This window comes from Cygnus olor, chromosome 3 (assembly GCF_009769625.2).
Source record: "Cygnus olor isolate bCygOlo1 chromosome 3, bCygOlo1.pri.v2, whole genome shotgun sequence".
NCBI lineage: Eukaryota > Metazoa > Chordata > Aves > Anseriformes > Anatidae > Cygnus > Cygnus olor.
The window spans coordinates 99048178-99119314 of NC_049171.1; the positions used below are offsets into that span (position 1 = coordinate 99048178).

The 71137-nt window shown below is 45.3% G+C and overlaps 1 protein-coding gene across 3 annotated transcripts; it reads left to right on the top strand.

Annotated features, from left to right (window-relative positions):
- Positions 1-15488: 15488 nt before the first annotated feature.
- Positions 15489-42780, top strand: DUSP10 (dual specificity phosphatase 10). Of its 3 annotated transcripts, none has more exons than XM_040552139.1 (4): positions 15489-15592; positions 18292-19131; positions 38017-38394; positions 41176-42780. In XM_040552139.1, the coding sequence occupies exons 2-4, from the start codon at positions 18336-18338 to the stop codon at positions 41439-41441; spliced, it is 1440 nt and encodes a 479-aa protein (XP_040408073.1). In that variant the 5' UTR covers positions 15489-15592; positions 18292-18335; the 3' UTR covers positions 41442-42780. The 3 variants fall into 3 exon arrangements, with proteins under 3 accessions (XP_040408073.1, XP_040408074.1, XP_040408075.1); XM_040552140.1 differs by having other exon boundaries at positions 15581-15595; XM_040552141.1 differs by lacking the exon at positions 15489-15592 and adding an exon at positions 16959-17084.
- Positions 42781-71137: the final 28357 nt, after the last annotated feature.

Below are 71137 nucleotides of genomic sequence, written 5' to 3' on the forward strand. Positions count from 1 at the left end.
TGCTGGGCTGCTCTTTCCACAGCTGGGTCTATTTCATTTAATTTTCTTGCTTGCTGTCTCTTCAACCTAATCTTTCCCCTGACCCTGGTAGGACAATAAATGCCAGCTGAGACATGCCTAGTTCTTCCCTATCTTCCTCAGCCTGTAATCCTTTCCTTATCTGAGTGGCCAGAAATAACCTGTTCTTCCTCTCCTTTTCAAATACCGTTCATGCAAGATTGGCCTCACAGTACATGCATGCGAAAGTAAAGCATATAGCTTGGGTTTTGTCTATACGAGAAGGACTGAACTCTAATAAGACGGGAATTTCCAGAGGTGGGATTCATTTGCGGCTACTAGGGATTTTCCTGGAGAGATGATCCAAAGCAGAAGACTTGTGTAGGTTTCACAGCATCTCTTTGGTTGGATTGCATTGCATGACTCGTGTATTAGAAGGCATTACAGGAAAAGTGTTTTGGATTTAGAGGTGCATAATTGCATAAAGACGTGAGTAAAGTAAATGCAGATTTCCCCCCTCCCTTTTTTTCTCCTCTGCAGTAGATTTCTTTGTTGTTGTTGTTGTCCTCTTATTTCAGTGTGCTTGTCATTGCTGGATGCTAGCATAAAGGAGACTGAAGTACTGGTGTAGAAATGCCATGTGTAAAAGCAGAGGTCATGATATGGATTAAAAGAAATGAGCCAGAGCCTCAGCGGAAGATAAGAGGGTGCAGAGTCATGACTACAAATGTAGGCATCCCTGTTCATGCTGCTCTTAAGATGCGCCTTGGAGAAAGCCACCTGAGCTAGACAGCTAGCATACTGCTAGGGGAAGCACGATGAGGGATGTGTCTACATGCGTCTACCTCCCACTTGCTCTCTTGACTAGCCGGACCATTCTCTATGGTGAAGAACGTGCGATGTGCTCAGCTGTTGATCCCCTCCAAAGCTGAACCTTCACCGAAGCAGCTGTTCAGGCCCGGGCAGCTCAGGCATGGCACGTCCCTTGGCCATGAACACATCAGTGAGGTGCTGAGGGAGTGGTAGGGAGTTTACTCCAGTCAGTGCTCTGACCAGGCAGCAGATGAGCTGGCAAGAGCCCGCTGGGTGTTAGTGCCGCAGTTCTCTTGCACGTCTGGTACATGAGGTATGAGGAAACACAGGGAAAAGTCTTGTACTTTGTAGGCAGCTTTATTCAGTGTCCAGATAAGCACGGACTGTGGCAGTGGCTGTAGGTAAAACTCTCTCCTGTGGGTGACTGGCAGCCCTTGTCACACTCCTCAGTTCACATTAGCTGTAGCTGAGAACTTAAATGGGACAGATGTGCCCTGTGGACTTTTCACTGTCTCTCTGCACAACGGGAAGCTCTGTTCTTTGACAGCCTAAAATGTCTCCATGTTGGCCAGCTGTGTGCATGAGGCTGAGGGGGGTTTGGAGGAGTGAAATGAGTGTTTGTCCCTTTGAGCTGTAAGCACTTAACAAAAAATCATAATTAAATAAAGAACAGAAACATCAGCCCTGCACCCTGTTAGCTTGTGCACATCCACGCATGTATGCATCTATATATAAAGAGCCATTTTAAAAGGCTCTTCACTCATCTCCCATTCTCCATTTCACATTCATTCAACAGGGTACTGCTCTTCCTGGCACACCAGTAACTGAGAGAATGGAGTTGCAAGGCTAACAAAAGTGTCACTAGAAAGACAGGATTATAGCCAAGATTTTGGCATAGTGATTTACTGGCATGACACTTAGGAAAATTTTCTGTTTGCCTTGCTCTTGTATGATGTTTAGTTCTTCCATTCATCTGGAGATCAGTAGAAAAGCTGTGGAAGTGGACGCTTGCTGGGAGGGGGAAACACTTCCCTGGGGTCACCAGCACCCAGCAAGCATCAGCACCCTGAGAGTAACAGGGGAGGGAGTTTAGCATTATCAGAGCCAGCTACTTGTTTCTCTGAGGCAACAAAATATGTAAGTGTTTGGTTCCTCGGAAATGCTCAAGGCATGTGCTTAGGTGGAACAAAGCCTTCGATCAATAGGTTTTTACTACAGGGTCTGGTAGTAATGGCAAAACACCTGCCCTTCTTTGGGATTGAGGGTTTTTTGATACCTTCTACTATCCCTCTGTAATGATGGGCATGAACCTCAAGTGGCATAAATGGGCAGAAAACCCTTGGTGTCACTGGAGCTGTTCTGACCAACATGACAAGGGACATTGGCATTGTTACTGTTGGCCTTGGTTACCCATTTTTTTCTGATTTCCACTCAGAATTACTCATGCCAGTTTGTCAAATGGGCTATGTGTGGTGACTAAAGCTGGCTTGGATGAGTCTAGCATAGTTCACTGTATCTTATGCTAACATGAGTTGTTATTTTTATTTTCCTCACTTATGAAAAGCATATATGTTCAGGGTGAATGAGTATTTTACTATATATGGAAATGTCTCCTTGTAATATCAAAACATCTTTCAGGCAGCCTATGCTTACTGTTTTGTATGCAGCTATATTGAGTTGGATTCAATGCTCCAGGGGGCTGTACAAAATGACATACTAATGGATCTGGGATGTAAAAAGGCTTTTAAATGCATTGGAATATTTAGCTACCACTGTTTGTGTAGACAAGGGCAGTCTGAGATATTTGACAATGCATTCTCACAGCTATCCCAAGACATAATATCCCTGGTCTTCCTGCTGTGAAAGGGGTGTGCTGTACTGCAAGGATATCTGCATTGCTGGTAGGTTCTTGCACTCCTCTGACTATGCAGGGTCTGGAATACAAGTGCTTGGCTTTAAATCCTTTGTGGTAACTGCTGCCTGATGTCTATTTGGCTCTGAAAGCCTGAAAATCTGGAATAGGTTGTCCATCAGCAGAAAAAAAGAAAAAAAAAAGAAAAAAAAAGCAGATCCTTTGTTTTTCTGTCAACAGAGAGGTATCTTCAGAGGAACCTGAAAATAAACTGGCTGATTAGGTCAAGTATATATGACTCAAAAGGTTAATAGACCTGTATCATGCCTGTGAATTCATATTTATGCATAGCGTGTGCTCAGATCCTCTTTCAAAGCAGCTGGCTCAGGGGTTATGGAACTGTTGTACTGCACAACCAGGGAAGGTGTTCTGCAGCCCTAGGAGTCTTGTTCCTGAAATCACTCGAGTCCCATGGGTGACTGTGGTGTCTGTAGGGTATAGCCATGTTTTATAACATATCGACCTGACTGCTCTTAAATTGTGTCAATGTTAAGCCCTTGGGTATGTGTTATACCTTCTCGCAGCGGTAGCATTTCAGCTACAGCTCTCTTCCCCTCACCCCTGGCAATGGTTCCATCTAATTCTCTTGCAAAAGAAATCCTCTCTCTGCAAGCTGGTAGGGTGTGAGCTGCATGTGGGTCGAGTGGTATTTGCTGAGAAAACTCACTTCTTTTTTATATGTTGCACCGCCTTTCCAATGTAATTACGAACTCCTTGTCAGTTTTGATTTCTACATGTGTAAAGCTCATGAATCACCTGTTATTTCCCCTTTCTGTAGTTTAATAATGAATGTTCTTCCTTTAAAGTGTTCACTGTACTACAGTGAATCTTTGACCATGACTTGTCAACTCTGGCTTTACCATAGTGAATGATTGCAAGTTGTGCAACATTGTCCCTTGATGAAGATGAGTGAGCTCATCATTGGGAATCAGAACGTGACTCCTCTCCCAGGCATTTTTTCATTAGCAGAGGAATAAAGTCACCGAGGCACGGGAAGGCTTCTATAATGAGAAAGATCAGAATGGAAGATTAGGCACGGCTCCTTGAAGCTGAGTGAGATTATCACAGCCTTTCCACTAAGGTAAGTAAGAACTGAATTGGAGAAGTTAGGTCACCAGCTTCTTGTGGTGCCTCTCACCATGTGGGAGTATCCCAGAAAATTTAGAAGGCAGCAAATGTACAAGCAGTAACACTGTTTTACACAAGACCTAATTAAGATCTGAAAATTCCTTTCAGAGAGCCTTGAGGTCAAGAGGTGAGTGGGATTAAAAGAATGAATGAAACACTTAGAAGGCTAATGAGACAGATCATAACTCTGTTAGAAGGAATCAAAAGCACTAAAAGTTCTCACCTTTGGGATCATCTGCCAGCTTTTGGACAATGTCATTGTTCTTTAGTTGTCCACTGAGGGGTTCACTGATACCAAACCTCTTGAGAGTGAACAGAAAGATACATACCTAACCTGATTTTTTTGTTGTTACAGGGATTACTCACAACAGCAATTTGTCTATGTAACATGGAAGGAATCACCGAAAGCATTTTGTGTGTGTAAATATACATATGCGCACTATGTAAATTGAAACTATTTCATATGCATAGTTGTTCAGACCTCAGTAGGTTTTGTGGCTGGGAAGTGTGAAGGCACTTTCAAGGGGAAAAGTTACATTTATCACCTTTTTGCTTGCAGACTCCATATTATACACTGACCTCAGCAAATGCAGTAATGAAGACAGAAGTACCAAAAAAAATATCAATACAGCGTCTCCCAACTGCTTACCCATGCATGTTCCCAAATCCTGCACTGAGCTAGGTTTGAATTTTGCAAATCCTATCCTTTATAATGGGCTGAACAAGCAATCAGGTTAAAACAACCTCCTTTTTCCTTCCTCTCCCCGCTCCCTCACCAAATCTGCCCTGTTTAAAATCCTCGCACTGAAGTTTGGAGGTCAAACTCAAATTTCCAAGCTCTTCCTGAGTTTCTTCCTCAGAATACCTTGGTGAAAGATGTGAGTTCCAGGCCTCTGAGCACTGGCTTACCATCCTGCCTGTTCTTTACTGTGGGAAGCCATTCCAGCCAAGATGACTGGATGCTTGGAAGCCCCCATTGCTCTCCTGAGCCCGATCTGAAGTTTTATTGTGTAGAGTTTGCCAGAAGAATGTTAGTCATGAATGAAATATCCATAAGATCACACAACTGTCCTCCTAAGCTTTTATTTCAACTATTTTGAAAGTGCGTGAAATTTTATAATACAATGCACTCTTTTGAGAAGAGCTGCAAATGAGAGATTGCTGTGTTTCAGTTGTGGCGATGAATGGAGCAGATGAAGGGACCTGTTGTTTATTGGTCCATCATGTCAGTTGCATACATCCTTTGCCCGATGAAGCAATTCCTTGGTTTTGTATTGAGCGCTAATTGTTTGTGTGTGCTCTGTGTTTAACGCAGAGGGCATTGCTCATTCCTGTGGCATTTACACTTAGTGCTAATCACAAGCACTGTAGTCAGACATACATGGTATATAAATCAAAAGCCAAAGGGGTGCTGATTTTGTTAAACCGATAGGTCCACAAGGTCTTAGGGCCAGCCCTGTGCTGATCTCATCATGATTTGCAGGAGTGGTTTGCCTGCTGCAAGTGGTGTGGTGCCGAGGGCAGGCAGGACCTCTAATCCCCATGCTTGTTCTTTCCCTGGGGATGGTGCTGAGTCCATGTCCCACCTTGCCAGGGTCACCTTGCGCAATCCCAACTGCTCTGTGGTGCAGGGGTGTGATCCGAGGGCTGGGAGGGGGCAGGCAGTGGACAAGGTTGTAATTCCTGGTCATTTCAGAACTCCTCTTCTTGTCTTGACACCCTGATGAGGGCAGAGGAGAAGCAATGCTCAGGCTGTGATTAGGTTTAGAAACGTGTTCCCTGGCAGGGAAAGCTTTGATGATTCATTAGTGGAGCCTCCATGGATCTGAAACAATTTTGCTGCACATTTCTCAATCCCTGTTCTGCTCATCCTGCAGATAACTATGTGACAGGCAAAGATTTTTCTGAGGAAAAAAAGATGTTAGAAGTGAGCAACAGCATCATAACAGCAGCCAGCAGAGCTGCTGCAGATAAGGACCTGCGAGTATTTCCATTACCCTGTTGTTTGAGTGCTTACAGTTCAGCCATTAAAATTAGTTTGGAGCTAAAAACTGACACAGGGTTGCTCATCTCAGTAACACTGAATACACTCGAGGTATATTTTTTATAACATAAGTTCCCTATTCTTGGCAAAATTGATCACACATAGATTTGCCTCCACCTGTTAACTGCAGGCACAAACTTGTGTGTGTAGTTTAGAAGTATGGGGCAAAGAGGGAAATTATCCAGGTGTGTAAACACAGGAAGTTCCATGTGAATATGAAAAAACCCTTTACTGTGAGGGTGACAGAGCACTGGGACAGGTTGCCCAGAGAGGCTGTGTAGTCTCCTTCTCTGGAGATATTCAAAACCCTCCCGGATGCCATCCTGCACAGTGTGCTCTTGGCAACCCTGCTTGGCAGGGGGGTTGGACCAGATGATTACCAAAGGTCCCTTCCAGCCTCAACCATTCTGTGATTCTTTGTAACCAGAGCTTTTTCTGTGCCCTCCAAATGGGAAGGTCACTGTATGGCTGTGCATGTAATATAGCCCAGAGCTTCTCCACATACACCGGTGACAATAGTTTTGGACATAAGGCTTGGCTGAGTTGTGACATTTTCTAGCCCATGATTGGTCATGATGCCACAAAGAAATTTTGTTGTCTTCATTTTTAAGGTAATGCAAGCCACAGTTTTAAATCCTTTATATTTTTGGTTTTGGAACACATGTATTCTGTGATCTTTGCCCTTAAGCGGGTAATAAAAGTCCAGTTCCCAACTCCTGCACTTCAGCAGCCTCTGGGCGGTGCTGCTGCTGCTGGTGATCATTGCTGGGTTGTGATATAAGGCTGCCCGTGTGAGCAGGGAAGTACATTTTCAGTAATGTAACGGGGAAAGTCCCTCTGGAGTGCTTATTTCTGAAGAGGTCATTCTGTACTGTAGGAAGTAAAGAAATAGAGAAGATAAATCTTCCTGAACATGTGTTATGCCTGTACAGATATGTGAGGATTCAGTAGCTGCTGTTGTCAATATATACGTCTACCGCACTGCTGCTGGAAACACCTCTTGGAAAAATTGTTCTTCCTTAGTGATTTACTGTGTTTTTTTTTTTTTTTTTCCGAAACGCGTTCATGCCTGACAGCTAGTTCTTGGGTGGATTTTCCTTGGCCAAGAAGGAAAGCAGAATGGGGCCAGGATGCGAAAGAACCAGGATTTTTTTTACACAAGATGAGGGGTATAATCCCTTCTGGGGAGGGAAAGGGCCAAAAGTGACCAAGGAGATGGCGAGAGAGAGTTTTCTGTCACAGGATGAGTTCAGGGATGGGAGGTGGCCATCACTGAACATGAATCCCTGCTCGGCCTAGCCACAGGCCTTGGCTGACACAGGCCTGTCACCCCACCTGAAGGCTGGAGACCATAACCTACTCCTGGCTCCCACGAGGGCTTTGTGACCGTGACTTAATTAACGCTCATCAAGAAAGAATCTTTCACTCCATCATATCATCACTTTTTATTTTTACACCCCTTTGATTAAAAAACTGAGTAATGACTTGTGCTGTTGACTTTGGCCACCCCCTTGCAGATCCCCTTTGATAAGGCCTGGTCAGGAGGCTTGTGTGGTGATTCAGAGCGCTCCATGTACCCGGGGGTGGCTGCTAATTAAGGCAGCCATGGTTGGGTGCCTCATCTGGATGGCATGGCTGCCTGGAAAGGAAGAGGACCAAAATCCTGATTGAAAGTCACCCGGCAGAAATCAAAGCAGGCCCACGCGAGACCGGGAGTGACGGTGCTTACCACAGTATCACTGTCTGGTGGAAAAATAGCGGTTATTTACTTTCTCACCAGCCAGATCAGATTAGTCATATTTGAAAACTACTTTAATCAGACTAATAGTAAACATACTTGTTCAGCTAGAAAAAAATCCTTTTCATTTTTTTGATGAAATCCACTTGATTTGCTTGATGCAAGCACAAGTGATTGGCACAGCTCAGAAACGTCTGTGCAGCACCATGTCCTGGTGAGTGATGATGTGAGTGTTTTACTCGACTTTTCTATAGAAACCTCTCCCTCCTGCTAGGTTACAGTTACTTACACTGGCTTCTGCCATGTTTCAAGGCTGAGTCACCACCTCATATATAACATATGAAGTCCTGCAAGTTTACTCTATTGTTATTATTAGATCTCTGTAATTAATGACCTTATTTTGGAAGAGAGGGAGTGGAAGCAGTGTTCTTGAAGCATGTTTATAAAATTGAAATTTACCAGGGCTTTAGGAAGAGCAGAACTAGGAAACAATGATGAAAAGCACCCAGGCTCTACTTATGACATCAGCCCAAGTGTTTTGCTTCTGTTGCAGGATTCACTTAGAATTGAAATTCAGGTGCTTATCCTGACACACTCTTACTGGTTTGATATTGGGGCTGAGAGGCCTCTGTCCTGGATTCTTCCTTCTGGGTCTGCTCCCAACCCTTTTGTATCTTAAAGAGTCTGTTATTAAATCACCTGGGATCTCTATGCTGCCATACTCCCCTATGTGACAGGATCTTGCTCAAATGGTCACTCTGGAGCCCACTTGAATATGGACCCATCTGACTGGCTTGCAAAGTGCAAGGTCCTCCTTCCCTTGCCTCATGTGGGTATTGTGGAGGACTGGTCAGCATGCTGACAATGGTCTGAAGGTGCAAAACATGCTGTGTGTGCTTAGGTCCGCTACTGTGAGCCCAGTCTGAACTTCGGTTCTTCAGTAGTGAAGAAAAGAAGCCAACTGAGAGGTTGGTGAGGTGTTGTCCTTGTGGGTGGCACGGGCAACGCTGACTCAGCTGCTGAGGAGCAGTGCTACAACTGTTTTCAGCTGTAGCGACTTTCCAGCCAGAGCTGAAAGGATGACCCATGAGTTACAGAGATCACTTGCAAAAGTGGAGGCCACCATGGTGAAGTGACAGAGCAATATGGTGTTGCACAGGAATGGCACTTACAATACTGACAGCCTGTCCTAAAGCTCCCTGAACACCATGTGTATGTTGGTTCAGGTGCTGCTTTGAGAAAGAGAAGGGGGCTGCAATTAGAGCTTGCCCAGACAGTTCCCAATATCTACAGTTTGCTGAACAGAGAAGCAAGGACTCAGCTTAACCAAAACCACCAGCAGACACTGGAGTGAAACTACAGCTGTGCTGCTTGAGAGACTACTGTATGCAGAGACGAGCCACGTAACCCAAAACTACAGCACGAATGTCTCACTAGGAGATGTCTTTCCAATACAATGCACCTGCTGTGGGGCAAAGTGCTTCCAGGATCTGGAACCAGGGCCACTGCTTGCTGGTAAGGATTTTATAGCCAGCTGAGCAGCAGTCATGTGGCTGCCTAATGAGAATGGTATTTCTTATAAAGGAACTTGTTAGAGGTCAGGAAAACCATAGCAATTGGACTGGACTAAGAGAAAGGACTGGTCAGCTGTTGGCTGCATGCTGAATTGCTTTCAGCAGATAGCAGGGTGAAAAATTATTATCGGTCCAACCCATGAATCAATCTCTCAAGGAGGTGTCTGAGTAGATTGTAGGTGTGGTGATAATCCTCAGTGGGCTGGGGAAACAAGCCCATAGTTTGTAATCTCTTCTGCTGACATCTGTTTTGTGAGTCCCTTCACTCTGGTTTCACAATCCATCAGCTGTGGAATTATCAGTGTGGGAAAACAGAAGTCATAAGAAATGTCTGGGACATTAATATTAACCATAAATGAACTTTGTTTTATTTTTTTGTAACTTGTTATGAAAGAGAAGGGCACTAGGATTTCCTATTAGAAATAGGATTAGAAGTCCCTTAGGAAGACCCTCAATCGCATGAGTCAACTGAGCAGGATTTGACTTAAAATTTTTATGCAAGCACTGATTATACTGTTTAGGTGATGGGCCTTGCCTAAAGAGGATCCTCTTGCTTGAGAAAATCCAAGTTTTCCCTTCTAGGTTACCCTTTGGCTTTATTATCTGAATGTCTTGCACTGATTTATTCAGTAAGGGAATAGGCAGTTCCCTGGGTGCTTCAAGTTTGGTCACAAGCCACTGAGACAGGCCCACCCAGTGAGAGCCAAATTGATCTTTATTTGTTTTCCTAACAAATTAAACCTCAATCTCCTTCCCTGATCCCCTGGTGGCTTTAATTCATTCACCTCGTGAAGGACCAGGTGACCACTGAACCACAGCGAGGGAAGGAATGTGCTGTTCCTCTTCGAGCGATGTCATTTTCAGGGGCTCAGCAATGCCAGCACATCTTGTGAAGCTAAAAGCAGCAGTGAATTCTCAAGGAAAGACCTTGGGGTGAGTAACCAGCGAGTTGGTGTCCTTCCACCTCAACTGACCTGACCTCACCTGCAGGGATCAGCAGGAGCTTGGCCTCCTGCTCCTGGGGGCTGCATGGCCCCAGCAGCCCATGCCACCGGCACCACGGTAGGTGGATGGGCAAAAATGAAAGGGGACAACGAATGTGTTGTCAGACCCAGCTGTTGGCTGTGAGGACAGACGGTAGTGAGGAGTGGTTTGCTGGGAGCAGGTGGGGAGAGGCTTTATGAAGGCAGGAGATGCTCTTGACTAAACTGCCATCCTTTTCAGAAGGGAAATCTTTTAAATGAAAGCTGTACAAGCCAGTGTGGGGCCCTTTTGCCTTTGGTACAATAGGCTGGTGAGGGAAGCACTCTCTGTAGTTAAACTGGTTTGTCATATCAGCGTAAGGAAGATGGTGAGCCTAATTATTGTACACAGCCTCAGGGAAGCAGAGGAGGAGGGAAAACAAGCTCGTCCTATGACCCAGAGCACTTTGCTCATTGACTAATGAGATCAAAATTTGGAATTCATTAATATGAATTCCACTTTCCCCGTTGACTGATTTTGGCTGCACTGGGGCGACCGCTGGTTGCTTGGTCATAGCTGGGGACACAGCATTTGCGAAATAGGGCAGGAGCCCCAGGTGCAGGGTGCCAAGGCCCAGCAATGCTGAGCAACACGGGGAGGTGCTGTGCTGCTCTGCTCTGCTCTGCTCTGCTCTACCTGCTCGCCCCGCGCCGGGTGGTAAAGCAAGCTGCGGCTTGCGCTGTAGTAATCATAAGTAGAACAAGGTCAACTGCCTATTTCAGTCAATGTGACAGAAATAGAGTTGATCTCAATAAGATCCCAGCTCTTTCTTCCTGTTAGGTTCTCGCTTCCAATTTTAGGATTGCTGTAATCAAGCTGTGGAAGAGGCAGTTCGTCCCGTGGAAGGGACACTGCTTGAAGCACAGGCAGGAGGAGAGGAGTTGCTTGAAAACCTGCTTAAACAAACAAGTCTGCCGCCGCGGGCTGGGTCTGTGTGGTTCAGGTGTTGTTCCCGTCAAGTCAGCAGCATGGTTCTGCAGAAGGCACTCGGATGGGAAGAATATCGGTTCTCCTTCCCATCTGGTGGTGGCTGCACTGGGGGAGAGAGGTGGCTGGGCTGGGCCACTTGGGCTGCCCCTCGTCTGGCTGAGCAAATATTTCCAGGTCTGTATATCCATGAAATTGCTAAAGCTCCCACTTTGCGCAGAGCTTACCCTGCCTGCTGCCAAGGAACACTGATACTCTTTTCGTTGGAGGCAAGATGCTGACGGCTCTGATGCAGATGGAAGTGGGGTGGGGTGGAAACTGGCAGAGAGCACTGATCTGAATGAGCAGCAACTTACAACACAAAGCTCCCACTGTAAACAAACTAGGATGTTCTCTTAGCACAAACATTTGGAGTGCTTTTGTGATAGTTCAATTAGTTTCCTGTGACACACCTGTGAGCGCAGGAGCACAGCGTAGCTGTTGGATGTGCTTCACCTTGCAGCCAGCCCACAGACCTGTGTGTGTCCGTGGTGCCTTCAGCCCTGCTGGGCTGGCGGAGGGCTGGGACCCTGGAGTCTTCGTCCCTGCTTAGCCCCCGTGAAGCAGGCATGAGCCACATCATCCACACCCCCAAGAAAGGCTGGTGCTGGCTTTTGGGCAAAGGAGCAAAGTCGGTGTCTTCCCCACAGTGATGGCGCTTCGCCGGTGAAGCTCTCCTGCTCTTTGCCGTGGGCAGGGGCAGCACTTGCCTGCCCTGGACCCCATCAACTTCTCCTCTGCTCTCTGGGCACGAGCACTGGCACAAACTAGAGAGCTGACCTGGCGAGAGAAGAGGTACCAAAAGCAGGATATGGGCCTCTTCTGATGGTTTTTGGATGAAGGCCATCAGCTCCCTGTGCCATGTGCCTGTAGCAGCACAGTGCAGGCCGCAAGGCACAAGATGTGGCACAAAAAGTTGTTTGGGAACCAGGACTGCCAGCAGTGGCGATTTGGCATGACTTGCACCCCGGTAGGTAGTTTGCTACTGGCAGTGAGTGGGGCTGGCAGGAACTGGGCTGCGTTATAAAGTCATACATCTTCTGTCTCACGAGTCTTCAGCTGGCCATGTAGTGTTGCATGTTTTCATACCCCTGACCTTCAGAGCCTGGCCAGTGTTTGCTGCTGACCAGGATCAAAACCACAGTCCAGGTGGAAGGTCTGGTGTGGAATAACATTCTGGAAGATGAGAACCTTCAGGAGCTGCTCTCCTTGAAGAGGGCTTATTTCAACAGCAGCAGTTGAAACAAGCATTTCTGAAGATCTGTTCTGGTACCACTCTGAGTGCAGATAAGCCATAAAGGTCATATTCCTGTCCTGCTTCCCCTTCTGCTTTTGGGGGTGGAGGGAGAAATATGCAGTGCACCTTTGCAGGGGAAAGGAGAGTGTTCCCTTGTGGGTTAGGAGGGAGGGGCTGCATCAGCCTGTGAAAAAAAAATAAAATCAGAAGGGAGAGCGCACAAAGCATCACTTCTGGCAGGCAGCCGCCCTCTGCAGCTTGAGGAAGAAAGGGCTTGGCCTCACCCAGCTACCCAAAAGGGTACCGGGGCTCAAGTTTGCCCAGGACTGCACCTACAACATCTCTCACCTGGGGGCCTTGAAGGACTCTCAAAAACCTGGTCCTGTGGTGCTATCTCCAGTGTGCCCTCGCCCTTCCCGTGCATGTCCATCTGCAGATCCCAGGCTGCCAGGACAGGACAATCAGATATTTGCCTCCGGGAAGGAGACCTTGTGCGAGTGCACGGAAAGGCAAGGTTTGCTCTCGGTGAATCAATAGGCTTGTCTGGGTGCAGGGCAGAGTGGAATTCAGCCCAGCTGGCTGTCAAAAACTGTGCTGCTTTCTCAGTTCACAGCTATTGTCAGGGCAGCAACTATCCATGCACTTAACTTTCTGATAGAGCTGATCCGAATAATTCACCTTCCCTGATCTCTTCTTTAAGCCAGGAGGACTAGCCTTTATGACCCCAAACTGCTAGGCAGAGCTGTGGAAGTGACTCCAGCTGGACCTTCTCCAGCCCTCTTGCTTTCTAGCTCAGTTCCCCATCACTGGCATCTTCCCCTTTGGCTATACGAAGGAGAGGCGTAGGTCGGGGTCTCACCCAGTTTCTAAGAAAAGGAACTAAGATCATGTCTGATCTGAACATGATTTATTAATCTTCAGAAAGCGGTTCCCTTTTTCTTTTCTGACACTCTTTACTCTTTATCTCCCTGATCCTCATGTACCCATGTGCCACCTGTCCCTTCCTGCTGATGAGATCCTGGCATTGTCCCCCAGAGCACACCTTGTGACCAGACTCCTTGTGCCCAGAGTCTGTTCTGCTCCCTGTGGTACGTGTTACACTGAGGAGGCTAGTAACTGTGTGCTCACCCAAATAGCCATTGCTTAAACGGGGAAATTATAATAATAAAGCAACTGCCAAAAAATCAGTGACCCTCCTGTTGAGGTTCCTGATCAGGCTGCAGCCAGACATGGTCAAAGAAGCTTAAATACAAATGAGTAAGCTGGACCCAGGTAGGTTTGAAAAAACTAGCTTGCTTTTCTGAAGCAAACTCCTTTTTAATCATTCCTCTGTAGATTTGAAGGTGGCATATCCTGCCAGGTAAGTGGAAATATATTTGTTTTGAAGCCCTGGGTAAATGTCCTGTAGAGGAATTAAAATGTCAATCTATAGCTGCATTTGTTTAATGAAACTGTATAAATAAGGCTGTGAGTGCAGGCCATCTTCTGCTCGAGTGTCGAATGTTAAAGGTGTCAGACCACCTCCCGTGTTTCCCAGTGCACAGCTGTTCCCATGGGGACACGTAGGTCCCCGTGATGGCGCAGGTGGGGGTCTGTATAGCTGTAGGGCCATGCAGAGGCTCATGTCCCACTCAAGGCTGTGCCCACAGCATGGTTAGGAGGTAAGATGGGACCAATACTGCCGCTACTGCTGCATAGTCCTGCTTGGGCGCTGTGCTTAGTCACAGGCTGCAGTTACCATTGCATCCAAAAAGCATCCGAATGGAGCTACGGTGCCATAGCTGTTGTGTTTTAATCTCTCACTGAGGTCATTTTACGGCAGCTTCCCCACTGCAGATGTCACCAAAGGAAGCAGGTGTACAGGGATACTTGTCTGGGGCTAATGCTGGATCTAATGTTCATTGTAAACTCATTCTGTGCATGGTTTTAAACCCACCCACTTCCTTAGAAGATGAACTGTTTGTCTGAAAGGGAGTTAAGTTTCCTCTTGTACCAGGGAGAGGATCATTTAACAGGGAAGTTTGTGGTTTACTGAGGAAGGTGCCTTGAAAATAAGCTTCCCCTCCCCCCCCCCAAAAAAAAAAAAAAAAAGGGGTAACCTTTTATTGCAAAAAGCTAACAGGAACTAAACCAGGAGGTTTTCCAGTTTTGCTTGCGTAGGGAACTGACATTTGTACTGAGGACAAAGTCAGGGAGGGTGTGAAGAAGTGCATTAAAGCCTCCGAGAATCACACAGCACTTACAGAAAGACATAGGCGAATTTAGTGGTGTACACACAAACGCTCAGTCTGGTCCAGGTAGATCTCCTTTCATCTAATCCATACAATACCTGCTGAAATACAAGATACTGGCTTTGAAATTTAAGTACTGTGCTGCTTAGCACCTTTGCTTTCCCCATGTTTTCCTATCTTCTGCTCCATGGTTTAAGTTGTTGTGTAACTTTGGGAAAGTCATCCAACCTCTTGGTTCTTCCAGAATTAGTGTTACTTCACTGTGAATGACACTTTGGGCTCCTTGCAAGAGCTTTGCTACATGAATGTGAGACATTACCACCTCTGTGTGTGTCCCTCAGTGACCATATGTGTATTTGGACGTGCGTGTGAACATCAGACCTCCAAAGCCCATCAGTGTACTAGGTCCTCTGCTGCAAATGGAGAGACATGTGGCTGTGGATACAGGGATGAATCCTTGGGCTGAGGAGAATCCAGGGTGGATCCTTCTTCCCTCTGTCATTTGGAGAAAAGAGAAAAAATGTCCCTGGTCGTACAGCAGAAGACAAGAATGGTTCATGTGGAAGAAATCCCTCCATAACAAGAGACTCTTTAACTCGAGAGCACTTGAAGGATTTTGGTGTTGTTAGTGGGAATTTTGGTGGATTCTTTTTCACATCTGTTAAATATTCAATGTGTGTTTTTAGCAATCTTTACCCATTTTGTTAGGCTGAACGAGTTTGATTGGGTTTTATGCAATTAGTATACCGTGACAATTTTGGGACATTTGCTTCAATTCAGCAATGATTTCTCTTTGTCTGCTTGCAGTTTTCTACAAACGTGTGAGCAAGCCTACTGAGACGGCAAAAGCATTTGAAGAAAATGAATGTCCAAATCCCATGGGCTGCTGCTTCTGGAAGTGGAAATTTAACTAAGACCTGCCAGCTCTGGTAGTAAGAGTTTTTGTGTGCTTTTTGGGAAATAGGCGTTTAGATGTTACGGGAGAGATAAGTTGTGTCTCTGATGGGTGTTGAGTTACAGAAGGCGAAAGCATTTAGAAAGCTGTTCATTGAAAATGCTCAGAGAGAGAAAATCACAGCGGGATGTGGTTTCTGTGAGCAGGAAAAAGGCCAACCGTATGTCATAGGCTAATAAAATATATTAAAGATGAAGTCAGTAAAAAGTTCTGTAGGAAGCCATCTGAAACGGGATGAATAGTGACTATATCACTTACAGTCAACGTTCTTACAAAAACACAACGTTAAGGCAAGTATGAGACAAAGTTACACGTGGCCTCCCTTTGTACGGTGAGAAAACTTGGCCTGAGTTGGAGCAGTGCCTGCCTATGGTGAGCCCTGCGTGGCTGTTGTGCACGGTGAGCCCCTCCATGAACAAGCCGTGAGGCGTTTGCTCAGGGCACATCGTGAGTACTGAGGAATCTGGTGAGGGAGATGGCTAAACCAATGACTCCAAGCATTTACCAGCAAATATTTGCTCGAGGACACTTGTAACTCTGGGAGGATGCCCAAACGCAGAAGCAGTGGGTGACCTTATCGCACTCTATAGGTACCTTAAAGGAGGCTGTAGCGAGGTGGGGCTTGGTCTATTCTCTCACGTGCCTGGTGACAGGACAAGGGGGAATGGGCTAAAGTTGCGCCAGGGGAGGTTTAGGTTGGATATTAGGAAGAACTTCTTTACTGAAAGGGTTGTTAGGCATTGGAATGGGCTGCCCAGGGAAGTGGTTGAGTCACCATCCCTGGAGGTCTTTAAGAGACGTTTAGATGTAGCCCTTAGTGATATGGTTTAGTGGAGGACTTTTGTTAGTGCTAGGTCAGAGGTTGGACTTGGTGATCTTGGAGGTCTCCTCCAACCTAGACGATTCTGTGATTCCCAGTTGCCCTGGCTGGAAGGACCACTGCACACCACGTGTGGAGCATCAAGCGGCCTGCGGAGAGCAGCAAAAAGGGCGTCATTTTGGGGGAAGCATGAGCCAAGCCTCTGCTCTGTGAGGCTGGTGCCAGCCTCGGACGAAGAGAGTACAAGGGAGCGTGAGGCGGCGGGGGTGTCTCAGGCTGGCACCTCAGGGGCACCGCAGCAGCTCTGAGGGGACCGGCGCTGCCCGCTCCCCACCGCGCTGCCCGCCCGAGGGCACGAAGCCGCCCGTCAGCCCCACGGCCGGCCGCGGGGGGGGGGTGGGGGCGCCCTCCCGATTGGCTGGCGGTGACATCACCGGCCCGGCCCCGCCCCCGGCCCCGCCGTTGGCCGCGGGTCCCGCCCGTCGCGGCTGGCCCCGCCCCCGCGGCGCCGTACTTGTACGCGGTAGCAAAAGAGAAAGTAAGGAGGAGGATGCGGGCGGCGCGCGGCCGGCGGCGCGGGGCAGCGAGCGCCAGACCCAGCGGCGGCGGCGGCGCGGGACGCACCGGAGCGCGCCGCCACGCGCCGGTACGGGCACGGGGGCGAGCACGGGCACGGGGCTGCGCGGTGCGGTGCGGTGCGGTGCGGGGCTGTGCGGGGCAGCGCTGCCCAGCCGCGGGGTAAAAGTTCGGTTCTCCGCTTCTTTTTCCCTTTTTTTTTTTTTTTTTTTATTTTTTTTCTAGCTTTTTTAGAGAGCTCGGCTCCGCACCTTGTCTCTTATTCTTTCTTTTAAACTACATCAGGAGAATGCGCTCACTGCTTTCCTTTTATTATCACCATCGTTATTATCGCTATTGTTATCATTGTTATTATTTTTGTTTTTAAGGAAAAAGCCGCTGGTGCCGGCCCCGCTCCGCAGCTGCCCGCGCTCCGTCCCGCAGCTCGGTGCCGAGCCCCCCGGCGTGCTGCTGGAGGGGAGCGGGGGGTCCTGGCGGAGCTGTGCTGGGGGCGGGTGGGTTCCCCAGCCCTTCCTCGGGCTGTGCTGGTCTTGTTGCTCTTCTCCGTTTTCTCGTGGAATCGGGGAGATTTCGGGACTTACACGCTGCGCTGTGCGGCAGGGGCTGTCAGCCCGGGGCGGCGGGGTCCCCTCTGGAAGCCTGGGCCTGGGGCTGCCTTAACCCCCCGGGCAGGTGGGAGCACCAGGCACACACCTGCGTTCTGTAAAGGTCCGCAGAACCCCCTTTCTTTTTTTTCCTCTTTTTTTTTTTTTTTCATTTTTGCTTAACTTTACATTCGAGTTTGTCCCTGACAATTTACTGAGAAGTTAATCTTATTCCAGCTTGCTTGAAAAGTCGCGTATCGCCACTGAGACGTTCGGCTCCCGTATGCTGCTCCCGGCAGCAGAGTCGGTCCAGGAGTTGTTTCCCTTGCAGTAAGCAAAGGAAACAAGAGCGTGCCTCTTTATCAGTTGCATGCCTGGGGTTTCAGAATAGCTCAGCACCATCTGCATGGAGACAAATGCCTCCCCCCGGGTGTAGCAGCACAGTCCAGGCGAGCTGCATGCACTCGGCATTCCACTCGCACACATGCAAGGAGCTGGAGTACTTGCTGCGGGACTGGGGGGAAGGTTCTTCAACAGCTACCAGCCTGCAGTAGCTGTTGGAAGGGATTGTTAACCTGTGGGTAATAGGTGTTGATGAAGTGATTTGTAGTATCGGGAGGCTTACGTGATTTCATGATCTGTTTTCATCACCTTTTTCTTCTCCCCATTCCCCCTCCTTTTTTTCTTTTGCAGGGTGATCTTGAGTTCTTCCTAATTCGCTAGTCCTCAGCCTCCTCATGCCTCCATCTCCTTTAGACGACAGGGTAGTGGTGGCACTTTCGAGGCCAGTGAGACCTCAGGATCTCAACCTTTGTTTAGACTCTAGCTGTCTTGAACCTGCCTCCTCTGTCAGCGAGAGCCACTCCAGTCTGCTCGGTGCAGCTGTCGTGTCCCTAAAGACTGCTAATCTCACGTATATGCCCTCATCTAACGGCTCTGCACGCTCCCTGAGTTGTGGATGCAGCAGTGCCAGTTGCTGCACTGTGGCAACGTACGACAAGGACACTCAGGCCCAAACTCAAGCGAGCACCAGCAGCGCCGGAGCCCCCACAGCCTGCCCTGCCAACCAAATGGTCAACAGCAATGAGAACGCCGGCAGCTTGAGCCCCCTGGGTGGAGTGGGGAGCCCGGTCTCGGGTACCACCAAGCAGCTAGCTAGCATCAAAATCATTTACCCCAACGATCTGGCGAAGAAGATGACCAAATGCAGTAAGAGCCACCAACAGAACCAAGGGCCTGTCATCATTGACTGCAGGCCGTTCATGGAGTATAACAAAAGCCACATTCAAGGGGCTGTCCACATTAACTGTGCTGACAAGATCAGCCGGAGAAGGCTCCAGCAGGGCAAGATCACCGTCTTGGACTTGATCTCCTGCCGGGAAGGCAAGGACTCTTTCAAGAGGATCTTTTCCAAAGAAATCATAGTTTATGATGAGAATACCAATGAGCCAAGCAGAGTAATGCCTTCCCAGCCACTCCACATAGTGCTGGAGTCACTCAAGCGAGAAGGCAAGGAACCCCTAGTCCTAAAAGGTAACCTCCCTCTTTGCCCCCACATGCTGTGCATGTACTTCTGGCTGTAATCTTTGCTGGTGGCTGAACATTCACTGTGGCTATTTCTCTCTAGGAAGAGCTGTGTGCCTCGAGTGGCACATGAGTGGCAAAGCAAATGTCTTCCATGGCCAGATCATGGAGCTGGTAGCTCAGCAGTGGGGAGATGCTCCCCTTTCTGTGACTGTTGTCCTTGAGTAGTGGAGGGGGTGGGAACTGGGAGAAGAAGGAAACGTGCTTCCTGGTGTCTGTCTGCGTAGACAAAGAATTTCCCCAACTGTTTTCTCTAAATATTTATAGCCCGAGGGGCAGAAGTCCAGGAGGGCATACTTCTCTCTTAGTCACCAGATTGACCTTTACTTAGCAGACTTATTTTAGTCTATATAAAATTGAACTCCTAGGTGCTAGGGATGGGCAATGGGAGAGCAAAAGAAGGGAGGAAGAAAGACAAAGGAGGCTGCTTAGTAGGCATTGCATCATGGACCAGTTGACAAAACTTGAGGAGCAGCCAAACCTTGTTTTGGTGGTAAAGGGTCAGAGTAACAGGCAGAAGGAGATATTCCTCCAAAAAGTGGTCTGAAAGGGTAGTGTTCATGTGTATGTGTGGATGCACACTTTTATATGTATTTTTTCCTACTTGAAAGGCTCATGTTTTAATGAGTTCTTTGGCCTATCCATTAATGTTCTAGGGAGGGGAATGTGCCCCACCAATTAAGGCAGCATCCAAGGACACTTTTCCTTTCTTCCCTTTATTCTGTAGCTCCTATTTATAACAATGCTGTCCTCTAGATTAAAGCTCTTTGCCCCCTGGGTATTTATGCCATTTGAAGGCATGGTTGATAGAGATTGGCTATGGTACTGAGAAACTGCGGGAGTTGTTGCTTACCTCATACTGTATATATTTAATTCACTTGAAAGTAGTAACTTTCACAGGAAAAGCTACCCTGCGTGGTGCGGCAGATGTAAGGATTGGGCTAATGGTTTAGCTCATTTTCTCTGTTTAGTTTCATACACTTCTAGGAGCTAAGAGTCCAGTGAGGTACTCATCTTTGACTAGATCTTGTGGAAACTTAAAATTGCACTGAACTTTCTTCTAACTCACAGCAAGTGTTGGGTTATGCTGGGTTGACTCTAACAGTTGCTGAAGGTTCACAGTGTGCTTTTGAGTGTCTCGGGTCAGATGGTGCCCTTTATCTGTGCGACAGAGAGAAGAGATGCTTTGTAGAGGTTTCATCCCTGATGTCTCCTCTCTCTGATGGTATTTGTTCTGTTGTAACCAGGCGTATGGCTTATGTGGGGTAGTCTGGAAGTCTTCCTGCCCTTAGAAGACTGCCATCTTCAGCATCTCACTTCTCTATGTGTCTCTGAAAACACTGAAGCTCCTGCCACCACAAACTGGCAGTTTTTCTGTCCCTGAAATAGGAGGCACCTACTGAAATGCAGCCACGGAGCTGTTAGGCCCTGTGGGCAGGTTGAGGGGCAGCCCCTGCTCCCACCTTCCGAGGCTGACCACTGCTTTCTGGGTGCTACAATGGGTTTAACTGGTTGCTCGTGGGATTACTTGGGCCATTTTTGGTCTTCAGCTACTGAGAAATGTAAGCACCTATTTCAAAGACTTGCTTAGGAAAAATCACCTCCCTGAGATGTTTCTGCCAACAAACCTGGAACTGTGCTAGGAGACAAAGGAAGCCAAATCCCTTGCTTTTTGGGTGTAATAATTGGCTCGGTTAGAGCAGACCTCACCTGGGGAAGCAGAAGGGAGGAGATATAAAAATAAGAGTGCTCCTGCTATCACCTTACCTCCCTCCCCATCTTTGAAGTGGGGCTCAAAGTGGGCTCCAGTGGAGCCAGATCGTGGTAAAGCTCATGATAAAGCAGCATTTAGAAGGGATCAGAAACTGAAAGAGAGCCTAAGGAGTGGTGCTAGAAGCGTTCGTTATTCCGTTTTCACTTTTCCCTCATGCTTTGGTAGCCCAAGAGCTGACGCCCTGTGGGCCTGCACGCCTGTGGGTGCAGACACCAGAAGGAAGCTGGGGGTAGCTCTCTGCCTGTCTTTCTTTTTCTTTTTTTTTTTTCCCCCCCCCTTCAAGTGGTTTCTCTTGCTTGCTGCAGTCCAGTCCTAATTTATTGCGGCCCATCTGATCCCGTGTTGTGTTTGCAAACACTGGTTGCTAGCCTCGCCGGCCAAGTTCGCGTCCCCCTGATCCGGTGCCACGTTCTCCATCTTTGGTGCGGCCTGGCGGCCCGCGGCTGCTCCGCTCGTGGCCCGGTGTCACGTTGTGGGGGGAACCCGATCAGCAGCCCGGGGTTGGGTTACAGCCCGGGCTTACCGCTCTCCGGGTAGCGGCATGGCCCCGGGTGTATTTAGGGTTAGGTGCCCCAGTCTTTTTAAGTCGCAGATAAACTCCTGCGCTGTTTCCAACGGCCAGACTGATCTATAGATAAATGTATGTATAGGGTGCCTTATTAGGCTCCAGTTAAAAAGAGGTGGTCTGATTTATTTTTAATGTAGCAGACCAATATAAACTGACTGACAGGAGAGCACTGGGGCTTTACGGGGTTTTTAAGAACTCTGTGCCTCCTTTTGTGTCTCTTTGCTACTTCCTTTAATAGGGAGTGTTTCTTGTCATAAATGAAGATTGGTATCATTTTCAGTTCAGCTCTTCAGAAGCAAAGACTTGCTTACTTCTTTGTACAGAAGCTATATCAGTCACTTAAACACTAGTGTAACTCTTTTTTTTCTTTTTTTTCCTCCCAGAAAGATACCATGTTCTTAACGTCGTTGTTACATGGGCATTAGCAGCTGAAGCTATCAGGGCTGAAGCTACTATTCAGGTTTTATATAAAATATGAAGCATTCCTGTTTTTTCCCCTGTGTGCTCACAGTCATTCGTGCTAGACCGTGGTTTTGCATTTCTATTGAAACCTAAAGGCCTTTCTTTTTGTGTATGCATCTTTTTTGCCTAGTATTGGGAAGGAGAGGAGGTAAAAATAGTGATGTGAGCCCAGCCCCCATTCTGCTTGATGCTGATGGCAAAACTGTTGCTGAATTTGGGGAGAAAGACCTCAGCAGCCCAGGTTATCCTGGATGGGCTTGTGCCCTCCTTACTTCACACAAACTCTGCAGCACCGTGTGGTGAGACCATTACAGGAGAACACCAATGTATTTCTGCCTTACTGGAAGAATTTGCCTTCCTTGGGTGTGTTAGCTCATAGTGAAAATGGCCTGCAGTTTTGGGCTTTTTGTGTGCTTTATTTTGCTCCTGGGACATAAAAATAGGAAGTAGGAAATGCATTTGCATTCAAATGGGAAGCATGATTTTACACAGAATGAAATGTTTAGGTTTGGAGTTGAGCATCTCTTTTCAAGTTAAATTAAATCTACAAATGAACTGAAAATGAAAAATTGAAGCATCTGTGCCAAAACATTTCAACAGCTTTCAACAAGAGAAGTTGCTTTTGTCTCCCTAGTCAGTGTCTAGTGCTATTGGTTTCATCTTACCCTTCCTCCTCTGCCTTTTCGAGCCCCAGCTGCAGGAGTCCTGTGAACCCGTTGAAGTCTTGTGCTCCATTTTTTAAAAGCTCCTGTGTTTGACTGCGGGGAAGAACAGAATCCAGAAACAAAGGTGTAAGATGTAAATTTGCTAATAATCCATTTTTTCCCCTTTGTGCTTTAAAGTGATGGCTGGAGCATTGCAAGGGGGGTGGCGATGATAACAACTAGTTGCTTCTCTGTTCTTGTTCCTGGTTTGAGGAGCTTACTTGTGCTCTGGTTTTTCAGTCTTGTCATTGCTCATCTAACAGGGAAATAAATTGACTGGGTCTCAATAGCAAGGAGTGTAAAACCTGCCAGTAAAATCCCTTCAGGCTTGCTGCCACAGTCTAAGAATAGCTTCAGATCCCTTACCAATGCTGAAGTCACCTATCAGTGAAGTTGAAACAACTACAGAGGGGCCAAGAAACCTATAAAAGGAATAAACATGTACCTGTTTTATACTCTCCCATGTTAGTGCAAAATACTACGATCAATTGCCTTTGGAATACCTGCTGTCATAATCTGTTGCAAATACATGATTTATTATTATTAATTATGTAATTCAACAGTGCCAGTGTTACTTTAAGCCTTAATTGAATTACTCTGCACAAGTGTGTTTGAGAGTAGAACTTGACACAACGGTCAAAAAATCCAGCTGTCCAATTAAATATGTGCCTGGCACTTATTTCCACTGGAGATCTCCACTGAATAATTATTAGGTCATGGTTGAAATGGAAATGTGTATTTTTAAGTGTTAAGTAATACATGTGAAACATCCACTGTGTTTAAAATGTGTTCCCTCTGTGCTGTGAAGGAAATTCGGCCTCATCTGTCACTGGGGGGGATGGTACGGGGATGACACTTCTCCTGGCTCTGTGAGGGATTTTACCTTCAGTTTTCAGAGGCTGATTGCTGGACCTGAAATACATTCCTCCCCTCCCCTGCCCCTCCACCCCGAGGTAATAATGTTATCAGCCATAACACTTAAACGAGTGTAAATGAGTGGGGTGTATGCATGTACACCTTTTGCTTATAGATAAAATGGGGTAATAGTGTTTTGGTTGTTTTTTTTTTTTGAGAACAAAATCTTTTCTTTACCTGAAGTGGATGCTTCTGCAGAAGATTGCACCCCTAAATTTTCCAGTTCAATAGTAATGGAAAGTGTAGCATTTCTTCCCAGATGATGACATCTTAAAGTTTGAAGTGCTGGATTGCTTGGTACCTGCCATGTTTTGAGAGGCAAAAGGAGCAAAGTCCATGCCTTGGAAAGAGACGAGCGTGAAGACTTCTCTTTTTAGGTGTCCAGTTTCTCATACACTTGGAAACTAAACTAAGAATCAAGAAGGAAACTGTTATATTAGCCAAATACCTGTAATGCTAGTAAAGAAAAGTTTGGCTCCAGCTCTGTTTCAACTGAGGAGGCATCCTCTGTGATGTTCTTGGTTTATATAAGTTGGGTTATAATTAGCTGAAAGCCTTAAGTGCTGTCCTTCCCCTGTTATGGGTGAAATGCTCTACCAGTAAGATCTTTGTGCCTTTATAGAAGTGCTTACTGATGTTTTATGGCCTTTCATTCTTAAAGTGACCATAGCCTTTCTGAGAGGCACAGGGTGGAATAATAACTGTATTTGAGGTTAGAGCAGTGTCTAGTTTTTAACTAATACAGGTACTTTTATTTTTTAGAATATGTATATGCTTCTATTTCTTTTAAAGCAGCAGCCACTAATGCATTTTTTTTAAACTATGCTTAGGAGCACAAAAGTTTCTTTGCCTTTTCAATACCTTTGAAGTGGGGGATCAGCCACTTGTCTTCAGGCTATGACTCTTTACTCTGTGAAAAGCCATGTTACAATTTTTTATTTGCAGAAGAAATTCTAAAGTGAAGAAATACCATGAATGGGAGCAGCGTGCGCTGTGTTAACACTTGTGTGCAGCGTTAACACTTGTATCTTATACACATTTATCAACCAACCAACCAAGAAAGAAATATTCAACGTGAGCTTGCAGGGTGATAGAAGTCCTGCTGCTTAATAAAACAGATCATTGTTAATCTGTTTAAAAGATGACCTAATGCTTTGTTTGTCCCTTTGTGCAAAAGATAAGATTATGCGTGGTGTGTTGGCCTTTCTGGGTTGTCTCTGGTAGGCTTGGAGGAACACTGGCTGCAGAAAACACAAGGTTGACCTGAATATCACTGTGGTTGTTTGCCTGGAGCTCTGTTTCTAGGTACTCACCTGAAACTGTCTTCAATGTTTTATTTATTTTTAAAACATTTATGTACTGTAGTAAGTACAGAAAGTTACACTTTTTGTAAAGTAAACCTGAGGTACTTGATAAGTCAGGGCTGAAAGAAGGGCAGATACCTTATGGCTTTTGCCTCCTAGTTCCTCCCCTGAAATTTAGAGCTGGTACAGAATCCTCTTAGTGCCCTCTTGAGCACTGCATTTTCTTGCTTTAGCTTCATCTGGCAGGTCTTTCAGGTGGTTGCCTCTCACCTGTGAGCTGTGGCCTTGATCCAGTAAATTTCTTGACAGTGTTTATAACGGCAGAGCTCTTCGTGCACCAGTGCCTCTGGAATTTGGCTGGGGTAGAAAACTAGCCAGCAGTCGTGGCTGTGCCTGTCAACGTAGCAGTACTATGTGGAGGCAGAATGGGAGGCTACTATGAAAAGCACACACGCAGGGGTACTGCCCCTACTTTCTAAATGTTTCATCGGGGTTATTTCTGCAGCTGCAACGTCCTGGGGCAATCGTGGTCTCTGTACTGTGTGGCCGATTGATGCTCTTATGCCCCAGCAGCTTCAGCAATGAATCTGTGGGGATTTTTAATGCCTTGTGACTTTTTAGTACAGGAAACTCTTTGCTTCAGCCGGTATCTGTGATAAAAGCAACCTCATGCCTTGGAAGCATCTCAGCCCACTGGAGATGGTTTTTGTGCATCAGCTCTGAAAGCTGTTGGTGCCCAAGGAGCGAATGTCCCTCAAGCAGGTGGTCTCAGACCTGGCTCTGGACCTGTACAGCAGCATTTTGAGGCTTGAAGGGGAGAGGAAGATGGGAGAAGTTCCTTCCCTGTGTGGTGCAGGAAAGGGGTAATCTGGCTGGAGGGATATCTGTGCCTAGGTAGCAGAGCAGTTTAAGGGCCGGCGAGCTCTGGCCGAGGCCACGCAATGGTCATTCTCTCGCTCTGTGACTAAGCGCACACAATAGGCTTGCTGTGAGGCCTTGGACAAGTCACTTCAATGTCTGAGCTTTTTTTTCCTCTTTGCACTGTTTGTAACGCTGATCTCATCTCTTACTGTGATCTGTGCTAAGTGTCATTGACCCAGGTTCAGCCATGGATCTTCCTGGCCCATGAAGTGGGAGAGGGGCTTACAGACACCCTCGTCCCTTACCAGTGCATCTTTGCTAAAGTAATCAACTGCAGGATTTGTCTGTGGGTGGCTTTTGTTCATCTGAAAACTCAAGTTTCGTTTTTCTCTCTCTCTGCTTTGGTGAGCAGGTTATGTCCTTTCTCAAAAAAGCTCCAATGTGAGTGGCTCGAGATCCCGACGGAGCACAAGGCTGTGCTCTCCTGGTACTTGTGTATAGTGGTGCCTCTAAGAGCACATCGCAACTGCCATTGTAGTCAGCGCAGGGAGACCTGAACCAGCAAGTCTGCAAGGACCAACCTTGTAGGTGTAGGTGCCACCTAGTCCTACTTGTCCCAAAGGAATAAGCCTCCCCTTGCTGCTGCCTGGGGCACTGCTGGGCTCATCTGGCTCGCCTACATCCGCAGCATCCTTGGCCGGGCTCCAGGCGGCTCAAGTGTGTGCACGGGGCTGTCCCAGCTGGGGGGGCCTGGGGCTGGAGCGCTCTGGGGGACTGTAAATCTGTCAGCACCTGCTGCTGGGGGGGCACAGGGGCGCTTCTGGAGCTGGGGGGGCCTTCAGTCCGAAATAAAGGCTTCGAAGGAAGAAGTTGGGTGAGGGGCAGAGGGGAATAAATAAAATAAAATAAGGGGAAGGTGTGAGTTCCAACTTTTTTTGCTACAATCTAGCTTTAAAAAAAAAATCTGTAACGTGCCTGAGTTTAATTCCCACTTGATTCACCATAACAGAGAAGAAACACTTCAAGTTAAATGTAGTAAAAAGAACAACAGATGCCACTCCTCATCTGCACATGAATTACTATATATATTTTTTTACAGTGGTTTTAAGGAATTTGGAAAATAGAGGATAACTTGCAAGTTTCTGTCATGTTAGTTGAATTGATTGTCACTAATTTATGACACTGAAGGGTGGTATTAAGCCTTAAGTGAGGAAGTGACCAATAATGTTTTAAAGCAAAAGCTGTTGTTAAAGCAGGTGACCTGTGTTATGTTAATGATGGGCTCTAATTTGTCTTGGGCATTTTCTTAGCTAAGGTAATAGGAGTCCTGTCTGTTCACTTGATTGAAATTAAGTTATTCTTAATTTACACAATAGAACTTGCTGGCATATTGTAGGTATAAATAAAAACACTTAATACGATTGTTTAGCTTGAGGTTAATCTTACGCTCGTAGATATTTTCCTGTTAGCCCTGTAAGGCAGTAGTACATCTGTATCAATGAATAACACAGTGCCTGCGCTTTCTGGGAAGTTTTCTTTGTCTGCAGAGACAAGGAGACCCAGTTTGGTTTTGATCTAGCTGAAGAGATTTCCTTGTTTGATTGCTGCTGAGTTTTGGATTCCGTAACTCTTCTCTCTTCTTCCTTTGATCCTGGAGTGTAGGTTCTAGTCATGCTTCCTCAGCCATGAGGGTTGTCAGCCACCGCCTGACCCAGTGCTGTGACCCAATTTATGTCTCCTGAAGACCAGGAAGGTGTGAGTTGCTCAGTGCTCAGCAACTGGCTTGATGTCATGAGGAGGGAAAGGCGTGCGAGATGTACAGCTCAGTGGTCCTCAGCCTGCATCAACAAACAGCCCCGTAGCATGCCGGGATTCAATTTCTGGTTGGGCTGGCCCTGCTGTTTATGTGACAGCATGGGAGCTGGCGGCACTTTGCTCGTTCTGGTAGTTTGATACTTTTATTTTAGGACAGTATGACACTAGAATATTTCAAGGCAGTGCCTTTTACTTCCTCTGGATTTTCTTAATGTGCTTCAAAATAGTTTGTTGGAAAGTGTCAAATGAGAGCCAGATATAATTATTTCTAGGCAAAAGAACAGAAACTCTTCATTTTTAAGAGGATTTAAATCCAGCAGGAATGCATGGCATTCACAAACATTGGCGTGTTACAGCAGCACTCTGTTTTTCTTTCACGTTAATGCAATGTACTGCTGGTGTTTCTGATGCAGAGGAACAGTGGTTTGGACTGGAAAAGAGCCTGTGTTCATTCTCGGGAGAAACAAATCAGCCTGCTTGGTCGTTGGAGTGAAGCTGTCCTGAAGAGGTTGCCCTTAAAAGGGTAAAGTGAACAAATGGATGGCTGACCCATGAAAATGTCAGTGTTCTCTAATATGTACTAATTAAATATAACTGTCCCCTCCTACACATGCAGGATTACAGATGTCTGAAACAGTGCCTGGTCTCTTCTCTCTCTTCAGATGTGCTGAGCCAGAGCCCTCTGAGCTGCCTCGGTCCTTGCGCACCCCAGAGCACGGGCACAGCAGCTGCTGGCTGTCTTTGGGTCAAGCAGTGAGGATGAGCAGATGGGCGGGTTGCTTTGGGGATGCATATGCTGATAGGCAGTCATGGGAGGCAATTTAATATAAAAATATAATATTTATTTAATATTATGTTGATATTTAAAATAAGCTTAAAAATAATAATAATACAAATTGAGCACTGGCATTTTGGGAAAGTCCGTTCTGTTCTGCCTCTGTGAAAACAGACTTATAGCTCTTTGTCAGTATAAAAAAATTTGTGGTATCTTTATGACATTAAAATAGTTTCTGTTCCCTCCCCCCTCACTTCCCCTTCATACATAGCTTTAGCATTTCTTGATGACCTTTTTGATAATATGATTTCCAGTGGGAGCATTTCACAGTAGAAGTATGTATTCCTTCAGGGTTTATGCTGACATTTCCAGTGATTATTTAATTGGACTTCATGTTAGCTTAAATCCCCATGGGAGAGCATACTTTTGCTATGAGAAGTTGTAACGTGTCTAATTTTGAGTTTCTGCTATAAACACTTGCCCTCCAGGGAGGGTAAGTCCAATCCTTATCTGTCACTGCAAAATTGTCACAGTAGTGTGTTTGGGATGTGGGACTTACTTTCTTGTTCCAAGCTGTGTTCTTATTTATATATAAGAACGTGTGTGTATATATATATGTATATATATATATAAATAAATAAATGTTCTTTATACTGAAATCAAGAAGGTCGTCTCCTCTTTCACCTTCTTGACTGCTTCCTGAGAATAACTTTGAAGGATGCTGTCGCTTGGTGTGTTTTTCTTCCCTTCTTTCTTTCTCTTTCCTGTGAATGCTTCTGTTTCTCCCACATGGAGAGACTCTGTATATATCCCAGCATATAGGGGATTCCAGTTACAAAGCTGGAACCACTGTCCTGAATTCAGACATGTGGTCCGGAGGTATTCACAGTGATTTCTGGAGGGGCTGGCAAGTTGTCCAGAAGCATTAATGGTATCTTTCGGAAGAGCTGTTGAGTGAGGCAGGGAAGGGAGGTATATAACTTGCATAGGTGGCCTGTGTCCCAGACTTAGAGTTTGAGGCAAAACCAAGTTTGACAAAAACAACAACAACAACAACAAAACCTTCAAGCAAAAATACTAAAAAACATTCCCCAGCAGCAGGTTAAAAAGAAAATTTAAAAAAAAATTGCGTGTTTCTAATTACAGCTAATGGATGATCTAGTGCTCCTTGGAAGAGGAAAAGCAAAGGGGTAAGAGCTAGTGGTGGGAAGAAGCAAGTCATATGTTCAGGTGTGGGAGACGTTATGGGAGAAAATGCGGTTGAACGAGGGTGGTAGCGTGACAGGAGGAAATGAGTGGAGCTGGGCAGAGGCAGCGTCCCTTTGCAGAGGAAACTGCCTCCAGTGTCCTCTCTCCTGCCCCAGCGGGCCGTGTCCTTCAGGGCAGCAGCCTGCTCTGTTCCTGGTGTTGAAGTACTAGATAACAGTAGATAAGATTAGGGGCTGCAAGAGGCCAGTAGGAAAGGATATGCTGTAGCAAGGGGCGTGAGATGTAGTGAGTTGAAATTAGAAATAACATGCAAATGTATGCGCGTATGCCTCAAAGCTTGGGGGGGGACTTAATCTTTTTTTATCTGGTGTTGCACGCTTGACTTTTAAAGGGACCTCAAAGCAATTGTGTCAAGGATGTGCTTGTAACTCCTGTAGGCCAGAGCTTGTCTATGAACCAGCCTCCCATAGTAGTTTCCACATGGAAAAAAACTGACCTTGCAACTTCTTTGGAATGCATGGGTTTGCTTTTTTGGGAGGTTTTTTTTTTTTCTTTTTTGAAGTGCTGTTGGCAGCTTGATTAGAGGGAGACTAGATAAGATTGAGTGTATCAAGGTGGAAGCTGTTCTTTGTGAACTATGTTTACTTTTACTTTTTTGTTTGTTTGTTTAAAGCTTAATCTTTTGTGGCAAGGCTGATGCCAAATGCTGTGTGGGTGATAGGGAAAGAAACCCTGCAACGGGTTGTTTGAACCTCCTGCGGACAGGCGAGAAACATGCTTGTAGGACTGGCAAGTGAGACTTGTCTCACATTAGCAGCCGCAGAGTAGAAAAAACCTTTAGTTACTTATGCCTTTGCATTCCCCTAACCCCCAATTCTCTAAAATCAATGTAGATTCTTGAAGCCAATGAAGATACTTAAATTGTGAAAAGGTGGTGAATGAGGTTTCTGCTCTGAAGGGCTGAATGTGGCTGCAGTTAGTGATTTACTTATTTATTTTCCTATTCTTCGACAGCAAAAATGGTAATGTGTAAAACAGTCTTGGTATCACTGTGTTCTCCTTGTACTGCTGAAGGATGCATACCCCCCTGCATTGTGGGCTCGACCTCAGTTTAGTCTCCATCCAATGTTTTTATAAAAAAACAACAGCAACAAAATTTCCTTGAAGTCAAAGGAGCTACTTCTAATGTCATCTAGGCAAATGTGGTTCAATAGGTCCCCACCCTTTTTGAGAGAGAGAGGAGTTGCCCTTCTCATCTCTGCTTCCTGCTATGTGGGCCAAATACATTATTTTCAACCGTGGTGCAACTCTTGAGCTTTCTACAGCAGCAAGGGTGAACCGTGAGCAATGCTCACCAGCAGCTGTGGTGAGGAGGACATTTGTCTCAGATAGTAGAAACACTCCTGCAGTGACATGCTTGAGTTAGCACCGTTGCTCTGAAAGATTTGGGAAACACGGTTCTCTGTAGCTTACTGTGGAGCTCTGCTGGGGAAATGGCTGTCTTGTGGTGTGTAAGGAATATGGACGTCCATCCTTTCGGTACCCACGTTGTGGTGATGGCTAGATCTTCCACTACAAGGTGGTTTTTGCTCTTGTGCTCTCTAGGCATGCCACCAGTTGCCTACAGGCCCTGCTGTTGATTTGGTACCATGTAGGCCTATCCCTGCTTGAGGCAAAAGTAGAGAGAGGTTGAGAGAGTAGCAGAAGAAATACGGAGAGCTAGGGACTTTTACCTGTGTCAGACAACGCAGAAATAGCAGAAGGAAGATAGTGCGCTCAGTGCACCCCTTGTCAGGTTACAGCTCAGATACAAGGCCCTTTAAGCATGGCCATAAACTTCCAAGGCATGACGTTGGTTGGTGGTAAGAAGACATGATCTGGGTGGCTGTCCACATCCTGAGAATGGGTTTGACCACTACTGGCAGAACCCTTCTTCAACCTGTAAAGCTGTTTTTTTTCCCTTGGGGGGGGGTAGGAAGCAAGTAGCTGTGATGGATTCGCTGCTGAAAGTGTACCCGAGCGTGGAGAGAAGATGCACAACAGCACAACCCAGATTAGTTCATACTTATCAGCGGGTGCCAGGGCACATCCTGCCCATGGTACAGGAGCAGCAGGGTGCAGGGGTGGCCCCAGGTCTGCACCCTCCTGCCCGGCTGGGGCGGGAGCGCGGCGCTGGGCGGCGTGGGGCTGGGCAGCACCCTGCCTGCAGCACACCTCTATTTTTACATGCTGGAGTCACGTTTGTTTAACCTTGAGGCGTCCTGCGCTTTGAGTCGACTTGACACAAAGTCATCTGTTCATTAATAACACAGAAGCAGTTTAATTGTTGTCTTAGTGGAAAAATACATGAGACTGTCATCAGCTGTTGCTTCTGGCAGTGCTTTTCTGCAGTAATGTAAATAAATGAGGTCACAGGTTTAAAGGAACAGGCTGTACTTGCACAAATTCGAAGTGTGATCTTAAACGGATATGCACCAGTTGCCTGAATATCCCCCATCTTGGTGTTAGCTTGCGCCCTACACGCTAACTGCTTAAAGCTGTGACCTTTTGGTGTTAAACACAATCACAGTTGAGCTGTAGGGGCTCGATTTGTTGTGTAGGTACTCACAGGAAACATGCTGAGTGGATGTGCTAAAACTTGGATTTGTTCCTGAGCTATTGAAGCTCTCAGTCAGTCACTACAAGTTACGTATCACCAAATTCTCCAGTGGCCCTACCTATGAGAGCCTGGCACTTTGGGAGGGGTGGAGGTTGCAGACCAAATATATCTTTGTCACAACCCTGTGAGACTTCTGCTTTTGTTGCATGTGTGCTTTAGTTTGGTGGGTGTTTTTTTTTTTTTTTTTGAGTTGGCTTTGTGGTATTGTAATCGAGGATGTGTGGATCCAAAAATCCATCTGAATAGCTTTCAAAGCTGTACAAAAGGCCTGTTTGTCTGCAGGGATCACATGTTCTATCTAAATGTGGATCCCACATCTGCAGTCTGTCATGTATAAAAACACATTCCTGTTTGTAGTTGTAACAGGAACAGCCAGTACCTGCTGCTCTCAAAACAAAGCCCAGCCGTGCACATGAGGTGATGTAAAGGTAAGTGCAGGTGTTACTCTATGGTCAGGTTACTTCATGGTACTTGCCTCTGCTTCAGCTCTCTCTCCCGGGGGGAGAGGGAGCAATGTAACTTACTGTCTTTACTGTGGGGTAGGAACCCTGTTTCCAGGTAGGAAGCTTATTGTATATCTATAAAAACATATCATAAGCCCACATCCTAGTGTATATATGCTCACGCCAATGAAGAAGTGTCACAGAAGGCATGGGAGGGGGGCAGGTGTTACTAAACTCCTTGCACTTCTTTTAGTTCTGTCTTCCCTTAAAAATCACTCGCACAAAATGTGTACAGATAAGCTTTGTTGGTTTTGCTTTGTGTAAAGATGTCCGTTCCTATTGCAAGGTCACGGTCCCTTGTAAAAACTGGTTGCCTTGTTTCTGCCGTACGTTTTTGTGCCTGTTTTGCATCAAATGCACCCTTTCCTGATAGCAAATGACAGACACCGTGTTTGGCGTGACTTTTATGCAAGCATCATGCTGCTTGTCTCTCTTTAATTTGCTCAGAGCTGCTCTGGCTCCCATCCAGCTGCTAACCTGGCTTCAGAGCACTGGTGTGAGCCCCGGGCTCTTGGGTGGCTTTGGAGCTGGGAAATGTGCGTGCAGCTGCTGCCCAGGCGCTGCACAGCGGGGCATTTGAGAAGCATCAAGCTAGATGTTTATGGGCAGATGGCTGAAAAAAAAAAAAAAGCCTTGAACAAACAAGTATGAATAGCTGGAGTGTACACAGTGCTGACTTAAAACTTCCTAAAAGTTTTGATGTCTCAGACAATCCCTAGTCTGTTGTCACTTACTAACTGTTCTGGCAAGGCAGGGTGGTGGAATATTTCATGTGGCTTATGTAGTGATAACTGCAAACCACTCTGGCTCTTCACGTCAGCGGTGAGCAGGAGCACTGGCTTCTGATGCGTTTCGCTAGATAGCAGGTCAGGCTGTCTGCTGTGGGCATCCTACTTCCGTTATCCCTTCCCTTTTGGTAGAAATACCATGGGTTTCCAGGTGTGCTGGGCAGCCTTGCATGCCTGTCACTTCATTTGGATTTGGGTAGGTTCAGGCCCACGAAAACATGCCCAGCAGCTGTTTTGGAGAAGTGTGCACAAAAGCACTTGGGATGTTCTCTGCATCTGTTTATGGGTTGTATCAAATTGGCTGGGTGGTTCAGGCTTTTTACCTGATTATTACAGCTACACGGTGTGTTTAAAGATAGCAAAGACAGGTTATAAGCACGGCATTCTGTAGAAATGAACGCTGATAGCTAGTCTAGCTGCTAGCGTTTTGTTTTGTCAGTGGGTTGTACCTGAACATCCAAATGTCTTGTTGAAAGTTGAGCGTAGGGTTCATGGCTGGAGCTCAGACTGTACCACTATGCATGCTGATGGTCTTTTCCAGTTCATATATTGCCTATCTGCTGAGGCTCCCTGTATACGATGAAGGCTTTCAGTATATTGCAACTAACAGCTGAAAAGCTGCTTCTAAGCGCAGCTTCCTTTTGTACTGGTGAGAGGCTTCTACCAGGTTGTACCCCTCACCCATGTTCCCTGCCACTGTCCTCAGTAACATCTCCTCCTTGCCCCAGGTTTGGGAAGGCTTGAGCATCTTCAATCACTCTCCCCTACTGCTCAAAGACCTTAAATGATGTCTTCTGCATGCTGTGTTTACCATCGTGTGGAAAGTCCATCCTTTCTTGACTCTTTCTGAGTGGTTATAATGAACTTCTCTTGGGCTTTTTTTGTTTGTTTCTTTATTGGAGATAGTCTTTCAAACTTGTGGCAAACCAGAGTGTTATGCATGCACGAGCTCCATTTAAATTATGTTAGTGCCACATAAATTGACTAGGAGTGAGGATGGTGCATGCTAAGTGTGGGTGAAGTAGAGTTAGGGAGCAGTGCTTGTGAGGCATCTAGATCTTGTTTTGAGGCCTGAGAGGCTGATTTCAGCACAGATCTAAGCAGAGCTCCTACTGTTGGGTTTAGAGTTAAGCTTTCCTCCAGCAGCATCTTGCTGCATCCTTTCTGGGCACCAGTGTTCCTGTCCATTGATTCCTTGCTTACGTGTCTGAGATGGATCCTATCCCCAGTAACACGCTGTTTCAGGGCTGTGTGCTCCAAGAGTTGCTTGTATATGCTACTCTAAATGTTATATAGGTATATATGTATATGCTACTCTAACTTTTTAACTCCATAGCCATGAGGGAGAAAAACAAGGGGAGGGTGGATGCGGGCTGACATTAGGAAAGGTTTCCTCTTCACTAGCAGATGCCAAGAAAGAAATGGTGGATGAAGTGGTTGTGTGTTTGGCTGCTGCACTTGTTTGGGCCTCTTCTGCACGATGTGCTTGGAATCACCTTCCACCCTTTGGCCTGACGCTCCGGCTGGAGGGGTGGGGATTGCCCTGCTGACCATGGTGTTAGCAGAAGAGTTCTGTAAAACATAACAAGGAGGAGGAGACAAGAGGTTTTCATCCAGTGGGCCCAAGTTCATACCAGGCACTGAGGAAGAATGGGTAACAGGAGTGGTGGTGTCTTCTGGCCGGTGGGGCAGATGGAGATGGCAGAAGAAAGATATAGCAAGCTCTTTCCTCACTGCCTACAGATTGTCCAGCCCTGCTGTATCTGTGAGGTGGCTGGTGAAAGATGATGCCTGCCACACCATAAGCGTGTCTGCACCCGAGTGGTGAAGTAATGGGATCTTATCTCCACCTATGGCCACTTCTTCCCAGAAGGCTGTGGAAGATGAGCGCTGACCCTGGGGTGACTGAAGCTGCTTATTCTTTGGAGGTTTCCTTGGGAACCCTAGCATGCCCTGGGTGTTGTTTAAATAGAAGCATTTAAGTGGAAGGGATTGCTTACCTATGCAAAAGCAGAGTAAGAGTTGGAGCGGGGCTGGGACAACTGGAAGGTGGCTCAGGGTTTAGCGTTTAGCCCAGGCTGTAGCAGTTGGGTTGGGTGAGATGTCGGATATCTTCAGCATGGGGACCATGGACCATGGTCTTGCTTGTTTTCTTGAGCAGCCTGAAAGGATTTTTTCAGACCTTATCAAGGCCAAGTGGTGTGGTTGGCGGATGAGCTCAGATTTTTGTCCTTGCCCTTTCTTCTGTCCTCTGCCCCTGTTACAACAGCTTTGGATCTTTAAGGCAACTCTATTTGTGCTTTGTCCTGTAAACTGCAGAAACAGCTGAAGATAAGCATGCTTTTGAGGCAGGGGAATTGCTCTGCATTTTGTGAGTGATTCAAGGATTTCTGGGAAAGTGAGTTACTAGCAGCACGCGAAGGACAGAAGTCTGAACTTTATTTTAAATAATAATAAAAATCCCTGGTATTAGAGAGGAACAGATAGACCTGAGTTTTGTAGATCTCTAGCATGCTGCATCGTGTCTGAGAAGTGCCCTGCTGTGGAGGCACTTGGCATCATCAGGGTTTCACTGATGCCTCCCATTCCCATCTCCTGGCACGTGCCCCACAGCGGTGGCCAGTGTTTGTGGTGCTGCCTGAGAGATAGGGACCTGAGCATGCAGAGGGGGAAACTGAATCAGGGAAGTGCTTGAGGAGTGGGAAACACAGGAAAGGAAGCAGTAACCCTTCGCTTGAGGAGCGGGCCTTGAAAAGAGAGGCATGGAAACCTGCCTTCAGCAGAAGGATCCAGGGCTATATATTACCAGGCTCCAGGGGAAGGGCTGGGATTTAAAACTCGCCCCTGTCATTAATGTGGGGTCAAACCTGCCTTGTTTTCCCCTCATGGCTTATTCAGATAGTGTGTGTGGGCTTTAATTGGTCATCAACCTTCTCAAAGTCCTGGTCTGGGGCACTTGTACCCATCACGTGCTGTGTGGGGTGCCGAGAGGGGCCCTGTATGGGTCGCACCCTGTGGGCTGGCACTTGGGCTTTGGGAGCTGCAGCACTCAACGCTTGGGTATTGAAGTTCTTGGCTGTTTCTGATCCAAAGCCAGTGTGACAGCATGGCTTTAAAATCTTTCTTTTGCTAGATCATTGTGAAAGAACATGGAAAAGACAAATAACCTTTTTGAAGGAGGAAAAAAAAAGGCAGGATGGTGACATTCAGCGTTTATTTTGGCTGGTGGAGCTCTTTCTAGTAACTTAAGTGTATTTCTTCCCCTCCTGAATTTTTTTTTTTCCCTTTTTGGCTTTCCTTTGACAAAAGCGCAATTGAGTCTGAACACTTGGCCTGTCTCGGCAGGCTGCGTGACTCCGAGCGTCCCGGTGAAAGAGTAACCCGCGCTTGTGCGGGCGGGCGGGGGGCATGGCGGCGTTCCTCCCTCTCTGCCCCAGCCTCCCCGGGGCGGTGGAGGCGAGCCTCGCCACCTGCTCGCATTACCTCATCGGCTCCCAGGAACCAAAGGCCCGACACAGAGTGGTTCTTCTGGTATTGTTTGCGCTCAGAGGGCTGATGTCATGCCAGCTGATGTCACCCCGTGCTTTGTGTAAGCGCTATGGAAACTGGGCAGGTGGGGAGCCCGCGGCTGATGTAATCGCCGACCGAGGTGTGGAAAGGAGGTCTGCTTTTCTTCCTGGGCCTGGGGAGACACCCTCCTGGAGCCTGGAGTGAGGGGAGCAGGGGGGGGAAAGGGGAAAATGCTGCTTGAAAAAAAACAGTGGTGTGACTTGCGGTAGAGCCGGGGGAAACGTGAGCCAAAAAAGTGACTTCTCCCTTCCCCCTCGGACCCGTTTCCCAATCCATATTAATATCCTAAAAATAGCTCTTGCTAGATATTTTCAGACAACTGGGGCAGAAAGAGGAGAGCTGTTAACATGTAGCCACATGTTAAGCGAGAGCCTCGGTTGCTGTTACACTACGAGGGGTGGTGTTCCTCCTGTCGGGCCGCACACGTGCGCACTGCTCTCCTGGGGCTGGGGGTGCCCTGCAGGTCTGCCCTCTGGCAAGCAAACTGGCTGCCAATGCGAACAGGTCTCGATAAAAGGCCGTCTTGCTGCTCTGTTCCAGTGTACTTTGAGCTGGTTTTCTGGTGGTTTTGATGCTTTCTTTCTTGGGGGGAAAAAAAAAGCCTTTGTTTTCCTTTCACCTCCTCCCACAGGCTCGTAGGTGAGGCGATCCCGGCACCCTGATGTTGTACAGAGCTGTGTTTGTCTGCGAGCCTGTTCCTTGGCACTGTCAGCCTCGTGGAGGCAAGGACAGTGTGTGCCACTGATTCGTGCTGCCCTCACCGGCAGTAGCCGTGCTCAGCATCAACTGCTGTGACAGCGGTGTTGGGGACAGCAGGGCTGCCACCAGTCCTGGTGGTCCTTGGGGCATGCTCGAAAGGAAGGTGGGGCCGAAGTGGTGCTTACCTGTGGTTTCTAACCAAAATATCTGCTTGGCCTCTCTCCCCAGGAGGACTCAGCGGTTTCAGGCAGAACCACGAAAACCTCTGTGATAACTCCCTTCAGCTGCAAGAGTGCCCAGAGGGGGGAGGAGGCAGCGGCGCGTCCGCGGTGCCCCCCACGCTACCTCAGTCCATCCCCACCACACCGGACATCGAGAACGCTGAGCTCACCCCCATCCTGCCCTTCCTTTTCCTCGGAAATGAGCACGATGCTCAGGACTTGGAGAAAATGCAGAGGATGAACATAGGCTATGTAATCAATGTGACCACCCACCTGCCCCTGTACCACTATGAGAAAGGCATGTTCAACTACAAGCGGCTCCCGGCCACTGACAGCAACAAGCAGAATCTCAGGCAGTATTTTGAAGAGGCTTTTGAGTTCATTGGTAATTATCCTCGACTGAAATGATTCCTTTTTTATCGTCTTCTCTCCTTACCTGTTAGTGAAGCATAATATTAATTCCAGATTCTTATAACTGCCATGAAGGCTGTGCAAGGTCATACTTACTTCTGTTTAGATCGTCAGAAACACTGAGCGCTTTGTGTTTCTGCTGATTCTCATCTCTAGCACATCTGACTAAGTAGCCTAGGGGTACAACTTTATCCAACGATAGTGATGCCTACTTCCAAATCTCCAAATTTAGGATTTCTGAAGCCCTGCTTCCCCCAGCTGAGATTTTTTTTTTTGTCATCCCCTCTTCCTGATTCCTTTGCGTTTCCTAATCTTCACAGTGGCTTCCATCCAAATTTTTATATTCATTATTTTTAATGACAACAGTCTTCCCCAGCTCAATTTTATGAGAAAACTGACAAACCTTCACACTCCACTTATTTTACCATCAGATTTGTAACGTCAGAGTGTATGTGTGGGTGAGTGGATAGTGGTGACAACTAGTATTAATTAGCTTCAAACCCTGTAGGCTGTGAGAGAGTTCACAGCAGAGATGCAGCTCCATCTGAAACTGGGGAGGTGGCTAGAGAAATGAAGTTACGCACATTGCTCTGAACCTTGCTATAGTCCACATAATGCACCCCTCATCTGCATGTAGGGGGCCTGGTCAGTGAGGACATCAAGTAATACTGAAAGCTTTTGAGGACCTTTTCTTGCCCTTCTCTATGTATTTGTGGGCACAGCTTCCCGCAGTGCATGTACAGAGTTCACAACCTTTTGCAGCACAGTGGATGTCCACTGGTGCTTGTCCAGCCCAAATACATGTCCTTAGAGGTTTCCTGAAGCAGCCTGGATGTGGTGCAGAACCACAGGCATGCAATTTTTCTCCCTCTTGCTGAAGCCGGGCTAATCTTGTTACCAATAGTTCAGGCTTGATAATGAAAGACAAGATGATGAAAACATGCTTCTGTGTTATATCACAGCTTAGGTCCTTAGCTGACCCCATGGACTTTTAAAAGTGGACTCAGAGCTGTCTTTCTCTGTCCCTGCTCTCAAAAATAGCCACTGTTTATGGCTCCTGAGTGAGAGTGTAGGTGCACAGCTCCGCTGAAACTTGAGACTGCTTGTGCTGGCTCTGTGGGGTGCTCTGGGGCTCAGCAAGGATCAGGTACTGGGTGTAGGGCTGGGTCCTGGGGTGGGAAGTCCAAGCTCAGCATATTCTTCTGAGCCCATCTGCGATGGTGGTGCTGGGACTCACTGCTCTGAAGCAGGCAGCTCCCGGGTACTGCAGGGTCTGGCTGTGTTTTGGTTAGCAGAGAGTCATTGTGCTGATACAGCCTGTAGGCGTGATATTTCAGTGAAGGTGACTAGGTGAAACACTGCTTATGCTGCAGCTCTGATGATATACAGCATTAATTCTCAAGTCTTTCTACAAGGAGCTTCCAACAGGAGCCATTTTGATTGACTTCTGCCATGGAGAGGACCGAAGGATCTCTATTTAAAATCATTTTTTTTCCCAATGGCTCCTAACCCCAGCTCTACCAGCAGCACTGTCAGGCCTACTGATCACTATGTTCACAGGAAGGGGAAGAAGGCACCTTTTGGGGAGAAGTGAAGGGCTAGAGCCCTCTCTGAGGACAAGGGAGGGGAAATACATTTTTTCCTTAGGGAACAAAATCTGGGTCAGGAAATCCAGTAAAACCTTAAACTTTGAATTCTACAAGACAGGGTGATGCAGAAGGCTAAGGTTTCATAAAGAAACTGCGAAACTCCACCGAGGTCTTTTGGGGGTGAGAGGGAGATATCTGCATCCAGCTTCCCTGTGAACTGCAGGGTTAGAGCTCTTAAGCCATACACCATGTTGTTGTTGTTGTGTTTTTTTTTAATTGTTTCATGATCTAACCAAGGGCAGAAAAAGTAGCCTTGCTCTGAAAAGGTTTAGAAAGTGTTTTAAAACCCATTTTGCTTTCCTTTTTAATAATTATAGCTCAAGGGGCTATCTTTGTTTTTAATAAACAAGTGTTTCTCCATTGAGGTTTTTTTTTCCACAGCAAATTTAGCCAGCTGGGGAAGTAACTAGTCAAAGCTTTCCCTCCCTCAGGGTAAACTTTTAACTTGCATTCAAGAATGTTTGGAAATGTTTAAACAGTAGGTCATTGGCATATATGTATATAAATATTTAAAAAACAACAACAACAACAAAACAAACAACAAAACAGACACAAGTTTAGCAAAGATTAAAGCTGCAGGAAGTGAAACTGAAATGTGCAGAGTGTCCAGATGAAGTTAACTTCAAGAGCCTCAGAGAATAGGGCAATGAAGAGCATATATTCTTTGTTAGATACTGAATCTGAAAATACCTGTTTCTGAAAAGGCATATTGCTTATCAAGACAGGGAAGCTGAGATGCTGAAGCAACATAGTGGTGTTGTGAGAGAGGTGGGGATGGAGCTCAGGCTGCCTTTTTGTGGACCTTGACCGCCTGCATAAATACTCGCTGGCAGTGCTTACGAGCAGCGCAGTAGCATCACTGAATGGTACAGTTCATCTCTAACAGAGATTCTGCAAACATGCAGATCTTCACTGGTCTGTGTGTTTCACCTGAAGTAACTTTGAAACCCTGAAGGAAGGTAGACTGGAACTGGAAGCTGGGGAGATGCTGCTGTGCCTCTAAACAGACAGAAGGGCTTTAACATCACGTTACTGCTAATCGCACTGAGCTTTTCTAATTTACAAAATGGCAGAAACTTTACTTTTTCTGTTTCTCTCATTTCCAGAGGAAGCCCATCAGTGTGGAAAAGGTCTCCTCATTCACTGCCAGGCCGGTGTGTCCCGATCTGCCACCATAGTTATCGCATACTTGATGAAGCACACACGCATGACCATGACGGATGCCTATAAATTTGTAAAAGGCAAGCGACCAATCATTTCCCCCAACCTTAACTTTATGGGGCAGTTACTGGAGTTTGAGGAAGATCTAAACAACGGCGTCACACCACGGATCCTCACACCAAAGCTGATCGGCGTAGAAACTGTTGTGTGACAGTGAAGTCAACGAAGGGGTTAGCGTATTCTTCACCTGATTTAGGGCAGTGATGGGTGGGTTTTTCTTTTTAGCTTTGGGGGGGGGGGGGGTTGTGGCAGACTTTTTGCGAATAAAAACCTTTTTTTGTGAGGAAAGGTTTTTAAAAGAGATCCAAGAACTTGGCCATGTTTGGGATGTGGCTGTGGTTTCCTTCCCAGGCACTGGCAGAGCAGGGAGGCTTCGGAGCAAAAGGAGTACTTTTTAAAATCAAAACAAGAAGAAGAAATATTGGGCTTTTTTGTTTTGTTTTTTCTTCCTCCTCCTCTCCAGCTACTCCTAGAGTTTATGGCTAAGTAGTCTGTGCAGGTTCATAGACTGAAGAAACCTAAGTTGAAGATGAAATACAAAAGGCCAAAACAAGCAGAAAAAACTCCCTGAAACATGAGGGCCTTCATTCTGCAAATGCTTTGCTAAAGATAACCTAGCAAAATGCTCACTGATGCAAAGGAGATCAGAGCAGCTTAAAAAGTCTGCAAGGCACTTTTCACACTCCTGACTCAAACTAAAGAAAAAAAAAGTTTTTTTGGCGTGTTTCATGTTCCAGTTCTATTTTTCTATTTTGGGGTGTAAGGTTTTAACAGTAAGGGACTTTGATCATTCTATGCCATATGCCTTCACTGGCTTCTTGTGCAATAATAATTTGGGGTTTGTTTTGAGTGTTCAATCCAATTAGAGTTGGCTGCTCACTAATAATTAGATAATAATTTTTAAGGTCTAATAGTGAAATTGCAGCCGGCTTGGTTCAGAAGAGATAAATGAAAGCAATTATTTTGTTCCTTTATATGATTTTGATCCTGGTTACAGTGCCATAAACCTTGTTACATATGTATATCAGAATGTACAAAAATTGAGAACAAGCAAAGTTTATTTAAAAATATTTTTCGCACAAAATATTGGTGTGTTTCAGTTGTCTATGTAAAAAGAATTGATTATAAAAACAAAAATCCTTTGGAAAATGCGTGTCCTTTTATTTCTTTAGTGATTTTCCATTTGCTTTCTGTGGGATGGTGTGTTGGTTTTTTTTTTTTTCAGTGTACATTGCTGGTATCTTTTGTTTGACATCTCCTTTTCAGTGTTTTATTCCTGTCCTCCGCTGGTAGAATGTGTTTTCTTTATTTCTGTATTTATTTTTTGTTGTACTCTTGCATCCCTTGCTTTCTGTAGCCATGTTTTTCTCTCCTGGAAGTACATCAAGCTTGGAGCTGTTCAGCTGAATTGGCACAACTGGGGAGGGCTTTTGGGGACAGACCTACAGCTGAATAGTCATTTAGAAAAATAAGAAATAAACATTTTTTACTGATTCCTTTTCATTTCCTGCAATTAGCTTATCTTCTGTGTTACAAAACTATTTTCTAGAAATATATTGGTCTCCTCCATGTTTTTCCCTGGCCTCTCTACCGGCTGTTCCTTTTGCAGTTCCATGATCCCTGGCCACGCTGGGATGTTTCCCTCTCTTTTGCCCATCTTTCCCTTCATCCCTCCCTTTTTCCAGCTATGTCAGTGTTATGTGTGGCGCATATTGTAGAGCTGGTGCTTCTTGCCCGACAGTGTCCCTTAGGTGGCTGACTTCTTTTGCTTTCCTTGTTTGTTATTTACTTTTTTGCTGATGATATGGTATAACCTGATCTCGACTGTTTCCAACTCAAAGTTTATTTGTATGAGCCTAAAATGAGCTAGAAAACATTTCTCGTATGATTCTGTTGTGCAAACTGATAATATCCCAGGAAGCCTGGTAGATGTGAAGGTTTTTCCTAGATGAAAACCAATGTGGACTGAACCAAGTTTAAAACAGGACCTGTCAGAAAACTTATGTATAATCACATTAGACATGTATATTTTTGTGGACATTTTACTTAAAATGTTGTTACTATACAGATATTTTCTTGAAACTTATCCCTTTATTAAATTATTTTTCTACTGGAATTGATTTTTTTTTTCTTTCCAATGTTGGTCCCTTTGCTGAGATGCCCTTGGTGGCAAGCATTGCCCAGGCAGCAAAACCTCTCAGGCTCTGACCGCTCGGGCTGAGGAGTGGCTCGATAGAGGGAGCACCTTTTATTGTCTGGGAATCTGTGTGCCCCAGGAGGAAGGACATCCCCTAGCAGAGATGGTCTCCTTCCCCCTTCCCTTGCACTTGGGCTCAACCTTTTTCGGCTGTTCTCCATGTAGTGTGGGTGCACCTGAGTCACATCGGTAGCTGGCAGAGAGGAGGTTAGAAATGCTCTTTGCTGCTCTGAGTTAGAGAAAGGGAGGCCTTCTGGAAAAAGCAGCAGGGTTGGCTGAAAATTTGGTCCTAGCTGCCTGCGTTACTGATCTGCATAATGCTGGAGTTCCACAAGGGAGATCTTTTATACTTATATACTCAGCAATTGGAGCATGCAACCTGGGACACAGCTGTCCTAAGCTTGAGGGAAATAAAGGAGGACTAAATTCAAGATCAGTGTTCCCGTTGTTACTGTTTTCTTGTTCTTGTATTCAATTTCCTTTGGGGAAAAACAAATCAGAGGTCCCTCGCCCGTTCACTTGGCAGGTGTGGGCTATGAAGGCTTCACGGTGAAGCAATCGCAGAGGGAGTGTGTTGTTACCGTATGGTCACGAGGTCTGCCAACCACTGGTTGTAGGCAGGTGTGTCCAAAAGCACTCCCAGGAGCTGATGGGACAGAGATGGGAGCCACGAGGGGTGTGGGAACGTGCCCAAGAGGCTGGGAGTGTCTCAGCCTCAAGTCCTGACTGGCCACTGTCGAGCTGGCTCTTGGCATGGGCACTACCAGCAGCAAAGTCTCCCAGGAAATGAAGGTGCTGATTCAGGAAGGAGGACAAAAATAAAGCATGCTATTGCTTGACTGAGTTAAGGAGGTAATCAAAGATAACGAGTGGCTGATGGCTGGATCATTAGCAGGTGTCTGCTTTCCTGTGGCATGCTTGCCTGCTGTTCCTGTAGGTACCACAGAGGTGGTGATGGGTGAGCAGGTTTCAAATGGTTTCAGCACAGCCTGACATCGGTAGCTGATAATTGGAGGCCTTGGTTTCCCCCAAGCACAACTTAATGTTCTGCCAGCAGTGGAGGGATATGGTTCAACCTGTGTTGCGCTCCAAGGAGCGATCCCTGGTGCTGCCAGCCTCTCCGTGCCCTACTGATGGGTGCAATTTTAATCAGTCTACTCGGCTGGACGCTGCTTCTGGTGAGTGGTTGCTTTCTTCTACTTCCTCTCCCTATGTTCGTCTCCTGTTCCAGTGGAGTGTGAGGTGGAGCAGCAGGCTCCTTTCTTGTCTTGATTTGTTTGTTTTCTGCATCTTTTCCAACCCCGGTGCTCATCAGACCAGAGAAAAGAGATTTAAAACCAGTCATTTTAAAGGTATGAGACATTCTTAACAATCCATGAATGTTTTCAGGTACCCTGTTGGTCTCCTGGTTTGACTTGGGCATTGTCCAGGAAGCATTTCTCCCAGAGAGGCCAGAGACTAAGACCTCCTGCTTGGAGCCGCCTTGTTACTAGAAGCAAGGGGTGCTGTGTGGGCATTGTAATTACACGTTACAATAACCAGCTGAGTAGCGTGCTGTTCTCTCCAGTCTGTGCTGTCTAGGATGGGGAGGCCTGGCAGGTGTGAAACGGGCTGTAACACAACTTAACCAGCGTAAGACTCAGAAAACCTGGTGGTGACTCAGTGGCTGATCTTCTCCTTGCATTTTAATGGAGTAAATAGCCTGGAGTACAGAGAGGTATGGTCTCTGCCTCACAAATTCTGAGCTTTTGTTAAATTATTTGGATCTAGTCAGGCCTAAACCTTCCATCATGACAGGCTCTCCTGTTCATTTTGTACCTGGGTGCTGACAGTTTGTCCCTGTGAGCACACAGCCAGCGAGCTCACGCCTCAGGGTTGGTTTCATCTCGGTGACGAGGAAAAACAACAGAATTTTAGTTCCTGGGGATAACAGGTGCTATATCTTTGATGGAGAAAATTTGGTACAGTGCAGAAACACTTAAGGAAATTTATGTGTATCAGGGAGTAAAGCTGAAACATTGTGAATGTGAACTACTTCTGCCAGATGAAAGCACTAAACCAGAGGTTAAATGTAATTTGACACATATGCCTTGACTTCACACTTCTTGCTGCACCTTAGCTCCTTTGATTGTCTATATATAAGATGTGACATAGGAGAGCATGGATTTATCATGAAGATTTATTTGTCGTGGAGAGGTGAAGGAGCTGTCTGGCACTTGAGGTTTTCATATCCAGTTGCACTTCTGGCACGCGCTGGTGGAGCATTTAAAGAAGATCAGGTTGTAGAACACCGCGGTCAGTTGCTGTGGATGGATCATATGGATGGGTAGAGGTCTGTCTGTGGTGCAAGGACTCTGAATAGAGAGCCACTGGGTTTGTAAGATCTCACTCTGGTCCGAGGTACATGCAGGTACAGAATGCCTAGCAGAGGCATAGGCAGGGGCTTCACTGAGAACATGTTCTGGTCACTTGTTAAAATCCATTGTGGTAATGGAAGAGGACACTGGAATGAAAAATGGTGAGATATTGGCAGCTGGGCTGAGGAATTGCCTAGAGCTGTTTGTTTTTGAAGGTATGTCCAACAGTTCCCGGTAACATCCATCTGAAAGCTCTATTAAATGTATGCAGTTTAGGTGCAGTATTGTGCATCTGCCTCGGATTGCTTTGCCCTGTCTCACAATGCTGTGACAACTGAGAACAGACTTTTGCAGTTACTGATAGCAGGTTGCTGTGGTTCATTTGCAGCAGGAGGTAGAAAGGTGCTGAGGAGCATGCTGCCTGGGCTGGTTCTCCAAGCCCTCCTTGGTGTTTAGCTGCACTCCTTGAGTAGCGAGGGCTGCAGTGACAGCCAGGTCACGCTCTGGCCTCCAGCCATGCTTCACGTATTGGTCCTGCTGGAGGAACCAAACTGGGGTGGGCTCTTCTGGTCTGGGCTCCCTGACACTGTCTGAAATGGGAACTCATGCACTGGATGTCTGCTGCTGCCAGCTGACTCCACCGAACCTGCCTGTGTAACCTCACTAAAAATCTTGGAAAGCTTGCAGTGAGAGCCCAGTTGCTGTTCTGCGTTTTTGAGGCATGTTGGGGATTTGGTGCACAGTTTTATTTGCATAACCTTTTCCAGTCTAGGCAAATAAAATGTTTACAGCTCTGTATAAAGCCTAGTATGTTTGCAATAAATGGCATTAGGTTTCTTCAGGGGTCATTCTCTGCCCCTAAGTGTCACCCACATTTGTAAATAACACCGTGGAAACAGGAGGCGAGACCTCATCCTTTACAGAGACATTGTCCCTCCCGTTTTGCAGGTGAGAGATGTGTCTGGTCACAGAACAAAGTAAAGAATGGAGCCCAGGAGCTAGGACTCCTTTTGCTGTACTAATGCCACAAGACTTTTCTTAAAACTTCTGCTGGTTGCCAAAAATGTGGCAGTTGGCTAAAGTTTCAGAAGCTGAGGCCCTTCTCGCTGGAGCCAAGGCAAACTAGGTCCCCGATGTGCTTGGCTCTCCCATATGCACTGAAAAATTTTAGCTTCAACTAAGTGACACTGAAGTTTTATTAGTGCCTTTCTCTAAACCCCTTTTACCACTGAGTGGGCACTAGCAAATGGTCCTTTGCACCTTGGCTCTAAATGCAGCAGTGTGTGCAAATGGTGCTGCTGCCAGTTTGCCACCCTATATTTAACGTAGCAACGATTACATGGAGATATATAAGGGGAAGGGGCTGATAAGCAACCCAAGCTCTCTGGAGAGAAATGGCACCAAAATAGTTGTAGAGTTGTTTCTAATTGCAACGGATGGGCGGCCTGACTCATTAATCCTCCCTATCAGCAGCACATAGCTTGTCTGCACCAGAATAGCCCTGATCTCAGCAAACCTACATCCAGCCCTGGGCTTCTGTTTTCGACGTATTTGGAAAAGATGAACTTCCAGTGCCGCCCGTCAGGGACTTTGCCTGACAGGCTGGCTTTGTACAGCGGCGACGGCCCGGGACCTGCAGGGCTTTGCGCTGTTCTGGGAGATGGCTGGGGGGCGTGTGTGGTGCACCCTCAGTTTGGGCTGCGTGGCTGTGCAAGGGTGCAGGCCTGGCAGGTCCCACCATGGGCAAGACAGGTGGTCCTGCTGGGACCGGTCGGGCCGAGAGCTTTCATTGCTCGGAGGGAGGCCAGGCTGCTGCTGGCCAGGCTGACAGCCACCGTCAGCTGCGCAGCGTCAGCACCTGTCAGGCGGCACCGCAGCTGGCAGGGCCTTGCACCTGCTCCGGCCTCGGCTTCAGAGCCAGGGATGTAACTCAGGGAGAGCTGCTGTGCAAAGGGCGTGTGCTGTCGTTCTCTTCTCTTTTCCTTATTTCCTTTCTTATTGGGCACATTCAAAAAGTGTTTCCGGAGGCTGCAGCTAGCACTGCTAATGAGCAAATTCTGTTTTCTTGTTGACCTCAATGACTGCAGTCAAAACTGCGCTTGCAGGAATTTTCTTTCAGGAGACTGTGAGTTTCTCCTGAAAACAGAACCTGACTCTTTAACAACACTCAGTACTGTTGCCATCCTCCTGAAATCCTCACAATAGAAATCCAGAGCGAGGTGCTACCCAGCAGAGAGAGCAGAGGGTGGGTCAGATGGGGACTCTGAAAGAATCATAGAACCGTTAAGGTTGGAAAAGACCTCCAAGATCATCTGGTCCAACCATCCCCCTACCACCAGCATCACCCACTAAAACATTTCCCTAAGCACCACGTCCAACCTCTCCTGGAACACCCCCAGGGACGGTGACTCCACCACCTCCCTGGGCAACCCGTTCCAGTGCCTGACTGCTCTTTCTGAGAAGAAATGTCTCCTCAATTCCAACCTGAACCTCCCCTGGTGCAACTTGAGGCCATTCCCGCTAGTCCTATCACTAGTCACCTGTGAGAAGAGGCCGACCCCCAGCTCCCCACACCTTCCTTTCAGGTAGTTGCAGAGAGCAATGGGGTCTCCCCTGAGCCTCCTCCAGACCAAACGACCCCAGTTCCCTCAGCCGCTCCTCACAGGACTTGTGCTCCAGGCCCCTCACCAGCTTCGTAGCCCTTCTCTGGACACGCTCCAGGGCCTCGATGTCCTTCTTGTAGTGAGGGGTCCAAAACTGAACACAGCACTCGAGGTGCGGCCTCACCAGAGCAGAGTACAGGGGGACAATCACCTCCCTGGTCCTGCTGGCTGCACCATTCCTGACACAAGCCAGGATGCCGTTGGCCTTCTTGGCCACCTGGGCACACTGCCGGCTCATGTTCAGGCGAGCATCAATCAGCACCCCCAGATCCTTTTCCTGTGCACAGCTTTCCAGCCACTCTGCCCCAAGCCTGTAGCGCTGCATGGAGTTAGTGTGGCCAAAGTGCAGGACCCGGCACTTGGCCATGTTGAACCTCATCCCATTGGCCTCTGCCCATCGACCCAACCTGTCCAGGTCCCTCTGCAGGGCCTTCCTACCCTCCGGCAGATCGACACTTTCCTCCAGCTTGGTGTCTGCAAACTTACTGAGGGTGCACTCAATTCCCTCATCCAAATCATCAATGAAGGTATTAAAGAGGATGGACCCCAACACTGACCCCTGGGGAACATCACTGGTGACTGGTCACCAGCTGGATTTCACTCCGTTCACCACCACTCTCTGGGCCCGGCCGTCCAGCTAGTTTTTAACCCAGCACAGAGTGTACCTGTCCAAGCCATGGGCTGCCAGCTTCTCCAGGAGAATACTGTGGGAGACCGTGTCAAAGGCCTTGCTGAAGTCTAGGCAGACTACATCAACAGGCTTTCCCTCATCCACCAGATGGGTCACCCAGTCGTAGAAGGAGATGAGGTTGGTCAGGTAGGACCGACTTATCGTCAGTAGTCTTGTTCCCCCTTGCATCCAGTAAAGAGTTCCTGCTTGGAGCAGAGGCTGTGTCATGTATTATATGTCAAAGCAGTGGGTCCTATGTGGTGGAGGGAAGCTGTGCAAGGACAGGGAGCACAGGGACAGGGCCAATACAGGTGCGATGGTGCTGATGTTTTGGCTGCTAAATGGCTATTTAGTCTCCTGCACCCATATGGCACACAAATCACACAAAAAAAATACACTAAGTATTGTGTAGGCAGGAGTCTGGTTTCTGGGACATGCCTGCTGAACGCTGGGAATGTTTCCTTGTCTGTTTTCCCATTTTAATGGCACACAGCCTGTTGGGTGTAAGTGCTCAGGCTAGACAGCAGTATCTTATAGCACACCCTGACTTGGTGGGAATATGCCAGCTAAATGCTCACAGCCAGCTGCAGGTACTTGATACACACCAGCCCAGCTCAGCACAATCTTCTGCAGAGCTGGGCCCTTTTCCACTCACCAACTTGGGAAGAGCTGCTCCTTGCAAGTTAGAATACAGGCTACTCTGGTTCTTGTGTCCCTCTCAGATGAATTCCCAGGATGACTGGGTTGGATATGGCTTGATAAATTACTGAGATATTAAGTAAATAAACTCCTGCTACCTTTGCCTTGCTTTCACTAAGATGACCACACATGTTGCATGAGGAAGCAGAGGAACTGTGACTTACTGCAATCGGTCAGAGCAAGGGTCATGTATGGAGAAACTGGGCAAAAGGATTTCTGGATTATTGTGAGATTCCAAGGAGATATCCTATAGTATTTTTGCCTCTTTAGCCTCTCTGAGCCTACATTTCTGGCTGCCAGATGCTTTCAGGAGCACTACAGGAACACAGCCTACATCCACGGAATAGCAATGTTCTGACTATTAAAATTCTCCTTTCCATTTCAGCTGGAGATGGTATTCCTCTTTGCTTCCTTTTCACCTTTAAGGTGAAAAACATCAAGACTTTTAATGATTGGAGGGTGGAAAAGGCATAACCATCTTGCTGAAAAGTACTGTGTGGGGGGAGGTGCTGAGAAGGAGAGGATGGTACATACGGGGAAACTGGATGCGAAAGTGAGAAAAAGCTCATCTGGGTTTGAGGTATATCCCAGGATCCCTGCTGCGTGTTGGGGAGTCAGGAACACCACCTCTGGCAATCGATAGTTGGATCTTTCAGGATGAGCTGCTGACCAGGGAAAAAAATGGGTGCTCAGACTTGGGCTGCAGCAAAGCAATAATCTTCCTTCACGCATCTCTTTGGTAGCACTGGTCTGTTTCAGACAGATGACCCAGATGGGAAGGGAGTTTACACAGCCAAAATTCCACCCTAGCCCCTCTCTGTCTGCAGTGGGGAGAGCTGTGTGACCCTGAAGATCAATGCAGAGGCCTGAAATAAAGTGGTGTGCTGGTGTTTATCTAGACCAAATCAATACTCAGACACAGCTGCCTCTCATTATCTCGGTAGTAGAGCTGGGGAAAAAAATAATGATGTCTCCCTGAGTCCTGTAGATGATATGATACCTGCAGAAGGCTCTGGAGACTGTGCCCATCCACGGATTTGAGATTCTCCTGGAGTCTCCAGCCACGCAGCGAGGGACAGGATTAGCTGTATCCCTGGTGACCGAAGCAAGACAAGGCTGGAGCTCCAACCCATCAGCAGCTTTGCCCACCATCTTGTCCTCCTTGCAACCCTTTTGTCCCAAAGGTTAACTTCTGTTGCCCCAAGGAGAGGCCATGGGCACTTTGTCACAATTCTGCTGACTGTGTCAGTCTTATTGTGGTTTTCTTGCACTTACCAAGAGAAGGGTCAAGTTTCAGTTCCTTATAATTTTGCTGAACTTCAGCTATTTGGGGCTAAAATTTTCCATACTGGGTGGGTGTCAAGGCTAAACGCCACTTTGTGCCCAGCTGAGGCTGATTTACTCTGTTTTCCTTGTGTTCATAGATAATTGTCTTTTAACTTGATCTGATGAAAAATTTTGGAATGACTTTTTTTTCTTTCTTTCTTTAGCAAAAAGGAAAATCATTTCATTTTCATTAGGAAAATGATTCATTAACAGCAAAGCATTGCGTGGAATGTATAATTCTAATAAAGTTTTGTTTAGAAAATAACTGGAAAGAAGCCCTTTTGATAAGGTCAGAGTGTTTCAATTTGACCTTTTCAGCAATGAAACCCTTCAATTCTTCATTCCAAAGAAGGACTTAATGTTCTGAATGTGTATTGAAAATGACATAAAGTTGCTGCTGACTCTTGTCAAAACTTTTCGGTTTTGTAAGTGAACCATTTTTGAAATGGCTTGGTGCAGGCAGTTTTTGAAATGATGGTGTTTCTTCCAATAGGGAATGACAGTATTTCCCAATGGATAATAATCTCAGATAGCAAACATTGCAAACTGGAAATGTGAGTGGAGAGAGGAGCTTTTCCTAATTGCCTTGTTTGTTATATGGATTTTGAAGTGCCCTGTGGAGGGGCCTCCCCATGGGTTGGTATTGGGGGTAGGGGTGGGGATTGTGGGTCAGTGGTGGGATCACTGGTGCACAGACATCTGTTAATGATGTCAGAAAGGGGTGTGCTGACATTCTGAAATGGGTCTGATGCTATTCCGGGTGGAATAGCACCCAGGAGTGCACTCATAGTTGGAGCCAACTAAGGCCCAGCCTAACCTTGGTGGGAGAGAGAGGGAAGCTCCTATGTTCCGTCTGTAGAGCTTGTCTTTGGGCAGTTTGTTCTGTGGTATAGACTGGGGATAAAGGAAGTCTGTACTCTTGCTGTGAGATGGAAATGTACATGCCCATGGCTGACAGTGCTTGGTGAGACTGCTGTGTCTGTGCCTGGAGGGTAGGTGTTGACAATGTATTTGCTCCACTAAGACTATGTGGTTGCAAAGGGAAACCAAATGGATGTGTTTCCCTGGACTGGGTCTTAACATGAAGATGAAATTCTGTTTATAGAAAATAATGACATATTCTTGTATTTATGAGAGATCTTCAAAAATATTGACTTCTATAAGCTTCCCAGATTTTCAGGCTCACCAAAAGTACCACTTTCCTCAGCCTCCTAGTATTAGAGGGCATTGTAGGCAGAGCCCTCCTAAATGACAATTTCTAATAACAAACTCTATGCCGGTATTTCTTTTCTTCCAAATGTTTGTTTGCCTGATCCCCTTATGACTACTTGGGCTAGAAGTATTCAAGTATGCCTACTGGCAAAGGCCTTCGCTTGATAACCTCAAAGTAGTAAGAGAAGGACATAAAAGAACCTTGGGAAATGTGACTTCTCTTTTCCTCCTGACTTTACTATGGACTCCTGACGTGTCTTTGGTCTGGGTGTTCAGTGTTGGATCCGCATGTGAGGGTCCAGCTCAGCTGGGACCCCTGGAAACCATCAGCTCCAAGCCAACACCAAGAAGAAACAAACCATGCCTCTGAGGACAGTGTTGTGGCTGTAGCAATTCCATGTTCCTGATCTGAGGGACATCAGCTCCTTCCCTGGAGCCCATCGTAGCCACCAGCCAGCGTGGAGGTTGCAGCAGGGACTGCTCTCCCTGGTCTGGGATCTCACATTGACACCCATGTTAGGGGAAGTTTCCTTGTTGCTGTTTCTTTTTCTGGGCTGGCAGACATTTACGTGCTCAAATGAGATCTTAACTCTCATCCTCAGCATCCTCTCCTATAAAATGAAGAGAACGAATTGCTTATGTTTCAGGGCTCAGTGCTCCTTGCACAAAGTGCGGATGGGACAAGTTAGGTTGGGGTCCTCAAGGAGGAGCTGTGCCCTAAAGCGCAAATGCTCATGCACATCTCTGGATTTGTCCTGAAAGTGCTTGAAGAGCACTTGACACTACATGTGGTAGTGGGGTAGGAATGCTTATTAACAAGATCAAGAACATTAATATGTTTGTGAAACAATGTAATGCTACTGAAGTCAATGTAGTGCTCTGAAGTGCCAAAGAGCAATTCAAGAAGTAGGGAACATCAAAATTTGTGTTCATGGAAAACAAGGACCTCATATTGCCTGTTACTGACTTGTTCGGCTCAGCTTTCCTAGCACTCAGCTGTGCCAACAACCCTGTGCCCAAATTGTCATGCTCTTTCTGAGTTTGATTTTTCCTATTGCAAGCAGGAAATCAAGGTGTGCCTAAATCAGGCTAGTGATAAAGGTGTAACACACAGATTTTATAATTTGGAGCATTTAATCTATCTTTGGGAAAGATGTTCCTGTTTTCCTTCAGCTTTATGACCCCCATGCCTTTGTCCATAATGATCCTGGGTCATTCAGAAATGTAACAAAAGGGTTTAGGTATTCACCAAAGATGATTAGTGCTAAATTAAAGGAAGCCTGGTGTTTAGCATAGTCAAAAAAAAAAAAAAAAAAAAAAAAAAGAAAAGAAGAAAGCAATATTTTGAAGCTGGTTTTTCTGTGATAAAAGGGAACAGGCAGCAAAAGCTGGTACAAAACCCTGCAATGCAATATAAGAAAACTACCTGAAATGTGTTGAAAATAACAAAATTGTTAGTAATTATGATCAAACTACTCCTGTTTAGAAGCAAGCGAAATATGCCCCAAAGGGACTTTAATATCTTGATAATTGACATATATATTCTTTAGTTGGCAATTTACCTTTTATTTCTTTAAAGAGCATGTGCATGTTGTTACCAAGGAATTTGTTTCATTTCACTGATGAGGTAAAAGGCATAATTTAAAATAATTTTTCAGCAACATTTCTCTGTTAAAATGTAAATTTCAGAATACGATGTCTGGTTTATTAGAAGTATACACACCCAGTTATGGTTTTGCATGGATGAAGCTACAATTTTCTCCTCTGAATTATTTTATTGAGGTCTATAGCATGATCTTGAAAGTTGCTATCAACTTTTGCAGACCCATGATCACAGTATTAGCAATCTAATTTCCTCAAACCTGTCCTTGCAATAGCAATTTGAATAACTTTTTAGAAAGTGAAAGAAAAATCTTTGTGACATGGAATTTTCTGCATGTTTTTGACACTAGTCTCAAAAAAGATGCATATAGTTGCTTGGAAAACCCCACTTAGAGCTTGTCTGAATATTTAATGTGGCATAGTTGAACAAATGTAATTACAGACACTAGGAAAATGAAGGATGAGATTTCCCACCTGTTGGGCTGGTGAGCCAGTGATGGGAGCATGGGCATCCTCAACCCTCCAAGACTGACCATCTAGTGAGACAGGGTGGTATTTTCATATTTTTAGCTCCACATCCTCTACCAAAGTCCAGGTGTCTGATGAATTTGAAAATTTCCTTTTAAACGTCTTATCTTCCTTTCTTTTTTTAATAGTGTCTTGAGTCAGAAGTGCCCAAAGCCCCTAAGCTCCTACAAAGTAAAAACCTCTAAACCTGCTCCTCTCAAAAGCCTTGAAGCTCTCAAATACTTGAAGCTGAAGCTCTCAGGGCATTGGGGTCCACACACCTGGTTCCTGTTGCCCCTCTTCTCAAGTTCTGATTTTGTTCTGGAAAAGGAAACTTGGAGATAATTTGTAAAGAAAAATGCCTTTTTTCTTTTTTCTTTTTCTAGATATCCCCCCACTTCCTGCCTTCTTATTAAGTTCTGCACACTTGATTACCCTGTTCCAGACCAAAGGCAGTATTTCTCAGAAAAGATGATCTTTTTTTTTCTTTCTTTCTTATCAGTTCCACTCTAACCCAGAAAATAAATAAGCAGAAGTTCAAATTCCAGTCTAGTTATCAAAACGACAGTGTTGGAGTGATTACAAAATAAGTCTGTCTCTCTGTACCCATGCTTTTAAAATTACTCACTAATTTTGGCAGTCCAAGCCAAAATTTGTGTACCTGTTTAGAAGTAATTACTTATAAATCTAGGTTTCAAGTTTTGTCGTGTTTAGCACCATTTTTTTAATCACTTGCTTACTTAGTCCATGTCTCCATGAGTAGTGCGGACAGTGGGTCATGCTTGCAATCTGACTCACCTCGATCCACCAACAGCATTATTTTCCCCACTGCTGGTAGGTTCACACTGTTTATTCTGCTCTTGCTCAGCTCTAATCCTTCATCATCTTCTCCTTGGCTAACCCTGAGGTTGAATCCCACAGCAATAACCTTCCACAATTAGCTAGCCTGCTTTCTGTCATCCTAACTGCATACTTGCTGGCTGATTGACTCATTTTATTTCAAGCTTATTTGGTAATTCTTTAAAGGATTTTTTTTTTAATCCAAAGAAGGGGATAATTATTTAATGCAATTATTTTATTAATACGCTTCCATCATTTTTACCTTAATTGTGTTGACGCTTTCATATCCTTACTACGTTGCAATCCGGATAGTAACACTGGGTTTTGAAGTTTCAATGAATAACTTAACTTCTAAATTGCAAAGAAATAAACATCATTCTTTGTTTCTAAGCTACTATGGCCTGACAAATTTAATCCCTGAAGCACCACATTCCTGTGTTCTTCTCCCTTCCTACTGAACAGCATGGTCTTTAAACTCGTACTTGGGAAAATAATTTGGCTTTGAGTGTTAACTCTGTAGCTTCTGGCAATCCAATGGCTCAGCAAAAGGGTGATGGGATGAGCCCCGTTTGCATTGTCAGATCACTTACTCAAATCCAATCCAGACAGGTATTTTCCAAAAGCTGAAAGTTACCTGTGGCATGTGTGAAATGCATCAGTTACTTGTGAATGAATTTCAGCATCAGGAAAACCCAGTTGTAGGCTAGGGTCTGCAGTTTTCTGTTATGTAAATATATAGATAAATAATAATAATATGTAAGCAATTTAATGAGTGCAGGATTGATCTGCATAGTTTTCATTTAAAGACATTTTTGTTCATAACCTGTGTGCGTGGGCAGGGAAACTGAGCTACCTTTCCTTTTACTTATTTTAAAGTAATACAATGCTGCAGCCAACCTGGAGGAAATTCTTTGGCAATAACACTCTCACCCTCAGTGATCGTTTGCAGTCTATGAATGTTATACAAAAATAACAAACAAATCTGCTGCCAGAATCTATAGAAGCCTTTTCATAAATGCTGAAACAGACCCAGACCATAGTAATTGCCTCCAGGCAGGGCTGGGTAGAGTTTTTGAGTGGCATACAATTTGGGCTGAGAAAGGATTGAAGTAAATATCTTGAATTAAAAGAAATTTTTAAAAAGTAGCTTGCTGGATAGTAAGCAGAGCCAAGTCCTTTCTCCACATCTGTCCCTGGGCAATCATGAGAGGGGTGGGACTGTGCTACTGCCAGCTGAAATGCCATGGTTGCCTCTGGCCCAATGGTGTGAGTACACCGATGTCTGCATCATGCGAAATTGCTGCTCTGATGAGGACCCATCAGGACTGACAGCACAAGCCATTTCCTGCTGGGGCTGCAGCAGAAGTGTGGGTAGGGCAAGGCAGGTGTTGGTGGGAGGAGTGTCCAGGTGCAGGAGACTGCCACAGCAAAATTTCTGCCATTGACTTTGCTGAATAGGCAGAGAGACTCTCCTACCACACACATACAAGTGATGGGGCAGTGATGTCAGGACTGCCCTAACATTTCTCTTCTTCCCATAATGCACCCCCAGCAGCAAAATTTCCAGGGTCAGGGGCATTTGGAAACCTGGCGGTAGGTATTTCTGTTTTGGCTTGTTTAGTGGGTATGTTTGTTTAGGACTACTGATGGCAAGGAAGAAATGAAGTCTTGAAGTCTCCACATCAAGGAGGAATGAGACATTTGTGGTTGCTGAGAGTTTTTTTGTAACATGATGGTATACTCGTGGAACAGTAGCTTTGAACTCGGTGGATGTTACCACTTGGCCTTGAAGATTATGTGCCTGTGTATGAAAAAAGCAATGTTCCCAGAATCTGAAGTTGCTAAGAAGAACCCAAAAAGCCAGCAACCAGCAGATGAGATCATTAAGTCTGCGGGTAATGTGGTTCCTGGGAAAGGTTTAGCAACTAATTAATTTTTTTTTTTTTTCTGCTTATGCAGACACTCTTTTGGGTGCTGCCAATGGATGATTAAAGCACATCCATTGCTTCATGAAGTGGAAGCTTACCAAGTGCCTGCGTATGACTCAGTTGATCTGACATCTGGGGGGTTATGTGGGGCTGTGTGTGTGTGTATTCTTGCTGATCAAGAGACCCTGCACTTTTGTGCATTCAGACTCCCTTACCTCCTCAAAGACTCCTCTTTCTTATATAAAAGTATGCTCTCACAGTTGGTAAGGCGGCAGCTGTGAGAAAGCAGTGACTGAATTACTTGATGCTTCTGAAATGTTTGTGGATAGAGGGAATGGCAGTACTGTCTTTTCAAGAGTAGTGAATGCACAAGGATGCAAAGAAAGACCTTATTCTTAAAATATGCTGAGACACTATGTGCTGATTTGCAAAAATATTTGAGCTTCAACAATACAGGAAAAAAGGCATGGTGTTGTTTAATTTAATTATGACAATTAAAATATAGTTTGACAAAAAAGGCTGTGCCTCTATGTCTGCCTGTATATAGGCATCTAGTTATACACAGTAGATAATGAAGATCAAAGGCAACAAATACTTACAAGGGTCAACGTGTGGCTTTGTGTATATTAGTAAACACTGTTGTAGTGTAGAAAATTAATAGAAGAAATCTTAACAGTGAGAAATTGGTGCTACATTTTGGCTGGAAAGCAATGGTGTGCTGATTTTCCTCTCCTCCCCCCACCCTGTGCAAATTATGAGGTGTGTGGATTAGTGACATAAGAATGAGTGAGGTTTTTCTGTGTTTACTTACATAAAATCTAGTCCAAGTACATTTACTAAGGGGATACAGTTTTTCCTAAAATTAAATCACAGTCCGTTATGGCAGTGGCTCTCAAGCCTTTCGAGGAGGCAGAGCTCACTTTCCCACCTAGCCATAAAGGAGTGCAGTCTCAGCCCCATCTGTCCCCGGCCCTGTTAACGACTCTCAGGAGAAGTAAATATGTGTTTTAGGTATGATTAGCGAATTCCATGTAGACATAGTCCTAATATCGCTTCAGGCAGCTCTTATGGAAGTGTTGTTGCAAATAAATACAGATGCTTTTTTTTTTTTTTTTAATGGAAAAACTTTTCATCCGTGACGTGTGAACAAGCCCTATCACCACCACCCAGCAACAAAAGGGACTCACCCCTGCTCCCCAGACTTTGTTAACCAGCTGTAGCTCAACATACTCTAAAACAATTTAAGGTTTTGATATCCTTAGGAAAGACCCGGTCAGCTTGATTTATCTTAGATGCCATCTGCCAGTGAAGCTGCCAGCCAGGTCTCCAAGCTGTTTTTGACCTCCTCTGGGGAGAGGAACATCTCAAAAACCTAAAATGAAGGGCAGCCAAATGTTCATATGCACCTTCAGGAAAGGAAATTGCAGTGGGCATATCGTGCCTGTCACAGCAGGAGCTTTGTGTCCTCTCCTCTTGGCCACTGATGCTAGAGAAGGAGCCCACATGGTTTCAGGTGCAGCTCTGTAGGATCGGTGGGACAGTGGCAGTGGCTGGAGAAGTTTCCAATTATAATACGATGGGATAGCAGGGGGTAAGAAAACAAAATGTCAGTAGGATGTTAAGGGTTTTTCCCCAATGAAATTTCTTGGTAAAAACAGAATATAGGCCAAGACATTCTTCTGACAGGGAAAAGCTGTTGCTTGTGGTCCTCTAGATGAATGGGAAATATCTAAGGAGAAGAGCTGGATTGTAAGTTTAAACATAACAGCACCCTAGGGAATTGCTGGAGACAAGGGGCGTTAATGGTAGCTTGGCCATGTGGTATATGTATCGTGACACAGAAAAATGCACTGCTGTGTCTGTGTGTGCAATATTAAAAGGAAATGTGAATAACGTAGCAGTGCCCCATGTCCACGGGCAGAACCAGTACCCCTGCTGGAAGGCAGTAGAAAATGACTGGAAAGCATGAGGTGATAAGAGGGGTGTAGCACTGACCACCAGGCGAGGACAGGCAGAAAGGCGTTAACCCAGAAGCTCATCCAGGCAAAGGCCTCTCGCTCGTCTAGGCCTCACACATGGCACACTTCCATGAAGCAGCCATCTTGCTCCTGGGGCTGGACGAAGGGGTGGAAGGACAATGTAGAATGACGTGGCAGAAACAGGTAAGAGCAAGCACTTGAGACTAACCCAGCCTGCCACGGAATGTCACGCTGATGTACAAGGGTGCGCCTGAGAGAACTTTTATCTGGCAGTTTCGGATTTGACTGGTGAAGGCATTTCTTCATGCGAAGCTCAGGTAGCTCAGCATGCTGCATTTCCCATTCCCCTCACAGAGGAGATGGTGTGTGTGTGTGTGTGTTTATATTACCGACTCTCTGGCATTGTCTGCCTGTTTACAAACTATGCATGCTGCGATTTTTTATATATTAACACTTGGCAGCTTACATAAATAGGCTTGTTTCTGATGCACAAGAAGCAGTGGGCTCTCTAGCTTTCCTAGCTGTGACTGCTCTGATAGCAGAAACAAAACAGTTTTTAAGTCCTTCTGACTTTGAGCGCTACGCTGTGAGCCATTTTTTTAATATTAAAAATAGCATTTCCTTACTGATTTCTTGGAGTGCTTCTGTATCTCCGCTTTCCCTTCCACTTCTGTACTTAAAAAAAAAAAAAAAAAAAAAAAAAAAAATTAATTAATCAGGCTTTTCTCTGCATAAATTATGAGGATTTATGGCAGCCAATATGTTGTCCATTGAAATTCAGGGAAATCAAACTAATTGTAAAGGCTAACACCAGCGTAAGACACTGCTGCAGATTCTGAGCAGGGGAAATGATGTGTAAAATATTAGATAAGTGTTTTATTTGTACTAGTCTGTTTTTATTTTATTTTAAGCTGAGCAATTACGTGATTGCTTGACGTAATATGAACTGATCAGACTTTCCTCCTTTTTCTACCCATGCATCCTGAGATCAGCACATGGTATTGTATCTGACCATAGAAACATGAAGAATCTCAGCCATGAGGCTGGATTTTTATTTTTTTAATTAATTAATTCCTTATTTTTGCTCCCACTCTGAGGGTATGTAGGGTTCCAGCAGTCCTTGAAGTGGGGTGTGACACAGCACCATAGCTGACTATCCCATAGGTAGGCTTTTGGTACCCAAAGGATAGACCAACACATAGGCAAGCCTACAGAGGCAGCAATAACTGCTGGTGAGGCTGAACATGGGGTGGCTGACCCCACAGCAAGGCATGGAGCTGTTCACAGTGCCATTGACTGCTCTGATTTCTAGTTAACCTCTGGAAATTTGGGCCACGGCTGCCCTGCAATGCCAACTGGTTGGAACTGGAGCCACCTCCTCTTGGGAGAACTTGCCATGAGGTATGGACACAACCTGATCAACAGGAAGGGGCCATAAGGGTATGCAGCAGAAGGTGTTGTCCATTCAGGGAGCCCTCCCCAAGGAGGAGAAAGGAACCAGAAGATACCCAAATTATAGCTTCCATGAGCCTTTGACCAGTTAACAGTAAGGCTCACGTATGAAATTTCACTATGGACCTAAGCCTGGTTTTAAGTAATGTAGAGGCCACATGGGATTGTTACAGGTACTTTGCACCATTTTATTTTTGTTTATTACTTCTTTTTGTTTGTTCTTGGTTAGTACTTTTTCTTTTTTTAACCTCCGTATCAACTGGGATTCCTTTCTGAAACTTTTGGAGCTCGTTCCCTCTGAAAGCTCTGCCTGGGAAGAAAAACAGAGGTTTGTTTTGATATCTGAGTAATAAACTAGATCCTCTATTAGTATGACTTCTTAGATAAGACCCTGGTTTTGTATTGGGAAGTGTGTGCTATATTCTCATCTCTCTGCTGACGTATTATGCAGCTTTGCTAATCATTTTGTCTCCCTCTGCCTCTTCTTTCTTGCTTGTAAATTGAGGCTGATGATGCTTGGTGCCCTTTGTAATACACTTTAAAACCCACAGAAGGAGATTGCTGTGGGTGATCAAAGGAAAGTCTGATTGCACTGTTCAGTACATCAAAAATGTGGTTTATTACATGAATTCTGCTACTGGAAAGATTGAATTTATATTTACAGTGGTACAAGTCTGACTGAAAGCTCACTGACGTCAATGCAAGGCTTTACGTTGATTTCAAAGGACATTAAATGAAGCTTTATATAAAGATGCAAGCTTCTTTTTTTTGCTGACTGCTGTATTTGCCATTTGCCGAAATGGCACTTAATTCCCTTTAACTATCAGAGGATGTACAGCAGATACAAAATATGGAGTTTTCTTTTTTGCTTTCACAGCAAGAGGAGGGAGAGGAACTCTGAGAAAACTTGGGGAAGAGTTCTGCTCGTGGTCATCTTTTGTGATATTGGGCCTTGAGGTCAATTAGAAAAGAATATAGCTCTTCCTCCTCTCTGAAAACACAGCAGAAGCATCACTATAAGATGGGACTGCTATCCTGAGTGTCTCACTGTAAGACATCTTCCCGTCCCTTTGCTGTTAGTAAGGAATTGTCCCCTACCCAGTGAGAGTTTCCTGACTGCTGAAGTGGCTCTTTCCATGGCCGATGTGGCCTTATAGTGTTGAGGTCAAAGCCTACTGGAAAGCCATTAGTGGTGGCCGTGTACCATGCTGTTGTCTTGGGTAAAGTCCTGAGTGACACTTAAAGCTATGTGTTTCCTTCAGGAGATCTCCCTCTTCAGGTTACAGAAATATCTGCCAGGTCTTTCACAACAAACCAATCTCAGTGATTGAGTAGCAGGCATTTAACATGCTAAGAAGAAAAAGCCAAGAAAAAAAAATTGTATAGGCATATATGTGCCTATTGATACATATGTGCTCTTTTTAAAAGAAAAATATATGATGGATGATCTTGAACTGGAAGGGCAAGAGGTGATCAACCGTTACTCCTACACTCTGTACCTTCCCATTTGTTTGCACTGTCTAAGGAGGCTTTAATGCAAAACACTGCATGCGTACATGAAACCTCTACCCTTGGGGTTTTAGTCTGTACATACGTGTTGTACAATAGTGGTGAATAATGTACGTATTAGAAAAGAATAGTTCAGTGGGAAGGGAGCTTCAAAGGTTATCTTGTCCATCTGCTTCACCACTTTAGGGCTAACCAAAAGTTAAAGCATATCACTGAGGCACTATCCAAATGCCTTTTGAACACTGATGCTTGGGGCATCGACCAACCACCTCACTAGGAAGCCTGGTTCACTGTTTGACCATTCTCATTTTCCTACTGTGAGCAGGGTTCATATTACTGAATCTACGCCTCATAAAAAGGCTGTCTCTAAAGACACCACTATCCCAACAACACATGGAAACAAAGCAGTTAGTCTTGTTTTCTAAATCATTTTTCCTGCAAGCCAGGCCTTGATTAAGTTCTTCAATCATCCTCTTAGATGTAATAATACATCTTAATACATCCTTTTAGAAGTAATAATCCTGAGAATTATTTTTGATTGATTGCAATTATATGATAGCTTTAGTCTCTTGTTTTCAGCAGCAACCTGAAGACAAATGCTCAGTTGAGTTACTTCAGCAGATAATCAGACCTAAGAAAGTGCAAACTGTGGCTGGGACATGGGACTACCATAGCAGAGAAGAAACCCTCCAATCCATGACAGTGAAACTGAAACATTGTCTTGGCAGTGCCCTTATGGTACTTGTGGAGGATACGTACATACCTACTCCTTTTCTTCTGCATGTCTTTTGGCTCTTGACTGTCTTGAATCCAGGCATTGCACAGCTGGAATTGCTATGTCTATGCTCCTTTCCGGGTCTCTTTCTCAGAGGTGGTCCACCTGTGAAGGACTGCTGATGAGCCCTTTTCTTCATGCATGGTAGCTTATTCACCCCTTCTCTAGAACAACCATAGTTAAGGACAGGAGCAATTGTTGATAAGGTTTGATAAGCATCTATAGCATTTTCTCGGGCTCAAAATGAAATGAGTATTTTCATCAACACATTAAGGAATATAATAGATAAGATACAACAATAAATACACTTGGCACCCTGAGTCCCCCTCGTGAAGTTAGACTATAATGTAAGGGCTGTCCCAGAGCTTTGTTGTTGTTTTTTTTTTTCCTGGACATCATGCATGCCTTTGAGAAGATAACATGATCTTTCTTATCATCTCTCTGCCAGACCTTACCTCTGTTTTTCTTCGCTAGTCTGGAGTTTGAATAGGACAACCCTTTCTATGAAAATTTATCTTCCTGTGGAATTTATCATGACCTGCTTTGCCTTTCATATTTTAAAGAGACCATCATTTCCAAGTTATTTCCATTTGAACTTAAGAACACGTTCAACTTTGAATGACTGTGTCAATGAAGCAGTCAGAGATAAGATTTTTCAGTAACTTCTTTAGAATTTGTGAGTTATACATAATGTTTGTAAATATTTAAGGGGCAAACTATGAAGAGCCAACTCCCACAAGCACCAAGCTCCACCGTACAGTGTTATGCAGACTTGTGGCCAGCCTCTATAAAGCAGGATGTGGCAGCTCAGAGGTTGTTGGGGCTAACTGCTGAAGTTCAAGGCGTAGCGCCATGACCGGCTGTGGACTGTGGACTCGCTTATTGTGAGGAACCACTCAGCTCTTCCTTCTTCAGAGGAAGTAGCCCACTGTACTTTTGAAACCTTGTTTCATGTGCTCTCAAAACATATCAAAGACTGGTCAGAAGTCCATTTTAAAGACATATGTCAGTTCACCATTTTCTTTTGCCCCAACCTTTTCAGATGAGTTGGAGTCGAATCAAGTATTGAATTGTAACGTTGATGTCTGCTGGTTCCAAGAAAGCCCTCCAGTAGTAATCAGCAAATCAGACACATGAAGATGTTACCATAAGGAGCTACTGTGAGTCCATGGGATAGCACAGGAACTGCAAAATAGATTAAAAATGCATATTTCTGAGAATTCTACTGTCTTTCAATTTTAAATGGTAGGTTTGAGGAGAATTGTTTGGAAAATTCATATGTGATCAGCTCTTGTGTTGTAGAGATCATGATAATTCCCCAGGATGACCTACAACACAAAGTTCACTTTACAGCTCATCTGGAGCATAGCTTTCAGACGATGCGCTTCTTCTTGCTTTAAGATTTCCAGTGAGGGATGATCTGTCACAAGGTATGGGGTATGTAATCCCAATGATCAGCTATTCCCCTCTTGCTTTGTCTTTTATTTCTAAGAGGAATTTTCATAGCTTCATCTTCCATCAGTTAATTCCTGATATACTTTTGGTTGCTGAATTTAGGAGTGATGAGTTATGGCAATTGTGAAAGTTGATGATTAAACTGTGATTAAAATATTTGTAATGTTCTTTTCCATAAATTAAATAGACTGAATTGTGTACACAACTCATTCTTTAACTCTTTCGTTATTCACTGAGTCTTTTACAATTTTTCAGCTGTTTTCTAAACATGTGGATACCAGAATGGAGCACAGCAGTAGCTGCAACAAAGCCAAATGAGCAGTTGTTTGGCTCCTTGATATTCACCTATTTGCATACTTTAAATATGCTGGTCACAGTATTTCACAGCAGCTTGATTTTTGCTATAAACATAAGCCTTTTTTACAAATTGCTTATTCCCAGGTAAGCATGGTCTGAATGAATTCCTCACTCGAGGGTACATAACCACATGGTCGGCTCTTCTAGAGCAGGAGCTATTTTCTTGCTCTTGGCTAACCAGCAATTCAGGCTACCGAGCATTAAAGACTGTCCTCATTACTTGCTAGCCTTCAAATCTCTATCTTGTTTGTAACCCTTGATCAAGAATGTTTTTTTTTCTTGTGCGTTGAGGTCACTGACAAAAAATAGTAAATAATTGAGGGTGAGGACCGATTCCTAGAAAATCCCAACAAAAATCACATGTATTTGGAAATGATCTCTTATCTACTACTGCAGCTGGATGTCGACAGCTATCCAGGTTGAGAGCCACTTAGCATGTACCACGTGGGTGTGTATTTGCTGTTCTTTGTTCCAGAAGGCAAGTTATTGCAGAAGGGTGAAAAATATTGCATCAACCCTGTTATGAAGTCCCACATCAGCCATTCTTTTGTCTTGGTAAAATTTGGCTTATCTGGTAAAACAGATGAACCCTCCTGGAACTTCCCCAGCATTTAAAGAATTGAAGATTCACCCTCAAGGATATAAATAATCCTTTGGACACTTCTTTTAAAACTTGAATCCACATTAGCTTTCATTAAACCTTTGCTTGTTATTTTTATAACACTGGGTAGTTCATCACCATATGATATGAACACATGCTCTTCTACCTATTTCTGTAGAACAGAAATATCTATTGACTACTGCATTTTCTTCGTTATTACTGATAACTCTGCTCTTTCTGTATCATTTGCTTTTCTTCTTAGAATGCTAAGAAAAAAACAGTCCTCTTTATAGTGATAAATTCAGTTTCTTTTTTTCAACCTTCTCTTAATTTGTGTTTAAATTTATATTATTTGTTAACAACCTCCCCACTTGGCTAAGTGTATAGCTTGGGTTTTTGATGTAATTTCAAGTGTAGAATTACTTATTTTTCCTCTTGAAGCCAAGTGCTTTTATAATCATTGAAGGCTTTTTTTGGAATGAGACATCTTCATTTCTAGGTTATCTAGTAAAATGCTCTTAAAAAATGATAACTTACATTTTTGTGTTTATGGTTTTCTGTCTTACTGTCAATTGTTTTTAACTGTCTGAAATGGCAGGAAGTAGAGCTAGATCAGTGGTTTGGACTCCGCATTTGTGATGTTCAAAATGAATAGCTGAAGCATGCTCTCATGCACTGAAGTAACTATTTGGTTTCTGTTTTGGCTTTGTGTTGCCTTGTTGTCTGCCAGATCAAGTAAAGATAGAGCCTTTCTGTGTCAGGAAATGATTGAAATTGCTGTAGATAATTTTAAAAAAAATATGGCCATATTTTAATTCTGGCAGGTTGACACTTCCAAGTTCCTCACATTGAAATCCTACCCATAATGCCTAGTGAGAAAGCTATGTTAGAGACGGATGCTTGAGTAGCTCATTGCATTGTTCACTAGTATAATTCGGAGGTCTGTAGGAGATGATAACTCATTAATCTGTCCCGTATTTTTCAGAATATTGACTCATGCATTTGTATTTGTTGCTGTGATGTAAGTGAGAACATATCACCATACTTGACAGAAAGAGCTACTTCTTCCGATTAAAACCTCTCTGTATACATAGTAGTAGCCAAGAGCAAATTTTACTATTTTCCCCAGGCTGTCTGAAGTTATTTTCCATCTTTATTCACTTTCTAATAACCTGCTTCTGTCTTGTGAAATTTACATGTAGCCCCCAATAACATCTATAATATATAAACCTTACTTCCAGAGCACTAAGGTGACAAGGTAATGTCCAAAGAGCATGGCAGGGTCGTCTCAGCTTTAATATTACTTTATTTTTAATTGTCCTCCATACACAGAGCAGCATGGCATTTTCTGTTAGCTCTGGCAACCAAATTTCTAACCCGCATTACCTGAGGCTCAAGTGATTATTAATTTGTGTATTTGATGCGGACTATTCACTGGGGCTTGTCTACCGAAGGTTTCACTGGTATGTTAGCAACAATCACTGCTGAAAAAAAAAATGTTTTTGCTAGCTAAATATTTTAGCAGCTGATTAAGATTACTATTTTACTTCAGCCTTTTTGCATCACTTTCAAGATGTGTGAGACTACCCTAAAAGCAACAGGGCAAATAGAAATGAAAGACATATTTACTACTTCTTCCTTTATTTAATAGCTTCAGTTAGCAGCCCATTGCATGCTTCTCTTGGTACTTCAGGATTTGTAGGAGAGAAGAGAAATGTCACCAGCAGAGAAGCAGAGTCATGGAGTGGCCAACTTCAGAGAGCAGATGGAATGGCAAACCTAGAAATAGGGCCGAGACATCCAACCTCAGTGTCTAATATGCTATTTGGGGCCTTATATTGATTTAGAAGACTGGAAGTTTTTGTTTGTTTATTCTAATGTAATATATGCCCAACAGTTTAAGTATTTTTAGCTCTTCATTGTGCTACCAAGAGCTGCTGTCCAGCAAGCTACAAGGAGGAAAGGACCAGCAAAGGCAGGATGTGCGTGGTGGCCACCAGGCAATGCTGCTGGCTGCAGGGAAAATCAGGATGCAAAACTTTCTCTGCCCAGTCCTAACATTTCCAGAAACTACTTTGTGTGATATTTCCAGAATTTCCAGCCCCAGATTACTGACAGTTTTGTCATATGCACAGGATTTGAACGAGGAGTTGACTGCTGAAGGACAACATTTATCACTAGGCAGTGCAGTTGTTATTCATGTGGAAAGGACTGGGTTTGTTTTCTGTATTTCTATTCTTGTCTTCTGTATGAAACTTAATCTAAAGCACTTCAGTAGCAGCCAGAACTGCCAGAAGATTTCTTTGAAAACTTTCATGAGATCAGGTGTTTTTTTTATAGCTAAAAACACCTTCCGACTTTATTGGAAATCAAAAGTCCTAATGGTTATGCCATGCAATCTGAATTCCTGGGGAGGTATTTTTAGGCCTGCCATTAACGCTGCAAGCTTCAGCCTGTCAGCTCTCCGATGGGTGTTTAAGCTCTTCTGAAGAGTGTTTGTGCATTGGCTTCAGAAGCTCGCTGATGGCATGGTGTGCCCAACTAACTCCCGAGCCAGTTGGCCAAGTGTGCCCGCAGCACAGTTCCTCCAGATGCCCTCACTGTGTGCAATGCCAGACTCCTCTCTGCCTACTCTGTTGGACATGGCCAAAGTTGGTGTGTGACACAAAATACTCAACAAAAACGTCCTGACCTTGACCAGGCAGCTTGTACCCAGCCAAGGGCAGGCAGGTTGGAGAGGGTGGATTTGGGAGCCCCACAGAAGCACAGCCCAGCTCAGCATGGCTGGTGGTGGTCCTGGGGGGTGCTTCACGGTTCTTCTGCATCCAGGGGGGCTTGTGAAGCACCCAATGTGTCCGTAGAGAGGAAAAAGATTTCTGGGGGATGCAGGAGGGAGGTGAAAAGGAGAGAGCAAGAGAGAGGATTGGGTATTTGAGTCTGAAGTAGAAAAAGAAATAGGATGGGGTGGTGCTGGGAGGTTCCAGAGAATGATACAGGGAATAACTGTGGGCAAGAAATATAACAGGTGATTTTGACATTTAAAAGGGATGTTAAAAGCAAGAAAAAGAGAAAAGGCTACATAAAGTAAAAGCAGCACAATTTCTCTCCTAGCCCAGAGATGCTAGACTGAGTCGGTTTGTAGCCTCTTTAGTATTTGACTACTTGGGAAACTAAGATTTTTTTAAATTTGTTTTTAAGACACAGTCCATAGAAGGGCACCTCCCACTAGAGGTGGGACTCACAGCTAAAAAAGGAAAAGAAAGGAAAAGAAAAGGTCAGGCTGCATGTGTCTGATGTAATCCATAGTTACATAAAATGATGCAAATATAGAGGGGTCATAAAGGCTCCTTCACTGCTTCATTACCATGTTCAGTGAGGTCCATAATCCTGAATAGACTTAGTACCCTCGTCTTCATTTTGCAGAGCCCTTATCTATAGCAGTATGAGAAACCTCTGTGCATGATTCAGCTGTCTGCAGTCCCCAGGTAACACATATTGGGCAGCCTGGTCTAGTGGAAGTTGTCCCTGGCCATGGCAGGGGGGTTGGACTAGATGGTGCCCAAGAAAAGTCATTGCCAGTCAGTCAGTGTGTTGTACTGTGTGCCTCGGAGCCTGCACGCTGCTAGGAGCAGTTCATCAGGCATAAAATAATCCCTGCTTTAGCAGATTATAAACTTGGAAATGTGACAGTACTGATAGTTAAACCTGTGTCTGTTATTCTGGAAAAAAAAAAAAAAAATCCAGCTAAAAAAAATAACTGATGCCCAAAACAGTTAAACAATACAAGCTTCGGCATTGCATCCAGGCTGTGCTTTGTGTGTAACACTCACTGGAAGTCAGGGACTTTAAAGAAAAACATTTTCCCCCACCTGTCTACTTTCAGTTCTGCTTGCACATGTTCCACTAGGTTTCCTTGGCTGGATGTGCCTGCTGCCAGTGTTTGGAGGGAAGCTTCTGCTGCTGCACGCTGCGCAGAGACAGTTTTTGGGCAGCCGGCAAGCCAGCTGCAGCAAGAAACTTCATAAATGTCATTAATTTGGAGGGCTGCTCTGCAGCTACAAGTCACTCCAGCTATGTCGGTCCCTCACCTATTTATAACTCAGCAATCTGTCACTGAGGGCTTTATGCAGTTCTTTTGCTGCATGCCACATGGGTTGTAATGCAATAGCTGGGTTTATTATAAGATTTCCTCTACCACTCTTTAGAAACAGCAGGTGCAGCATTGGCAGAGAGCTCTGATAACAAAGCGCAGGTAAGGGGGAAAGTACCTGGCACCACTCTCCCCCCTGGAGGGACAGGAGGCTTGTGTTACCCGCTCTTTTGTGCCAATTGGCTCTCAACTGGAATTGAATGTGAAATATATTGATGGAGAGATGTTACTATTGTAGCAATGAACAGTTGCAATGTTCTTTTATAGTTTTTCCATGCAAAACATAAAGAGGGGATGTAGCATCACTGCCCACGCCTGCCTACGGTGTGGCACAGATGAGTGCTGTAGGGGTAAACCCCCCTACCAAGAAACACCACGGTCTGAGGCAAAATGTTTGGACAAGGAAATAACACAACTGTGTTGGTCAGCATAATGAAAAGAGGGCCTGGGGCAATTAGCAACCCTACACACTGTCCAGTTGTCTGTGGGTATCTGGGCAAGGCAATCAAATAGAATAGTTGAGTTGGAAGGGGCCTACAGAGATCATCTAATCCAACTGCACCACTTCAGGGCTAGTCAAAAGATAAAGCACATCATTGAGGGTACTATCCAAACACCTCTTGAGCACCGACAGGTATGGGGCATCAACCACCTCACTAAGAGGTCTGTTCCACTGTTTGACCACCCTAACAGTAAAGAAGTTTTTCCTAATGTCCAGTCTGAACCTCCCTTGGTGCAGCTTTGTGCCATTCCCACATGTTCTATCATTGGTTACCTTGGAGGGGTGAAACCTCCCTCCCAATTTCTCCTCTTCGGGAAGTTGTAAAGATCAGTGAGGTCACCTCTTGGCCTTCTTTTCTTCAGACTAGACAACCCATGCGTCCTCAGCCTCTCCTCACTCTCCTCACTACTTCCAGCTCTTTTACCACCTTTGTTGCCCTCCTCTGGATGCTTTCAAGTAAGTGAAGTAGCCCTGTAGATGTTTACAGGGGTTTCTCCAAATAAATGTCTTTCCCCAAGACAGTGTGGCCCACAGAGTGTATGCTAGGGGCTTTGTAAGTCAAAAACATGAACTATTCCATTGTGAAGGTTCTTGCTTATCTGTTCTGCCAAATGCATGAGCAGATGAGACTGCTGCTTGGAGAAAATGGATCTTTTATTCCTTCCTGAATGAGGAACTGAGTGCAGCAAGATGGAAAAGGATGTGATCCAGCCATTCAAGGCAAATTCTCTGCTGTCTACAACAAAATACTCCTTTTAATCCTCAACTGCTTCCTTCATATTGTGTCTGTGGGGTTGAAGCTGAACACCCTCCCGATGTGTGGGTTTGTCCATCCCAGTCAGTGCCTTTCACAGTTGCTTTGTAGAAATGGAGATAGTTAAAAGTGATCGGTTGGAAATCCAGTATTTTCTGTGTTTCCGGGGTGAAGCATACCATATAAACAAGCTAGAAAATGCTCAGATTTTGTGTAGGGCTAGATTCTCCAAATGCTAAGCACTCACCCAGCATGTACATCACGTTTGTTGGGATACGTGGTACAGAGCACTGTGCTCTGAGTGATGCTAAT

Excerpts from the sequence above, each read along its gene's own strand:
- DUSP10 (XM_040552139.1), top strand. The coding sequence starts at position 18,336 with ATGCCTCCATCTCCTTTAGACGACAGGGTAGTGGTGGCACTTTCGAGG. Across the intron at positions 19,132-38,016 it reads GGAACCCCTAGTCCTAAAAG|GAGGACTCAGCGGTTTCAGG; the intron begins GTAACCTCCCTC and ends CTCTCTCCCCAG. Across the intron at positions 38,395-41,175 it reads AGAGGCTTTTGAGTTCATTG|AGGAAGCCCATCAGTGTGGA; the intron begins GTAATTATCCTC and ends TCTCATTTCCAG.